Genomic DNA, 72,089 nt, shown 5'->3' on the forward strand with positions numbered 1-72,089 from the left:
TTTACCTTTTTTCTGGTCAAAATATTGACTTTGGCCTTATCTCCTAGTGAATCTCAAAAACATACGATTATCAAAACTAAACATAGTTTCTCTCCTAGACTAATATATGTATATTATACTTATAAAACTATTTCAGAATACCCTCAAATAAATCTTGACTGAATAGGAACCAGCCTTTACCATAAAACTATGTACCAATTGAGGGGCGCCTGGGTGGCTTGGTCGGTTAAGCATCCGACTTTGGCTCAGGTCACAATCTCACAGTCCGTGAGTTCGAGCCCTGCTTCGGGCTCTGTGCTGACAGCTCAGAGCCTGGAGCCTGTTTCAGATTCTGTGTCTCCCTCTCTCTCTGCCCCTCCCCTGTTCATGCTCTGTCTCTCTCTGTCTCAAAAATAAACGTTAAAAAAAATTAAAAAAAACCCAACTATGTACCAATTGAATTCATTATGTATAAATAAATTGTAGCTACATAAAATCCATCTTCAGCCGTGTAACTGACAAAAATGGAAAACAAAAACAAAAACAAACCTCTGCTAATGGTGATGCAGTAAAAAGGACACTATTAAATAATGCTAGAGAAAATGGAGCTGTATATCCATTCTTCAAATGCAATCTGTCAGTACATCTGTCGGCAATATAACTTATGATAGGACATAAAAGCTTGTGGCATTCCAATACTACTGCTGGAAACAGTAATAAAGTTGGATAAAATATTAAAATCCCCTTGTTAAAGATATAAGAGAACTATGTATACAGTAAGAACTAAAAGGGCAAAGAGTTTGCATAGTGAAGAATCAAAGAAAAGTTAAGCTAAACTTCTATAGCCTTTTCTTTCATGAAAATCGGTGAAATGTAGAAAATGCAAGAGATTAAAAAATGTGTGCTTTGCCTGGTCCTGGACTGCTGCTGAAGGACAGTTAAAACTGACAGAGCTTTTCATGGTTCTGTGGTGTTAGAATAAAGAAATTGATGACTGGATAGGTACTAAACCCATAGTCATTTCCCCTAAAGAAAATCTACCAAATCCTGAAAACAGGAGCAAACAGCTAAGGCAAACACCTCTAAAAATAGACTGAATGTTATCAAGCAGCTTATGGGAGTAAGAACACAGAAAATGGAGGTTGGAACTTGAATGCAAAAACCCTCAGAAAATCAGATTTCAGCTGAAATGTGTAATCCCAGACAAAGATAGTGGCATGTAAACCAGAACTGGAGAGAACATTACCAAATTACAATCCAAATAGCACAACTCTATTCCTGATTAATTTAAGGTAACATCTACTTAACAAACAACAGGGTGAATCCTCTCTGAATGAATGTCGCTTAGAGTCTCTACAAGATGTATAGACACATCTGTCAGGCAAACAAAAATGATTAGGCATGCAAAAAGAGAGAAAACAAATTGAAAAGCAAAAGGGAAAATATTCTTAAAAATGACTATAGACTAGATTATAAAGGCATTATGTAAGCTCCTGTCATAGCACAATGCTTATAAGAACGGTATGTATATCAAGCGGAAAGACAAGAACCCCACCCTCAAGTACATGTGAAATGTGGGCTACATATATAAAATCATAGTGTAAACTATTATAATTTTTATAATGTGTTATTTGCCAATGGATTGAAAAATTGTCCATCAGGAGATACCAAATTACAACAGATCCATCCATTAATGACCAACCCCGGAGTTACGACAAATGTGAAACCTCAGTGTAGAGAAGAGTTGCTTATCTTTCAATTATTATTTAATTATTTTTGGATTTTATTTTCAATAAATAGTTAATTTTAAATTCATCTATAAAAAACAATATGCTTTCTTGATGCATAAGAAACACTTTCTAATTGAATATCAAAATATGAATGATAAAAAGTTGTTTCTAAGATGTAAACAGAAAATATTCTTATAACTTTAAGGTAGCTATATATACTTTCAGAAGGGTCCAAGTAGTGCTAACCAGAGGGACAAAAAATAACTAGGAGAAAATTAGTTTTAAGAATTTCTACTTATTAAAAAAAAAACACCATTAAATAAATGAAGAATTAATCAAATACTAAACAACTTCTACAAAATTTTAAGAGCATAACAATGAATAAATGAATCATATACTTGACCACATACTTTGAAAAGGATATTCAGTCTCTAATTCATAAAAGTGAAACTGTACTGAGACATTCCTATGTAGTTACCATAATGGCTAAAAGGAAAACAAATAGGCAACTGTAAATATTACCAAGGATTTGCATAAATTGAAATTTCCTACAGCACTTTTGAGAGAGTAAATTGGATCATTTAGCTTGGATAACTGTTTGGTAGTATCTACAAAATCAGCTATATGCCTATGTATGGCAAGGAATTTCCCTTCTTGGTATACGCTAAATCAAAATTTGTTTATATGTTAACCAAAGGACATGAAAAAAGAAAGTTCATGAAAGTACTCTTATAAATAGCAAAAATTGTAAAGCACTCAAATGTCCATCTAGTTTATGGATAAATCAATTTTGCCATAGTGATTTATTGGAATAATACACATTAATGAAAATGAACATGATACAAAGGAACATGATACACGATACACAAGAAACATGGGTAAATCTCTCCAACACAAATCAAGCACAAATATCACAGAGTAACCAGACCTAGATGTACATTTACTGCATGAGTTTACTTACATAATTTTTAAAAGCATGCATAGATAAACTATGATATTAGATGTCAGGAAATTAATTAACCTTGTGTAATGATTGGAAGAATCATAAGGAATCTTCAGACTTGCTTACAGTGTTCTTTCTCTTGATCTGTGTGATTACCTGGGAATGTTTATTTTGTGGCAATTTATGAAAATATGTATTTACCTTTTGTTTCCTTTTATTAGTGTCAACCAAATTTTACTAAAATAATGCAAATGTCATTCAAATCAACAACTCAACTTTTAGGAGTAACTTCCAATTGATTCCATAAAAATCACCTCTGTTTCTCCAACAGACCCACTCTATAAGAAATGTGAAAGGAAATTCTTCAGGCAGAAGGATAGTGATACTGATGGAAATATGTATCTGCGTACAGAAATAAAAGCACTGGAAACAGTAAATACATAGACAACTATATATATATATATATATATATATATATAAAAAATATATTATTATATTATAAATATAATTTATAATGTGTAAGCGAAATGTGTGATAGAAGTACAGAGGTTGTGGGGTGGGGTGTAGGAATGAATGTATACTATTGTAAAGTTCTTATCTATATGTCACATGGTATAATATAACATTGGTAGACTGAGAAAAGTTAAAGATGTATATCTCCAACTCTAAATCAACAACTACTACAACAAAAGATTATAATGAGTAAGCCTGTGATTGAGATAAAAAGGAATACAAAATATTCAATTTATCCATAAGGAAAAAATGAAAAAAAATCAAAAGGTGATAAAAATAGAAAATTGATTTAAGAGTAACCATAGCAGTAATCACATTAAATGTAAGTGATCAAAACATCCCATTTAGAAGTCAGACATTGTCAAACTAGATGAGAAACAATATTCTAGCTTTACATACCTACCAAAACACACTTTAAGTGTGAAACACAAATAGATTAAAATAAAAGCTTGGTAAAAGACTTACCATGGTAAAACTAACAAAGCTAAAATGGCTAGATTAATACCAAATACGGCAGATTGTAGAGACAAAATACATTACCAGGGATAAAGAAGCTCATTGAATAACGACGGAATCAACTCATTAAAAGGATATAACAATTTTACCATTTACATCCATAGCAACAAAGCTTCAAAATACATGAGGCAAAATCTGCTAAAACTCTAAAGAAAAATCAGTAAATCCAAAATCATAGTTGGATATTTCAATAGCCCTCTCTCAATAATACATAGAACAAAAAGCCAAAAAACCAGTAAGATTTAGAAGTCTTGACCAACACTATTACACAACCTGGCATAATTGACTTTATAGATGATACCAACAAACAGAAAAAAAAAAAAAATCCAAGTGCAAGCAGAACACTACCATATTCTGAAACATAAAAACGCTTTAATAAATATCAAAGAATTCAAATAATAAAATATATGTTCTCTGACCACAATGTGATTAAATTAAACATAACATTAGAAATTAGAAATAAATCACAGACATATCACTAAAACATTGCCAAGTATATGGAAACTAAATAAAACACTTCTAAACAAGCTAAATAAACACACTTTCATCCATGGGTCAAAAAGAAAACTAAAGGGAAATTAGAAAGAATTTTGAATCGAATGAAAATGAAAACTAACACATCAAAATCTGCAGTCTACACAAACTGGTAAATTGCACTGCATCAAAAGTAAGACTTCTGGTATCCACCAAACCCTATTAAGTGAATGAAAAGACAAGGCACCGACTGGGAGAAAATATTTGAAAATCATATATGTGATAAAGGTCTTAAACCCCAAGCACTTAAAACAAATAAACAAACATAAAACTTAAAGTTCAATGATAAGAAAACAACATAATTTTAAAAAATGGAAAAATATTTGGACGGACTTTTCTCCGCTTGCCATACAGATGGCAAATAACCACATGGGAATATGTTCAACATCAGCAGTTATTAGGGAAATTTAAATTAAAATCAAACCCCTATTAGAAAGCTAAGATTCAAAACACTAACATATCAAGTGTTTCTGAGGCTGTAAAGCAGCTTGAACTCTCATGTGTTGTTAGTGCAAATGTAAAATGGTACAACCACAGAGGAAAATGATATGGTAGGTATCTTAAGAACTTAAATAAGCCATTCCATTACTGGGAGTTCATCACTCCCACCACAACAAACATATATGTTCACACACAGATTGGAAATTCAGTATTTTTAGATATATAGCAGCTTTGTTTGTAATAGCTTCAAACTAGTAACAACCAAGCTTTCATCAAATAAATTGTGGTATTTTCATACAATAAAGTACTACTCAGTGATAAAATGAACAATTCATATCCTCAACAATATGGGTGCAACTCAAAATAACTATGTTAGAGATAGAAACTGGTGACAGAAAGCAGGTAATTGGTTGCCTTCAGACAGTGAGAAGGGCAAGCAGGAAGGATTACAAAATAGCAAGAGAAAACTTTTGGAGATGATGGATATTTACTACCTTAATTGCAGTGATGGTCTGATGGATAAATACATATGCCAATATCATCAAATTGTACATTTTAAGTACAGTTTATTGTATGTAATTATACCTCCTCCTCAAAGTTGTAAAAAAGTAAGCCAGCCATCTGCATGTTAGATTTAAGTACAGTAAGATATATTACTTGTTACTTGTTGCAAAAATAAATAAATGATAAATGATAGATAAATAGATGATAGATAGATAGATAGATAGATAGATAGATAAAAGAGAGAGAGAGAGAGAATATTAATAGATAGGTAAAATTACCTGAGGGGGCCAACAATAAGGAAATATTTTAGTAAACTCTGGTTTAGCTAAATCATTATATCTTATGTTGTCCCTCCATGAATGAACTAGATGTTTTCTCTTTTAAATGAGAAAAATCAAGATGCTGATATTGCTATAAAGTGTGACCTTTTTTTTAAATGACAAAAATCACCGTGTACATTAATATATTTTTTATTTCATTGTAAGAATATGAAGAAAGCTATAGAAGTATTTAAAACAGGTTATTAACCATGACTGCCTTCTGGCTGATGAGAAAGTTGCAGGCCAACAAAAAAACTCAAAGTAAAAGAATGATCTGCAAAGCTAGTTGAAATGATTGTTGGCTAAGTCTCCCTTGCTTCTCACACCTATAATATTTGAGAGTTAACTTATTCATGTTAATTTATTTGTTGTTGCAATTGTGCTCTTCTCCAAAGAGGATCTAGCCTATAAGTGTTTTACTTACAGTATATAGTCATGTCTTAGAAATTTTGGTCCTCAGACTTCTGCCGGGTCTTACCTTGGCAATCTCATGCCATTGACAATCTAGCACATCTTGATTTGGAAAGGAAAGCCACTGTCACAAGTAGCTCCTCATCTTTGGCTGCGTTGAGACGTCAGTGTTTTCCCCATCACCACCTCACTCTTTTCTCTTTACTCATATTCATACATGCAAACTACGTCCACACAGACACTCTTTAGAAAACATATCATCCCTTCAGTCTTGTGATTTCATTACTCTGTAAATGGACACCTTTGATGTTTTTAAGACTTGCTTTAAAAGACTCTTTTCATTTCAGAATAAAATTGTTGCCGACATAAAGACAGACAGAAAATTTTGGAATTTAAACGCAAACACACCTGACACTAATCTTTCAAATAAAACCAATAAAATGTCCAACAAATAGAAGTTAGAATCACTTATATTTCCCTTTTTATTTTCTGCCTAGAAATTTTAGTAGAGAATCGTGATGTTTATAATTAAAAAATGGAAGGAACCATTTTACTTTTAGTAACAAAATGTGCAGTTCAAATAAAAATTTCTGGCCCTGCTATCTCTTCCTGTTCAATAATACATCTGACTGATGCAATAAAGAGATCCAAATATATAACACCATTAATTATATATATGTGTGTGTGTGTGTGTGTGTGTGTGTGTGTGTGTGTGTGTATACATATATATGTATCCATATATAGTGTGTGTGTATGTATATATATATGTTTTTTATGGTATTTTCTTTTTCTTCCACTTCCTCACATTTACTTTTCCCATCAAACCTTTCTTCTCCTTTTTCCTGTCTGTTACCTTTCTACAACTTCTGTACTCTGAAGGAGATTTCAGTACACTTCTCAACCATCTTCATGGAGAAAAAAAAGAAAAAATAACTTTATATCATTATTTAAGCAAAATTGTTACAAATTTGATATGTTGAATATTCTTTGAAATTCTGCATTAATTATGGATGATATAAATGTAGGCATTACAGAAGATCCCTATAGAGTCCTTTAAATCTTAGTGTAAGCTATATAAGATCAGACTGGAGGAAGCCTAAGCTTTGAAAAATATTGAGAGGTTTTTAAACTAAAATTTTTTTTAAACTATAATTCCTGTCAAAAAGTGGTGCTCCTCTCACATCTCTCTTATCCAATTAAAGGCTTATATGGTAACACAAAGCAACTAGTAACCAAGTTACCATTACTAAGCACAAATTCATTACAAATCAGAACCTTTAACTAACTTGTACTCACAATTTCCTCATAGTGAAAAAATAAGGAACAGAATTTAGAATCTCACTTACATTTGCATTTCTGAAAATCAGGCACTCTGAAGTGGTACTATGTAATTTTCTAAAAATATTTATAGTGTTCAAATAATTGGTATAGTTCATTGCTCATATTAATTTTCAAAGAATTGTAAACAAAACCCATCATTGTTAATTAATTATGAGTGTTCCAATCATATTCATTTTCTCTTTATTTTCAAGAAAGGTATAGAAGCTAAATTTTACATGCTGTTTCAGATTGGATCAGAGAAATAAAACCATCTCACAGGATGTTGCTTATATGCCTGTCTCATGGAAAAATGCCAGGAAGCTTTGCAGATGAGAGAGAAGTTTTGCAAATAAGGCTTGTAAGTTTCTCAGTATCAAGAATTGTGAGTCTGTTGAAAATGTTCTCCAGCCTCCCCTACGATGATAAATGGCAAAGTGATGGTGCATACAATGGCAGGATGATCAGTAGCCTAAAGAAGCACAGGAATGTAGTAGGTCATCATTTCCATTTTTATTAGAATTCTTTTTTTCCCCAGAGCATCATTCCTTTCAGCATTAGCCAAGTTGCTTTTGAGCTCTAAGTCCTTGAACAGATATAATTTCCATGTCACCCAGCATTCCTTTTGTGAACTTTTACAAAATTTAATCCAGTAATATTTTTAAAGTGCTACCACACATTTATTTTCACTTAAACAATCATATACAAAGACCAGAATATACAGATAATTTTTCTTTAAAATGTATAAGTAATTATGGGTCATATTAAAGTTGATTGAAACAAGGGTCTACTTTAAAAATTTTTTTTAACGTTTATTCATTTTTGAGACAGAGAGAGACAGAGAGACAGGTCAGAGAGAGAGGGAGACACAGAATCTGAAACAGGCTCCAGGCTCTGAGCTATCAGCACAGAGCCAGACGCAGGGCTCGAACTCACGGACCGCGAGATCACGACCTGAGCCGAAGTCGGACGCCCAACCGACTGAGCCACCCAGGCGCCCCTAAATGCTTATTTATTTTTGAGAGAGAGAGAAGAGAGATGAGAGAGCGCAAGTGGGGGAGGGGCAGAAAGAGGAGAGAGGATCTGAAGCGGGCTCTGCATTGACAGCAGCGAGCCTGATGTGGGGCTTGAACTCACAACCCACAAGATCATGATCTGAGCCAAAGTGAGGCGCTCAACGAACTGAGCTACCCTGGTGCCCCACAATGCTCTACTTTTAAAAACGTACCAGAGAATGTCATTTCATGATTCCTACCCTATCCTATCCTATCCTATCCTATTTATTTATTTATTTTTATCATTTATTTTTTCCTTCATTCACTCATCCATCAATTCATTCATTCACTAGCTGTAAGACAGCTAACATGACGTAATTATTTTGGAAACGAGAATGTAAAATCTGACATGTAATAAATGGCAATAAAGTAAATGGGGAATCTTTCCCCCCAATTTACCTGCTAGAAACCAGTCTCATGCTAGTCTCAATCTTGTCAGGAACTGCCCATCTTGAGTGAACAAAGACCTGATTTCCAGATTATGATTTTCAGTTCCTCTGTGTTAAATTAGAATACTAGTTCAATGAGATGGTCCTATTATTCTTCCATCAGCCTTCAAATTTGTAAGAATTTATGAACATTTATTAGACCAGGGACTGTTTTCCTAGCATTGGCCCCTTTATATATGTAATCCTAGAGTGAAGGCAGTTCTGTCTTGCTTCATTTCGTCAGTGTGACTGGAAACAAGCAATGGAGTTGAAGAGTCATTAGAACTGGGCTTACATATTAACTCCATGATTGTTTAGATAAATAAAACTGGCAAATTTTGTAGACTTTGTATTTTCTCATCTGTAAAATGTGTATTATAATACCTAATTGCATAAATGCTGAAACCATCAAATGAGATTTTGTATGTAAAGTGCCTAGCGTGTTTTGAATTTCTAGGGAATCTATTAAGTGGTTGTTTTCACTCAAAGGGCCTCATCTATAAAACTATACTGAAATTGATTCTCAGGGGTGAGAATTGAATGTGAATGTGTATGGATAGATGATATTCATACAAAAAATTGCTATCTGAATGTAGGTAATTGTTATTCCAAGAAATAGCAGTGTGGCCTGAATGCTAATATTGTCGACTTCATTTTCACTTTTTATTCATAGAAATTCCTCGCATTTAAAGTAGGACAATGGCCCATATGTGATAGCTTTCTATGTTAATTAGAACAAAAAATCAATAATAATGTAAATACATGCCATGAATTTGCTATTTATTGCCATTAAATCTAATGTCTAGGCTTATGAGTAATAGACACCAATACCATTAGATTCTAATGATTTTCAAATCATATTTGAGTCATTTTGGATTATTGCTTTTACTATATAAATGAGTTGTCTTACTGTTGCTTAAACTTCACATTTTCACTCTTTTGCTAAAGTAAGTTCTTTTACTTTATTTTATTTTTATTTTTTTTTTAATGTTTATTTATTTTTGAGACAGAGAGAGACAGAGCATGAACAGGGGAGGGTCAGAGAGAGAGGGAGACACAGAATCGGAAACAGGCTCCAGGCTCTGAGCTGTCAGCAGAGAGCCCAATGCGGGGCTCGAACTCACGGACCGTGAGATCATGACCTGAGCCGAAGTCGGACGCTTAACCAACTGAGCCACCCAGGTGCCCCAAGTAAGTTCTTTTATAATGACATATCTAGCAAAGACCTTTTGGTAGATTTCGTTTTTTCAACATGTACACTCTTTTTAAAATTTATTTTTATTTTTATATTTATTATATTTTAGTTAGTTAACATACAGTGAAATATTGGTTTCAGAAGTAGAATTCAGTGATTCATCACTTCTTACAACACCCAGTGCTCATCACAACAAATGCCCTCCTTAGTACCCATCACCCATCTAGCCCATCTCCCACCCACCTCCCTCCATCAACCCTCAGTTTATTCTCTATTGTTAAGAGTCCTTCCTTTCTTCTCTTCCCCCCTTTCCATTAATATTTTAATCATATGTGCTCTTTTAATAACTTTATCTACTCAGGCATTGTTCTTCACCATCATGTCTATAATAAGGGATAAGTAATACCATCCCTTGTGAACACTGTTCTCAGAATGCTTGGCCGGGCACATCCTTTTCAGTGAGTTCAACAAATAACAAGATTATTTTGGTAATTATGTGTTTACATTTTTCTCAGAAGATCTGGGATGTACTTGCCTACTTTATATTGACTAACACATAGTTAGGTTCTAATGAAGCTTTCTATTTTACATAGTTTATTAGATAGTTAAAAAATTTGCCCTGGCTTCTTCTCACATTAAAATATTTTAAATAAAGGCTTGAATTAATGACTTGCTTGATTTTCCCTCTTTGGTTTTCAAGATGTTGTTGGTGAGACAAATAGAATTCTAGCAGGGGCGCCTGGGTGGCTCAGTCGGTTGACCGCCGACTTCGGCTCAGGTCACGATCTCGCGGTCCATGAGTTCGAGCCCCGCATCGGGCCCCTGTGCTGACAGCTCAGAGCCCAGAGCCTGTTTCGGATTCTGCGTCTCCCTCTCTCTGACCCTCCCCCATTCATGCTCTGTCTCTCTCTGTCTCAAAAATAAATAAATGTTAAAAAAAAATTAAAAAAAATAGAATTCTAGCAAATAAAAAATGGAAAAATGGAAGATTTTTTTCTTTTTTTTTAAACGTTTATTTTTTTTTATTTTTGAGACAGAGAGAGACAGAGCATGAACAGGGGAGGGGCACAGAGAGAGGGAGACACAGAATCTGAAACAGGCTCCAGGCTCTGAGCAGTCAGCACAGAGCCCGACGGGGCTCGAACTGATGGACCGCGACATCATGACCTGAGCCGAAGTCGGAAGCTTAACCGACCTAGCCACCCAGGTGCCCCAAGATTTTTTTTCTATATAAATAAATGAGACAAGGCATCAGCCTGAGATATCATGGAAAGCAAACATGAAATTAAAAAAAAAATTGGAGAAAAATATTTTACAAATTAGAATATTAATAATTCCCATAAACCAAAGTATACTGCTAACTAAAGATGAATTATGCATGATCACACTTGAACTAGTGATGTCACTGTCTGAACAAGATATAGTACTTTCTGATTCAGATACATTGACTCTATCTGACCTATATCATTTATTAAACTCAATGTACCTCATAGTGAAATAGCTATATTTCCAGTGAACAAGACATGTAATCTATTCAGTCAACATTACTTTATACTACTTCTAATATATCATAAAGAAAAACATACTCTTTTTGATGATATTCAATGATAAAATACACATTCTGGATTTCATAACAACACAACACTTAAAAAATACTGTTCATCATCTGGAATCTAAACACATCACACTCCACTCATTACTATACTTCTGATTAAACATATAGACCAATTTTCACAATCGGGTACATTAAGACAGAAAAAAAATAATGGATTTTTTCCACATTATATTTACCTAAATATACATATTAATATAGAATAGTATACATATAATAGTAAAAATCTAATTTTTTAAATTTATTTATTTTGAGAGAGAGAGAGCATGCACATGTGCACACATTGGGGAGGGGCACAGAGAGAGGAAGAGAGAGAAAATCCCATGCAGGCTCTGCACTGTCAGCATGGATCCTGATGTGGGGCTGAAACTCATAAACTGTGAGATCATGACCTGAGGTGAAATCCAGAATCAGACGCTTAACCAACTGAGCCACACAGGCGCCAAAAATCTAAAATTTTGTATAATATTTTATCAAATTTCTCTAGAAACATAGAACTAGTATAATATTTACAATGAGATTTACTTGTAGCAATTGAGACAAAATTTTAAGGGCTAGCAAGTTTGAAATCAATAGGACAGGCCCCCAGGCCAGAAATTCTCTAGTAGGAGCTAATTCTGCAGTTCTTTCTTTCTTTTCTTTTCTTTTTAATTTTTTTTGTGGCAAAATATACCTCATGCATTTTTATACGTAACAAAAATTTATCATCATAACCAATTTTAAGTGTATAGTTCAGTGGTATGATGTACATTCACACTGTTGTGAAGACTTTAATTTCTTATATCAACGTTTCTTAAAATGTAATTTTCAAAGGTATTTTGAAGATTTCAAGAGAATTTTTTTCCTTTAATAAGGGTTTGTGTATTACTCAAGATTAAGAATCACCATTCTAGATAACAAATTCATCTTACGATATGGATTTTTTCCTTGATCAATGAGCATTCTTTCTTTCTTTACTTAATGAGAATGATACAGATCGCTACAGTTTTTCCCTCTTTTCTCTCCTTTACCTGGATATGCAGAACAAAAGTCAATGTCTAATTGTGGCAGACATTTTCCCCGTTACCAATATAATTGTTTGCCCATATTTCTTTATGTTCCTTTACTTATAAATTGTCCTTTTTTTTTTTTTTTTACATGTTTTGTATTGTACCTTACTTCAATCTCTCTTTAGGAAGTAGACTCTATAGGGGTGCCTGGGTGGCTCAGTTGGTAAAGTATCCGACTTCAGCTCAGGTCATGATCTCATGGCTTGTGGGTTTGAGCCCCGCATCAGGCTCTGTCCTGACAGCTCAGAGTCTGAAGCCTGCTTTGGATTCTGTGTCCCTTTCTCGCTCTGCTCCTCCCCCGGTCGTGCTCTCTCTCTCAAGTATAAATAAAAAAACACTGAAAAAAAAAAAGAAATAGATACTATATAAGTTTTAACTGCATGATGAAAATTTTGGCTCGAAGTAATAAACTGGGTGGAACACTTCATTGGGTGGGGCAGTGAACTATATAAATTATATATAAATATATATAAATTATGTATAAATTATAGCTATATAAATATACATATATATAAATTATATATTGTTTTTTAAAAAACTTATATAAATTATAGCTGGATTGAATGTAAACCATTGGAACTCTTTTGTTCAATTTAACAACTAACATTTTTAAAGTACCTGCATTATGCTAAGTCAACCTACTGTGGATTATCTAGTAATGCAGATACTATGATCACCTCCAATTTACAGAAGTACAAAGAAATGAAGAATTTTCTCCAGTATCATGTCACAATCCTCTTAGGACTCAAGTCTGGCTGAATCCAAACTCAGGCTCTGAACCACAGTATATATAGCCTCCCAAGCTGCATGTTCTACTTTGTATCATTAATGGTTTTTCTGAGATTCTTTGCGGAAGAATGTTCACCACCCCACTGAATGAAGTGGAACCCTATCTTCTAACAAACTTTTTGCTATTTCACCAGGCCCCCTACCACATATTCTCTATTAGTCTACTCTCTGAGCATGGTCTCCCAAAGAGCCTTGTTCCCTCAGACCCTAAGTCACCTACCAGAGGCCTCAGAACCTGCTTTTTCCATCTAAGCTGCCTAATAATAATTTGTACACAGCAATACCCCCAACAAAACTTCGCTGCAATTTCTTCTTGCAAAAGTGCCATCCTAACCCTTAATTAAGGGCATCTCTCTACCATTCCCCTTTCCAACCTTCTTCCAGAATTGTTACAGCCCCCCACCCCATCCTATGTTTCTCCTTTCCTGTTCACTCTCCTCAACTTCCTTCCTTCACTATCTTATGGCCTAGTTTCAGTTTCAGGATTACCCCCTCACAACTCACCCAAAGCCCTCTCTCAGCAGAGTTGCCAGACTGCTCCATGCTTTACCTTTCACCAGATACCATCCTGAAGCAGAATTTCTTCTTCCTCTGGAAGCCTCAGTTTTGCCCCTAAGAACTTTCAATTATTGCATGAAGTTTACCCACATGTCTAGGTAATCTCCTCTACTTAAAGTCAGTTGATTGTAGATGTTAACCACATGTGTTAAAACATCAACTGTGTGTACTATAAAAAATATCTTTGCAGCAACTTCTAGATTAGTGTTTAACTGAATAACTTGGTTGCTATAGCCTGAGCCAAGTTGACATATAAAAGTAATAATCAAAAATACTAAGTAAATGAGCTACTGAATAGAGTTATTGATTCATTTTATATTTAAAATAAAATAAGCATTCTAATTTGAACAAAATAGTTTTAAACCATTCCAAGCTCATGTATTGGAAGAACAAATATTCTTAAAATGTCTGTACTACCCAAAGCAATCTACATATTTAATGCAATCCATATAAAAATAAACCATTCTAAAATTATGTGAAAAAAAAAAAAAAAAAAAAAAACTTTTAGGTGGCTCAGCCAGGCAAGACAAAGTATTAAAAGACATCACTCTCCCAGGGTAGTATTTTTTTTCAACGTTTTTTTTTTTTTTTTATTTTTATTTTTGGGACAGAGAGAGACAGAGCATGAACGGGGGAGGGGCAGAGAGAGAGGGAGACACAGAATCGGAAACAGGCTCTAGGCTCCGAGCCATCAGCCCAGAGCCTGACGTGGGGCTCGAACTCACGGACCGCGAGATCGTGACCTGAGCTGAAGTCAGACGCTTAACCGACTGCGCCACCCAGGCGCCCCCAGGGTAGTATTTTTTAATGGACGGCATAATTTACTTTTTCTTGATATCCCTGCTGTCAGTTTGCCTTCTTACATAAGATATTATTTTAACCATTCTAAAGAAATACGTATAAATTCAAGAGCAAATTGGTGATTTACAAAGGGAGTAAAGGGACAGGTGAAATAGGGGAAGGGGATTCAGAGGTACAAACTTCCAGTTATAAACTAAGTAAGTCACAAGGATGAAAAAGTACAGCACAGGGAATATAGTCAATAATATTGTAATAACTTTGGAATATAGTCAATAATATTGTAATGACTTTGTATGGTGACAGAGAGTAACTATACTTATCACAGTGAGCATTTCATTATGCATACCATTGTCAAATCACTATGTTGTACATCCGAAATTTATTATGTGAACTATATTTCAATTAAAAATTATATACAGGGGTGCCTAGGTTGCTCAGATAAGCACCCAACTCTTGGAAAAAAATAAAGAAATGCTTCAAATAAGAGTCAAAAATAAAACAAAATTTGGTCAGTATTAATAACTGAAATTACCTTATTAAGTTTGCTATTATGAATTATAGTAAAACTGTGACAGACTGGTAACTTCCTCCCAATATACATTTTTACTATCTCCCTGAGTAACAGAATCCTGATTTTCAGCTTGACATCAGTCTTCAAGATTAACACTATATTTTCGAGTCTTCTTTGTAGTTAGGTGTGAGCGTGTCACTAATTTTTGCCGGTAGGATATAAGCAAAAGTGTTCTGTGACAATTTCACAGTTATCTACACCCTCAAAAAACACCCTCCTTCCTTCCTTCTTTTCCTTCCTTCCTTCCTTCCTTCTGTCCTTCCTTCCTTCTTACCTCTTGCTCTCCTTTTCTCCCTCTTCTTTCTGCTAGCCTAAATGCTCGCATTTCTGGAGGTAGAAAAACTTTGTGCTATGAATAAAATCCTTGAAAGTCCAGCCGAAAGACAGAACTCTGCATCCCTGAATAGGTTATAGATTGGTTATCTCTAAATTTTTAAATCAGAGAGAGATGAAATTCTACCTTTTTTAATCGATTTTACTTTGAGTCTCTTGCACTCACAGTCAAAACTAATACATACTATGCATTGAACTATTCAGTTAACTGAAGCATAGTTTTCAGAAAAATAAATCACCCCATAGGACAATTTTTGAACTAATGTTAAAACTCTTAGTATGAGGATAGTAGAGAAAACAATATATGGCTAAAGAAAAATGCCCTTTTCCTGACTTCAGTACAATTCTCCTTCCTTCCTTCTATTTATTTTCTCTTTTTCTCTCACTTTCTATCCCCTTCACATAGATTAACTTAACACTTATTAAGCACCAGGCAGTAGTTTTGGCATTGTTAGTTTTGCATTTACCTCTAGATCCAGCAGAGCTTTGTTATTAACAGCACAATCTTTGGGGCCAAAAATAGTCCAAATCCTAGTTCTACATTGAAAAGATATATGACCTTGAACAACTTTAAAGATTTTGTGTCGGTTCCCTTATACAAAACAGGATTGTGGTAGGGTTTGACAGTTCATTTATGTCAAAATGTTTAGTACTTGACTGGAACGTTATATGTGCTGCACATTTGCAAAAACATTATTTATGTAACACGATGATAATAGGAACACATTAGATTACTGGTTTTTTTGGGAAATCAAGGATGAGATATGTAATCATAGTTTTGATAGACCAGAAAAAAAAAAAATAAGACTCCTAAATATCCAAGACAGACAATAAAAAGATAAAACATGATGTGTTTAGAATGTTTTTTTAAGTAGTTTATTGTGTCTGGAATACTTAGGACCATGAAAATAAGAATATCAATGCAAGATGGAGTTAGAATGACAAAACAAAAAAATAAACAAACAACAAACAAAATCCTAAAGCTTTCATTTTCATTTCATATTGTTTTACATGCTCTGCCATTTATAATAATTTTTTGCAAAATTATATCTCTGTCTAAAATTGTTCAGTACAAAGATTTTTATACTAAACAATTTTAGACAGAGATATAATAACTGTCCTTGGGATCTATTTATATCACTCTAGCTACCAAAAATACCTAGGAAATGGTGTAAATTTTAAAAGTTCAGTGCCTTTTGTATGTATGCCAATCACAGCATTTTATTTTTTCTGACCTCTAGCTTATATCCAGGTTTTTCCTTCCAAAATGTCCTGAGCTGTGCTAGTAAAAATATTTTAAATTATAGAAGTAGAAATATATTAAGCTTTCAACAAGGTTAAATTCACTTATACCATAATTCTTTAACTGTTTTTTATTCTTTAATTTTTCATAGTTTAAATTCAATGATATTATAACACTTCATGTGTGCTATAAAAAATAAACAATATACTTCCTTCTCACTCTTCCTGTCCTTTCTTTATACAAGTTCTCATCATTTTCTATAAGCCACCAAATACATAATTCTTACTTTGGCTTTTAAAAGTCAATTATCTTAAAAGGATTTAAATAGTAAGATAAATATGTTATATTTATGCCCACACAGTTATCAATCATTCCCATTGCTCTTCTTTTCCTTTTGTATATACAGCTTTGCATAAAGTGGCCTTTTTTTTTTTTTCTTTTTTTGATGGGAGCATTTTCTTTAGCATTTGTTATAGTGCGAGTCTTTTGGCAGTTAATTCTTTCATCATTGCATGATTGAAAAAAATTACTAATATTTTAATTTTAGAGTTCATCTATTTATTTTGAGAGAGAGAGAGAGAGAGGTAGTGCACAAGTGGGGAGAGGGAGGGAGGGAGGGAGGGAGGGAGAGAGAGAGAGAGAGAGAATCCCAAGCATCATGGGGCTCAAACTCATGAACCGTGAGATCATGACCTGAGCTGAAATCAAAAGTTGGATGTTCAACCAACTAAGCCACCCAGGCACCCTTAAGTTTCATTTTTAAAAGATATTTGTGGCAGGTATTGAACTTTACTTTAAACTTTCTACCCACTCACCCTTTTATTACTTTAAATATGGTGCTCTACTGCCTTCTGGCTTCTATTTTTTTCTGGCAAGAAATCTGCCATTTTAAATTCTTTGTTCCTTTGTGGATAATGAACTTTTTTTTTTCTCTGTCTGCTTTAAGATTTTTCATTTATCACTGATTTTAAGTAACTTGATTGTAATGTGCCCGGGTATACTTTTCCTCACGCTTCGTGTGTTTGGGATTTGTTGAGCTTCATTATCTGAAGATTCATGTTTTCATCAAATTATTTTTTCTTCAAATATTTCTTATGCCCCTCTTTTGTTTGTAGATTCCCATTCACATATATTAGGCCTTTAGAAGCTGTTTCATAGATCTCTGATGATGTCATTTAAAAGAAAAAAGAAAAATAAGTCTTTTCTCTCCTTGTTTCATTTCAGATTTTTTCTGTCTTCAAGATCATTTATCTATTCTTCTATGATATCTAATAAGCTGTTGATGCTATCACTGCATTCTTACCACAGATATTACAGTTTTCATATACAGAATTTCAATTTGGGTCCCTTTTAAATAAATATTCAATATCTTTATTTGCCATGCATAATCTTTCTTTTAGTTTCTTAAAAATCTATATATTGACAATTATTGTCTACTAATTCTGGTAGCTGTAATCTTCTGGGTCTGACTCTATTGATCAAATTTTCTCCTCAGTATATACCCTTTCTTTTTTCTCCTTTGATTGTGTGGTATATTTGTATTTGATGCCAGACATTGCAAATTTTACCTTGTTGTGCACTGAATTTTATTGTATTCCTATAGACATCTTTGAGCTTGGATCTAGGAGACAGATAACTTGGAAACAGTTTGATTGTGTTGAAATCTTGTGCATATGCTTTATTAGGCAGGACCAGAACAGCATTTAATTTAGGGATAATTTTATACCACCACAGATACAAAACCATTCTAAACTCTCTATCTAATACTTCTATGAATTATGAGGGTTTTTTTTCACTTTCACTAGTAGAAAAGGAACTATTCCCTTTACTGTATAATTCTGGCGCATTGTTCCTTGTAGTCTTTTTGGATGGCTCCTTTTCCTTTCTCATGTAGTTTCCTCTCTTCCAAATCTTATGTAGCTAAAGAATCATGGGGTTTCTTTTCAGACCTTCAGATTGCGTGCACTCTCTCTTGTATTCTTGTGTTCTTTCTCCTTCTGTCTCTTTCCTTCACTCCCTTTCTCTTCACTCCCTTTCTCCCTCTCTCCTTCACTCACATTCAATATTCTGTCCATATGAATTATAGCTTCCTCCTGGCTTTAGACTCCCAGTTGTATTTGTTCACTTCAAAGACAAGTCTGAGCTTCACTTGTGTTCTTCTTCCTATTTAACAGCCTATGAGCCTTCTCCAGGAGGTAAATTGGGATAATTGTACATTTTGTCTCTTTTGTACCCCATCTCTCAGGAATCACTCTTTTCATTAACTGGCATCAAATATCCTAAAAATAGCTGACATATATTCTGTCTGTGTTTTGTTTGTTTGCTTGTTTAGTTCTTTGATATAGGAAGATAAATCCATTTTCCATTACTCCATTTTGGTTATATGAATTTAATTCTAAGTTTGTAAAGTTTATCATAAAAATAGTCTGTGTAGGGGCACCTGGGTGGCTCAGTTGGTTAAGAGGCTGAATTCAGCTCAGGTCATGACCTCATGCTCTGTGAGTTCGAGCCCCACGTTGGGCTCTGTGCTGACAGCTCAGAGCCTGGAACCTGCTTCAGATTCTGTGTCTCTCCCTCTCTCTGCCCCTCCCATGCTCATGCTCTGTCTCTGTCTGTCTCTCAATAATAAATTAAAAAACGTTAAAAAAATAGTCTGTGTAATCATTTTAGAAGCTTCAGTATTATGTTTCATTATGACACCTAAAACTAGATTTTGGAATTTATAGATTTATATGTATATTTAAAATCCACAAGTTATTTTTCTAGGAATCAGTGCTTTTTTAATGTGGACTAAACAAAGTTTTGCTTTCTTATAGAAATGATTATTTTCTAGATAGATGTCCTACTTTTAGAATGAGATTATTCTTAAATGGTTCAGTTAAGCATTTAAGTTTCACATTATGACATAACTAAAAGTTTAAAATGTTGGACTGTTTCTAATATTCACTCCAAAATGTTCATATGCTACACTAATCATCTATGTTTACTTTGTGCTGCATTAACAGTACTTGGATTTTATTGAGTAAAAACCAGTTGGGTAGTAGTACTCCATATAATTTAGATAACATCCTATAAGTAATAAAGCCATCATTTGGTGGAAATTCTCATGAATGGTGTTTCATTAAAAGTAAGTAATTTTGTCTTTAGTGGATATAGCACTCTTCAGTATTTATAAAGCTTTCTCTGCTAGATATTAATTCATGGTCCCAAAGTACAGGATATAAATTAATGTTCTTGTTGCATAGAGCATGGAAACATCTGTTGGTTATTAACATAATATTTGAATTTGAGAGAGTTTAGTTACAGTTTGTAAAGTTTATTATAAAAATTGTTTGTGTGATCATTTCAGAAGCTTGTGAACTACATTTCATTATTGTGTCTAAAATTATTCTTTCAGAATTTACAGATATTTTTCTTCAGGATTTTCAAAGTAATCTTTTGAATAAATTTAACATTAAAAGTGAATAAAGTTTTTATAACCATAAACCACTTATCTTGAAAGCCTATCTTATTCTTATTTAAATTTATTATAAAAACACAATAACACTTCAAGAGCAAGTATTAGACCACTTGGTTCCCAATAAAATATTTGTGTTATTTTATGTGGTTTGAAAAAAGTGATTATACATTGCACTGCCTGAAGTTAACTTTCTGGTGGAAAATTCTGAATTCTTGCTTACAACTATATGCATGTGTGTGTGTGTGTGTGTGTGTGTATTTATAATTTTAAAACTTATATTTTATACAATAAAATTTAAATGAATATATTTATAAAATTATAAATATAATTTGTTAAAAAGGCATCAACATAATATTCTCAGTATTCTAATTTGTTGGAATTTATTTTTTTATTTTTATTTTTATATTTTCTAATGTTTATTCATTTTTGAGAGAGAGAGAGATTGATTGGGGGAGGGGCAGAGTGAGAGAGGGAGACACAGAATCCAAAGCAGGCTCCAGGCTCTGAGCTGTCAGCACAGAGCCTGATGTGGAGCTTGAACCCATGAACCCTGAGATCATGATGTGACCAGAAGTCAGATGTTTAACCAAATGAGCCACCCAGGTGCTCCCATCTTTTCAAATTTTAAGTAGGCTTCATGCCCAGCATGGAGCCCAGCACAGGGCCCAAACCCACAACCCACAGACCAAGACCTGGGCTGCCATCAAAGCAAATGCTTAACTGACTGAGCCACCTAGGTGCCCTTATTTGTTGGAATTTAGAAATAAATATCATATAATATTGATAAATGCTATGTAAATGTTAGTTATTACTGTATCAGATTTATTCTTAAGAAATAAAGCACCTGGAGGAGAGGGAAGATGGCTGCATAGGAGGATGCTGGGCTCACCGCGCATCCTGCTGATCACTTAGATTCCACCTACACCTGCCTAAAGAACCCAGAAAACCGCCAGAGGATTAGCAGAACGGAGTCTCCGGAGCCAAGTGCAGATGAGAAGCCCACGGAAGAGGGTAGGAAGGGCGGCGAGGCGGTGCGCGCTCCACGGACTGGCGGGAGGGAGCCAAGGCGGAGAGGCAGCCTGCCAGCCAAGCAGAGCCCCGAGTCTGGCTGGCAAAAGCGGAGGGGCCGGAAGGAGTGTGTTCCGACAGCAAGCGCGACTTAGCATCTGGGAGGTCATAAGTTAACAGCTCTGCTCAAAAAGCAGGAAGGCTGGAGGACAAAGGGAGGGAGAGTTGCTGAGCCCCCGGACTACAGAGCTCAGTTTGGTGGGGAACAAAGGCGCTCGCCAGCGCCATCTTCCCCGCCCATCCCCCAGCCAAAATCCCAAAGGGAACCAGTTCCTGCCAGGGAACTTGCTCTCGCAGCGCAAACACCCAACTCTGTGCTTCTGCGGAACCAAACCTCCGGCAGCGGATCTGACTCCCTCCCGCTGCCACAGGGCCCCTCCTGAAGTGGATCACCTAAGGAGAAGCGAGCTAAGCCTGCCCCTCCTGCCCCTGTGCACCTTGCCTACCCACCCCAGCTAATACCCCAGATCCCCAGCACCACAAGCCTGGCAGGGTGCAAGTAGCCCAGACGGGCCACGCCACCCCACAGTGAATCCCGCCCCTAGGAGAGGGGAAGAGAAGGCACGCACCAGTCTGACTGTGGCCCCAGCTGTGGGCTGGGGGCAGACATCAGGTCGGACTGCGGCCCCGCCCACCAACTCCAGTTATACACCACAGCACAGGGGAAGTGCCCTGCAGGCCCGCACCACTCCAGGGACTATCCAAAATGACCAAACGGAAGAATTCCCCTCAGAAGAATCTCCAGGAAATAACAACAGCTAATGAACTGACCAAAAAGGATTTAAATAATATAACGGAAAGTGAATTTAGAATAATAGTCATAAAATTAATTGCTGGGCTTGAAAACAGTATAGAGGACAGCAGAGAATCTCTTGCTACAGAGATCAAGGGACTAAGGAACAGTCACGAGGAGCTGAAAAGCACTTTAAACGAAATGCAAAACAAAATGGAAACGGCGACGGCTCGGATTGAAGAGGCAGAGGAGAGAATAGGTGAACTAGAAGATAAAGTTATGGAAAAAGAGGAAGCTGAGAGAAAGAGAGATAAAAAAATCTAGGAGTATGAGGGGAAAATTAGAGAACTAAGTGATACACTAAAAAGAAATAATATACGCATAATTGGTATCCCAGAGGAGGCAGAGGGAGGGAAAGGTGATGAAGGGGTACTTGAAGAAATTATAACTGAGAACTTCCCTGACCTGGGGAAGGAAAAAGGCATTGAAATCCAAGAGGCACAGAGAACTCCCTTCAGACGTAACTTGAATCGATCTTCTGCATGACATATCATAGTGAAACTGGCAAAATACAAGGATAAAGAGAAAATTCTGAAAGCAGCAAGGGATAAACGTGCCCTCACATATAAAGGGAGACCTATAAGACTCGTAACTGATCTCTCCTTTGAAACTTGGCAGGCCAGAAAGGATTGGCACGAGATCTTCAGTGTGCTAAACAGAAAAAATATGCAGCCGAGAATCCTTTATCCAGCAAGTCTGTCATTTAGAATAGAAGGAGAGATAAAGGTCTTCCCAAACAAACAAAAACTGAAGGAATTTGTCACCACGAAACCAGCCCTACAAGAGATCCTAAGGGGGATCCTGTGAGACAAAGTACCAGAGACATCACTACAAGCATAAAACATACAGACATCACAATGACTCTAAACCCATATCTTTCTATAATAACACTGAATGTAAATGGATTAAATGCGCCAACTAAAAGACATAGGGTATCAGAATGGATAAAAAAACAAGACCCATCTATTTGCTGTCTACAAGAGACTCATTTTAGATCTGAGGACACCTTGAGATTGAGAGTGAGGGGATGGAGAACTATTTATCATGCTCCTGGAAGCCAAAAGAAAGCTGGAGTAGCCATACTTATATCAGACAAACTAGACTTTAAATTAAAGGCTGTAACAAGAGATGAAGAAGGGCATTATATAATAATTGCAGGGTCTATCCATCAGGAAGAGCTAACAATTATAAATGTCTATGCGCCGAATACCGGAGCCCCCAAATAATAAAACAATTACTCATAAACATAAGCAACCTTATTGATAAGAATGTGGTCATTGCAGGGGACTTTAACACTCCACTTACAGAAATGGACAGATCATCTAGACACACGGTCAATAAAGAAACAAGGGCCCTGAATGATACATTGGATGAGATGGACTTGACAGATATGTTTAGAACTCTGCATCCCAAAGCAACAGAATAGACTTTCTTCTCGAGTGCACATGGAACATTCTCCAAGATAGATCATATACTGGGTCACAAAACAGCCCTTCATAAGTTTACAAGAATTGAAATTATACCATGCATACTTTCAGACCACAATGCTATGAAGCTTGAAATCAACCACAGGAAAAAGTCTGGAAAACCTCCAAAAGCATGGAGGTTAAACAACACCCTACTAACGAATGAGTGGGTCAACCAGGAAATTAGAGAAGAAATTAAAAAATATATGGAAACAAACGAAAATGAAAACACAACAATCCAGACGCTTTGGGATGCAGCGAAGGCAGTCCTGAGAGGAAAATACATTGCAATCCAGGCCTATCTCAAGAAACAAGAAAAATCCCAATACAAAATCTAACAGCACACCTAAAGGAACTAGAAGCAGAACAGCAAAGGCAGCCTAAACTCAGCAGAAGAGAAATAATAAAGATCAGAGCAGAAACAAACAATATAGAATCTAAAAAAACTGTAGAGCAGATCAACTAAACCTAGAGTTGGTTTTTGAAAAAATAAACAAAATTGACAATCCTCTAGCCAGGCTTCTCAAAAAGAAAAGGGAGATGACCCAAATAGATAAAATCATGAATGAAAATGGAATTATTACAACCAATCCCTCAGAGATACAAACAATTATCAGGGAATATTATGAAAAATTATATGCCAACAAATTGGACAACCTGGAAGAAATGGACAAATTCCTAAACACCCACACTCTTCCAAAACTCAATCAGGAGGAAATAGAAAGCTTGAACAGACCCATAACCAGCGAAGAAATTGAATCGGTTATCAAAAATCTCCCAACAAATAAGAGTCCAGGACCAGATGGCTTCCCAGGGGAGTTCTACCAGACATTTAAAGCAGAGATAATACCTATCCTTCTCAAGCTATTCCAAGAAATAGAAAGGGAAGGAAAACTTCCAGACTCATTCTATGAAGCCAGTATTACTTTGATTCCTAAACCAGACAGAGACCCAGGAAAAAAAGAGAACTACAGGCCAATATCCCTGATGAATATGGATGCAAAAATTCTCAATAAGATACTAGCAAATAGAATTCAACGGCATATAAAAAGAATTATTCACCATGATCAAGTGGGATTCATTCCTGGGATGCAGGGCTGTTTCAACATTCGCAAATCAATCAATGTGATACATCACATTAACAAAAAAAAAGAGAAGAACCATATGATCCTGTCAATCGATGCAGAAAAGGCCTTTGACAAAATCCAGCACCCTTTCTTAATAAAAACCCTTGAGAAAGTCGGGATAGAAGGAACATACTTAAAGATCATAAAAGCCATTTATGAAAAGCCCACAGCTAACATCATCCTCAATGGGGAAAAACTGAGAGCTTTTTCCCTGAGATCAGGAACACGACAGGGATGCCCACTGTCACCGCTGTTGTTTAATATAGTGCTGGAAGTTCTAGCATCAGCAATCAGACAACAAAAGGAAATCAAAGGCATCAAAATTGGCAAAGATGAAGTCAAGCTTTCGCTTTTTGCAGATGACATGATATTATACATGGAAAATCCGATAGACTCCACCAAAAGTCTGCTAGAACTGATACATGAATTCAGCAAAGTTGCAGGTTACAAAATCAATGTACAGAAATCAGTTGCATTCTTATACACTAACAATGAAGCAACAGAAAGACAAATAAAGAAACTGATCCCATTCACAATTGCACCAAGAAGCATAAAATACCCAGGAATAAATCTAACCAAAGATGTAAAAGATCTGTATGCTGAAAACTATAGAAAGCTTATGAAGGAAATTGAAGAAGATATAAAGAAATGGAAAGACATTCCCTGCTCATGGATTGGAAGAATAAATATTGTCAAAATGTCAATACTACCCAAAGCTATCTACACATTCAATGCAATCCCAATCAAAATTGCACCAGCATTCTTCTCGAAACTAGAACAAGCAATCCTAAAATTCATATGGAACCACAAAAGGCCCCGAATAGCCAAAGTAATTTTGAAGAAGAAGACCAAAGCAGGAGGCATCACAATCCCAGACTTTAGCCTCTACTACAAAGCTGTCATCATCAAGACAGCATGGTATTGGCACAAAAGCAGACACATAGACCAATGGAATAGAATAGAAACCCCAGAACTAGACCCACAAACGTATGGCCAACTCATCTTTGACAAAGCAGGAAAGAACATCCAATGGAAAAAAGACAGTCTCTTTAACAAATGGTGCTGGGAGAACTGGACAGCAACATGCAGAAGGTTGAAACTAGACCACTTTCTCACACCATTCACAAAAATAAACTCAAAATGGATAAAGGACCTGAATGTGAGACAGGAAACCATCAAAACCCTAGAGGAGAAAGCAGGAAAAGACCTCTCTGACCTCAGCTGTAGCAATCTCTTACTCGACACATCCCCAAAGCCAAGGGAATTAAAAGCAAAAGTGAATTACTGGGACCTTATGAAGATAAAAAGCTTCTGCACAGCAAAGGAAACAACCAACAAAACTAAAAGGCAACCAACGGAATGGGAAAAGATATTTGCAAATGACATATCGGACAAAGGGCTAGTATCCAAAATCTATAAAGAGCTCACCAAACTCCACACCCGAAAAACAAATAACCCAGTGAAGAAATGGGCAGAAAACATGAATAGACACTTCTCTAAAGAAGACATCCGGATGGCCAACAGGCACATGAAAAGATGGTCAACGTCACTCCTTATCAGGGAAATACAAATCAAAACCACACTCAGATATCACCTCACGCCAGTCAGAGTTACCAAAATGAACAAATCAGGAGACTATAGATGCTGGAGAGGATGTGGAGAAACGGGAACCCTCTTGCACTGTTGGTGGGAATGCAAATTGGTGCAGCCGCTCTGGAAAGCAGTGTGGAGGTTCCTCAGAAAATTAAAAATAGACCTACCCTATGACCCAGCAATAGCACTGCTAGGAATTTACCCGAGGGATACAGGAGTACTGGTGCATAGGGGCACTTGTACCCCAATGTTTATAGCAGCACTCTCAACAATAGCCAAATTATGGAAAGAGCCTAAATGTCCATCAACTGATGAATGGATAAAGAAATTGTGGTTTATATATACAATGGAATACTACGTGGCAATGAGAATGAAATATGGCCTTTTGTAGCAACGTGGATGGAACTGGAGAGTGTGATGCTAAGTGAAATAAGCCATACAGAGAAAGACAAATACCATATGGTTTCACTCTTATGTGGATCCTGAGAAACTTAACAGAAACCCATGGGGGAGGGGAAGGAAAAAAAAAAAAAAAGAGGTTAGTTCGGGAGAGAGCCAAAGCATAAGAGACTGTTAAAAACTGAGAACAAATTGAGGGTTGATGGGGGGTGGGAGGGAGAGGAGGGTGGGTGATGGGTATTGAGGAGGGCACCTTTTGGGATGAGCACTGGGTGTTGTATGGAAACAAATTTGACAATAAATTTCATATAGTGAAAAAAAAAAAAGAAAGAAAGCACCTGTATTTTTTTTAATGAATTATAAAATGACTTGTCCTAATTTTGGCTTGTTTGTAAACTTCTCAGCTCCTCCTGAGAAGAGCTTTTCTTTAAGAGGTTTCTTCTTCCATTAGTGGTACCCCTGTTGTACCATATATTACAGAACTGAACAGCTCTATATAGTTTTGACCATTCTTATCTCTAGCAGAAATAAAGTGAGGGAAAACATCAACCTCAGTCTCAGTTTCTTAGGAAGTCTTACTATCTTCCTGAAAAGAGTTGACAGCACTGATACATGGCATGATGTCACAAAAGTCAAAAAAAAAAACCTCATAAATATGTCATGGATATTCTATTTTTTTCAATTACTTATCTATTAAATTCTCTAGACATATGACAAAAATACAACCAATACTAGCATTTAATGCTATTATCAGAAGGGGAAGGAAAGAAAATTTGTATTTCCACTAAAGGATTATGTTTGTTTTTGTAACTTTTTTCTTGAGATATTTGCCCTAATGCCCAAGAAAATATGTCAATATTATAAAAATGTCAGAAATATTGGGTGTTTATAATACTTTGAAGAGGTCATACCCATATTTATATGTGGCCTTCTATAAGCTTCTACCTTATAGGTGAAAACATTTATCTATGATAAGTCTTTCTTAAGAACAAAGACAAATATATAATAGCTTTAGTATCTAACAATAAGATAAGCATACTTGAGGCTGAAATGTATTAAACTTATTTAAAAAGAAATTTTTCAAAACTTAGATAAGAAATAGCCAAAAGCTGGAAACCCCATAATTGTCCTTCAGTGGGTGAATGGTTAGTCAAACTGTGGTATACTCATATCATTGAATACTACTCAACAATAAGAAAAAAATCAAGCTCTTGATATACCTACTAACCAGGATGAATCTCCAGAGAATCATGGTGAATGAAAAAAGAAAGCCAACTCTGAAAAGTTAAATACTATATGTTTCAAATTATATAACATTGTTAAAATAACAAAATTATAGATATGGAGAACAGATTAGTGATTAGTAGGGGTTAAGAAAGAAGTGGGGGGGGGGGTAGAGAAGTTGGTGTGGCTCACAGGGCATGATGAGATATCTTTGTAGTGATGAAAATGTTCCGTATTTGACCACATCAATGTCAGTATCATGGCTTGTGATAATGTGACAAGATGTTATCATTGGGAAAACTGTGTAAAGAATCATAAGATCTCTCTGTAAATTTCTCACAATTGCAGATGAATCTCAAATAAATGATTATTTCAAATAAAAGTTTAATTATGGGGCTCTTGGGTGGCTCAGTCGGTTAAGTGTCTGACTTCGGCTCAAGTCATGATCTCACGGTTCGTGAGTTTGAACCCCGCATTGACGACTCTGCTGTCAGCTCAGAGTCTACTTCAGATCTTCTGTCTCCCTCCCTCTCTGCCCTTCCCCTGCTTGCACACTCTCCCTCTCTCAAAAATAAGTAAGCATTTGAAAAAAAATAATTAAAAAATCACACATATCATTGTTCATATCTTAACTTTGATACCTGATTTTCATTCACTTCAGAATATGTAGAAAATATTTTTTCTTCCTCTTTTTATTTTTCAAAAGAAATATCCATTTTGGGTTTTTGAAGTACACCTGAAGGAAAATACCTCCTCAGAAGAGTTGCTTATTAATTTAACAGCCACCAAACATAAAATATTGTGCTTAATCCATGCCCTCAGATTTAGTAAAGAAGGATTAGTATTTGTCCCTATTTGACCTTAGAAAGTCTTTCTCTAAATCTCAAACTCTTAACTATCATGTGCATTCCTTCACTCAATCATTCACATGTGGACAAACTTCCAAAATATGTAGCTACTGTAGAACTGTTTGTTGAGTTTCAGACACATAGAAATGGCCGTGTAATGAATATAAAGTAGCTACCAACATCTTATATGTAAAACTGGACTTATGAGAATAATAGAGTATAGTCTCCAAAATCAATTTGTGTTTATATGCTTGCTCCATATTCTGGGTAACCTGTTTGTATCTCAATTTCCTTATCCGTGAAAGAAGGACAAATTTATTGCTATCATATTGGAATTATGTGGAAATTCAATTACTACATGGTAAGTATTAAGACCAACACCTAGCACATAATGGTCAATGTGAATTATTATCATTTGTTATAGTGATCATTATTATTAGAAGAAGAAGAAAGAGGAGGAGAAGGAGAAGAAGAAGGTGCTATATCATTATTAAACCCTCTCCCTTCTTCTGTACCTGGTCTCCAGATGCTAAGTCCTTAAATATGCACAAGTGAACTTCACTCTAGGTGAAGTACATAGCAGCAGATACCAGGTCCTTTAGGCCTGTGAGAACAGGGCCTGCTTTTGCCAACCAGGTCATCAGCTTAGGGCCAGCAGTTCCACACAACATCGCTGATGAGGCTACAAAGATGGTCACAGTCAGACCCCGTATAGCCCTGCTATCTTTAAAGAACATGCGGCCTGTCTGGCAATCATGGTTCTGGCAATCAGCTGTTTTAATCAGCTGTGGCCCTGATCAGACCTGGACTAGCTTTGGACAACCCACTAGATCTGACTTCCGGGGAAAACGTGTCTCTGTTTCAGAAGGGGCTGGGCCTCGACAAAGGGGTATGTTCTCCAAAAGTCCCTGCCAATGGCTCTGTCTCTTCCTACATGTTCCAGACCCCAGGGACCTATTCTGGGAAGCCTGGATACCAGGTGCTCAGACAGGTACATACACAGTTATCTCCAGTGCACCTGCCCTCAGGCATCCAGGCCAAATAGGCCTACGTGGACATGGGCTGTGTCCACCAGGCAGGCCATCTTCCTGGGGCTCTATGTCCCCCACACTATACTCCTGATACAGAGTCTGGAAAGATGCTTACAGCCAGAACCCATACAGACCTCCTGTCCAATCAGGTCTCAAGAATTCTCTAGTAGTCATGCCACCAGATGTATATTTAAAAAAAAAACAGTTAATATTTCTGATCTCAGTGAATGAAGTGATGGTCCATCTGGTGGCCAAGTAACCTGAGCATTAATCTTTATTATCCTTCTTCACTGTGACATGCAATCAATCTGTCATATATTGTTGATATTTTTATCATAATACATCTGGAATGTATTGTCTACTCTTTATCTAAATTGTATATTTAGTGATATTTAGTTGTAAACAACAGTAATTAATTTTTGTATATCTGGGAAGGAAACTTACTTGAAGAATACTGCATATGTCTCAACTTGGCCAAGGAATCCGAAATCAACCTTGGAAATAGGAGGGAATTAAGGCACCTCTGGGGAGTTGAAAAATAGAAACTTCTCAACAGTCTCCTGGTATATGGCCTCTAGAATGAATAAATTCCTCCATTGTGTATTGGTTCTAATGTAGATAACTTGTGTCTAGACACCTGGCTGACTTCCCTGAGATATGATATTGGGAGGTGAAATGTAATTGTAATACTGGCAAATTACACAGCAGCCTTGAAAAGGGGAAAATCCATTTTGTTGATACTATCATAATTTCCATTCCTGCCTCTGTGGACATTGTTTATGATCCCATCCAGCAAACTCTACTGTGGCTAAGGAAAGTGTTCAACTGGCGTGCCAGTAAGTGCATTACCCTGACCTCCAGACTATGAAGACATTGTCTCTAAAATTTATACTAGGAAGAACTCTCTCTTATTCTAGGTCTGTCATAGAACATTCAAGCCACTATAATAGAATAGCATGGACTGTGTAGTTTATAAACAACAGAAATTTACTTATTTATTTTTAATTTTTTTATGTTTTTATTTTATTTTTGAAAGTGAATCAGAGTGTGGGTGGGGGAGGGGCAGAGAGAGAGGGAGACACAGAATCCAAAGCAGTCTCCAGGCTCTGAGCTGTCAGCACAGGGCTCGATGAGGGGCTGGAACCCACAGACTGTGAGATCATGACCTGAGGTGAAAAGTCGGATGCTTAACAGACTGAGCCATCCATGCTCCCCAATGACAGAAATTTATTCATAGTTTTAAAGGCTAGAAAGCCCAAGATCAAGACACCAATAGATTCGGTCTGGTGAGAGCCCACTTCCTGGTTCACAGAAAGCCACCTTCTGGTTGTGTCCTTGCATGGCAGAAGGGGCAAAGGAGTCTCTGATGCCTCTTTATAAAGGCTTTGTTCTCTTGCACTAATCACCTTCCAAAACCTCCCACATCCAAAAGCCCCATATCCAAAGATATGTTTATCTTTATGTTAAAATATAATCTCTTATATTTTAACATATGAATTTTAGGCAAACTCAATCATTCAGTCTATAGCAGGTCCCTTCTTTTCATGTCATTTTACTTACTACTTCTTAAAAACTCCTTGTCACCCCTATACAAAACATACTTCCTTTCATTCCTTGTCTAGTGCCTAAATGTCTGAATAGTTACTAAGCTTGAATAAACTGGCCCCTTTCAAATGTACCCACTGAGAACCTTTCACTTTTCCACTGCCCTTTAGGGCTACATTTATTTAAGACTATGAAGCAAACGGTAGTATCTGACTTTCCTAAAAGGGAAAATTCTTTATTAGTGTTATTATTATTATCATTATTATTATTATTTATTTTTGAGAGAGAGAGACAGAGAGAGTGTGTGTGCAAGCGGGGGAGGGGCATAGAGAGAGGGGCACAGAGGATCCAAAGCCAAGTCTGTGCTGAGAACAGGGGCTTGAACTCACGAACCTCAAGATCATGACATGCGCTCATGACCTGAGCCAAAGTTGGACACTTAACCGACTGAGCCCCCCAGGCGCTGCCCCTAAAAGGGGAAATTCTTTTATGAAGATGGTGCAGGGAGACAATGGCTGTCCATGAAAGGAATTTGCATAGTATATGTACATACACACCACACATGGAACTTACTTATGCTTTCACAACCAAATTTGACCTTATTTCAAAGACAGCATTTTATTTTAATTATGAGCTGCTGTTTTAAACTTTATATAGCTAGTTTAAAATCCAGTTCACAGGGGCGCCTGGGTGGCTCGGTCGGTTAAGCGTCCGACTTCAGCTCAGGTCATGTTCTCACAGACCGTGAGTTCGAGCCCCGCATCGGGCTCTGGGCTGATGGCTCAGAGCCTGGAGCCTGCTTCCGATTCTGTGTCTCCCTCTCTGTCTGCCCCTCCCCCATTCATGCTCTGTCTCTCTATGTCTCAAAAATAAAAAACGTAAAAAAAAAGAAATAAATAAAATAAAATAAAATCCAGTTCACAATAAGAAGCTTTTCTCAGAGAATGTCTTTATGTCCCATAGCAAATCTTTCAGTACTATCAGAGCCTAGCAACAAGTCAGGAATCCTGAAATTAAAATATAAACAAAAAGATAACCCCAAAACAAACAAACAAACGAAAACAAGGAGAAGGAAGAAAAAAGAAGAAATTATTTTCTAAACTAAGGATAATTTGTTTCAGTAACATTTATGAAGCTTATGACTTTCAACACATGAATTGCGTTGGTACAGATATAATACCTTCATTTGTTATAGATCTTTCCTGTGCCTTTGCATCTCTTATATCATAAAGAGGAAGAGCTGTTACCAATGCAGTCAGATGGGGTAGAGTAGCCATCTTCTTTTGGTTCCCATTAAACTGGCATTCAGTCAGACCAGGAAATAGTTCAAATAACTGTGTTACCTTCAAAATTGAAATTAAGTGACCAAGATCACTTTAGCATTTCCCTCAGCTTAACTAAACTTTAGATAGGCCGTCCCTGACTCTAGACCCTGACCTCACTTTTCTTAGAGAATTTACTTGAGAAAATTTGTAATTGTAAATTATTTATTTTCCCCTTTGAGATTTAAATTTTGTTTTAAATTCTTTTTTTAATATTTATTTATTTTTGGGAGACCTCTGAGAAATAGAGTGCAAGCAGGGGAGGAGCAGAGAGAAAGGGAGACACAGAATCTGAAGCAGGCTCTGGGCTCTGAGCTGTCAGCACAGAGCCTGATGTGGGGCTCGAACTCACTAACTGCAAGATCATGACCTGAGCCGAAGTCGGCTGCCCAACTGACTGAGCCACCCAGGTGCCCCAAGATTTAAATACTTTTAAAAGATTTCACCAGTTTTACAACCCAGGAATGTATTCCTCAAGAACTTCAGAGCTATCCCTTTGAAATGTAATCATCTACAAGCTTCTGTGGTAGGAAAGGAGAATACCTTCAGTAGAGGTCAGTTCAAAATACAGATGGCCTAATCACAGAGAATAGCATTGGCAAACTCTGGAATAACTCAATGTGCTCAACACATTCCATTGACCATCCTCCCTGCAGTGACCTCCATACTTTTCCGCTAGGTCATCTTGTCTCTTAAAAGTCCTCCTGACTTTTGTTTCAGCAGAGCTGAGATCAGATTGAATTTGACCTCTCATTGCAATCACCCTGAGCAATGTCTTTCTTAACCTTGTCCAATGCTATTGTTACTTTGGCATACGCCTCTAATAATGGGACTTCTTTCTATATTTTTAGTGTTCTATCAACATATATCCAAGTGGATCATCAGAAATTTAAATAAGATGCATATTGATCCTGGGTGCCTGGGTGGCTCAGTTGGTAAAGCATCCAACTTTTGATTTTGGCTCAGGTCATGATCTCATGGTTTGGGGAATGGAGCCCCATATCAGGCTGCAGGCTGACAGCATGAAGACTGCTTGGGATTCTCTCTTTCTTCCTCATTCTGTGCCCTCCCCCACTCGCACACATCCTCTCTCATTCTGTCTCAAAATAAATAAATAAACTAAAACAATATGCATACTGATCCTAGTAATCCCCCATTCTTCATTAAGTTTCTTTCTATGCAAGGCATCCAAGGTAACTGCAGGTTTTATAAAAAGGATTTCCTCAATAAAGTGAATCTGTGTGATGTCCTGTGAGATTGGGAACTTCCCAAAGTTGGTGTTATTAAATTGGAGTGCTGGACAAGAGGATTAGTGTTGATATGATATTAATGTTATTTGCATATCAGGGCAATATTGTGTTTTCTAGGTAAAAGCACCATTTAAAAATATTTTCTCTGCAAGCAATGGAGCAAAAGCTTCCCCTGATGCGACCACCATACTGATTTATTCCAACAAGAACCACATCTGCAACAACAGCTGCAGTTTGAAGTATGACTTGATTAAAGTCTTTAAAATTCACTACCAACCTTCAAATTTCATCTCTTTCCTGATGGAGATAATTTTTTAAAATAAATGAGGATATGATAAGTATCACAAAAAATGCATATATCAAGTATTTGATGGTGGCACCAACCTGCACACTGAACCCCAAGGATATATGATGCTGAAGAATTTGATATTTCTTATTAACATTCTCTAAGGGGAAGTAAGGTAACACAGGTGCCAGGAAATACTGTTGAGAGTGCGAACTCCAGGAACAAAGAGCAGAGTATACAAAACTATACCCCTAGAGCTGAACATCTATAGAAAGACAATAGGCACAGAGGAAATGAAAGAAAACTGGTGGCTGTTAATCAGAGAAGGGAAGGGTATGTAGTATTGCCTGTGATTTGGCAGGAGATACAGGTAGGTGGCAGAACTTGAAGTACCTCATAGTGCATGTTATTGTGGTTTGTTTTCATCCTAAGTGCAGCAAGGTAAGGTGTTATGTATGGGAAGGTTTTGTTTTGTTTTGTTTTGTTTTTTTCATTTATTTATGAGAGAGAGAGAGAGAGAGGGAGGGAGAGGGAGAGAGAGCATGAGTTCAAGAGAGAGCATGGGAGGGGCAGAAAGAGGGAAAGAGAGAGAGAATCCCAAGCAGGCTCCACACTGTCAGCATAGAGGTTGACGGGGCAGGGGTGGGGGTGGGGGAGAGATGGAGGCGGCTTGAACTCAGGTACCCTGAGATCATGACCTCAGCTGAAATCAAGAGTGGGACCTTTAACGAAGGGAGCCATCCAGGTCCCTCAAGTATGGAAACATTTTAAAACTAATATGATCCATTTTAATTTTAAATAATTATATGAACAAAGTCATATGAACATATTATTTATATGTTAGTTTAGATGCTGCCTTCTTCTGAAAACCTCCTAAAGCCCATGTTAATGCAAATACTCAAAACATGGTTATATGTGTCTACTCTTTACATTAAAAGCATACTGTAATTAGCGTTTCATAGTATTTGCAAATAGGTGATATACTTTTTTCTTAGTTTTGGTCTCTTCTAGACATAGTTTCCTCGAAAATATAGACTATGTCTTTCACATACGTGTTCCATAGTAAGAATCCAATACATTCTTATCAAATACGTGTTTAAACCCTAAGTACAATATTCATTATAGTCATAGATTCCGTGTCATTACTCCAAATTCATATCAGTTATTGTCTTCTGGTAGTGACACCCTGTATCACAAGATAGGCTCTGATATCTCATCTCTGATATTTCTCTAGTAATCTAATGGTCGCAAACTTCTGCAATTTTACCACATTCCAACCATGTCATTTGGAGGTAAAAATGAAACAAGAAAAATTAGCTCAAATATAATATCCAATTCTCTGTGTCATGATACAGGAAAAAAGAATCAATAAAACACAGATACTCATATGATACTCTCTGTAACACAACTTAATTATAATCTAGTCACTATACGTAATTATTTCCAAGTTTATAAGTGTGTTGTGTAAAGTTCTTATTTTGTTTTCTCACCAAAGTTAATAGAAAAAATAAGCCATTTAAAAGTGAGGTCAAGGATTTCATTATACAAGAAAAAATTATTAGAGCTAAGGAGATAAGTGTCATGCTGTGTCTTTGCTTTGTTTTCACTAATTTGTTTTCCAAAATGGGTCATATGTTCCCTTTAGCTATTTGTAAAATAATCACAATTATACTTTCCCTTTGTTCTAAAATTACCATCAAATTAGGCAAATTAAAAGATAGTCTTCATCATTGCTTACTTTGAGTGATTTATCAATCCTTCTTTCATTTTAACTAGTGAGTTCCATTTATAAAATAATCAATATTAGATAATTTAAGATAATAGGCATATCAATTTTAATTTGTTTTACTTTTATGCTTACTGTTGCTCAATGTCACCCCAAAACCAAATCTACATATGACTTATCTATAGTTGAATAACATATCCTTTATACTCTTTGTTGGATAACAAGAACTTGAGGATTATATAATTTAAAAATAAGATGCAGCATAGAAAGTCTACTATAAACCAACAATAAAATCAATAAGCAAACAATTGACTCTACCTGAGCTCCTGGTCAGAGTCAGATAGTTTACGTTATTTTAATCTGAATTGTATGTACTAGTTTGCCTAATGTGTAGCTTTTCTTCCTGACTGCCAGCTACTCTGACCTATGGAAATATTGGTCTCATATTAGTTGCAGATGAAACTTACATGGATTTTTTCCAACAGCTCCTAAAATTGCTAAAGTTCTAATCCTTACAATAAATCACTCAAGTCATGTCAATATCTACATCAATAAATCACTTTTTCTATCATTCATTTTTTTTCATTTCTTTGATCAAACACTAAGTGATAAAGTATGTGACGTGATTCTTCAATCAATATGCTTTTATTTCTTTTTATGTAAGATACAAATACACAGGAACAACATTACAAAAGTGCTCCTTAGAATTTTAACAATCATCTTACCTGGGTCTTGTCAATGGAAGAGTATTGAATATAGATGCAATTTATAAAATGCTATCATAACCATATTTTGTGTATTAGTTTGTCAATTAAAGTTCAGATGAAAAGTGTTCCTCCAAGTTAAGCCATAAGAAGAGCCAATATAATTTAATTGTAATTAAATTTACAGTAGTAAAAATGTCTATAATTGAGTAATGAACACTAAATATATGGTCTTATCTTGTAAAAACATTGTAATTGCAGAGTGATTCATGGATAGCAAATGGTGAACTCTTGGGGTGCCTGTGTGGCTGTCGGTTAAGCATCCAATTTTAGCTCAGGTCATGATCTCGCAGTTTGTTGAGTTCAAGCCTAACATCACGCTCTGTACTGATAATTCAGAGCCTGGAGCCTGCTTTGGATTCTGTGTCTCCCTCTCTCTCTGCCCCTCCCCAATTCACACTGTGTTTCTCTATCTCAAAAATGAATAATCATTAAAAAAATTTTTAATAAAAAATGGTGCAATTCTCAGAGATTCTGATGGTTTACCCTTATTAATCCAGAACCCCCCATACGCATGCAAGAAATAACTTCACTTTGTTTATATGATATAGAAAATTTTAATATTGTAAGAGGAAGATATAGAACTACATGTTCATTACCTGTGGGCAAAGGTCTTAGTAAAAAATTTAAAAGAACAATAAAATGAAAAGTTAAATGGTGATTTATTTGAAAATATTAAAATTAATAAAAATAAGGATGCAAAAAAATGCCACCATAAACAAAGTTACAATATTACTGCCAACAAAATAGAGAAGTCAAAATTTAGAACAAAAAGTTTCAAAGGAGCATTAAGAAATTTCAAAGAAGGAAGAGATTATCTCTTTGAAAATAATAGTTATACTAAAAAGACAAAGAAATAATGGTGAATTATCTAATTAACTTACTTTCAAAGACCAGTGTAACCTTAATACAAAAACTTGTCAAAGTTAGCAAAATTAAAATAAATTAAGTAAAATTACATTAAATTATTTAAATTAAAATTTGAAAATAAATAAAAATTCCTGGTATTTGCTAGATATCCTAATTTCCTTGGGAATTTAGAGATATTCAGGTCATTGTGATAATTTTTGGATCAAGCTCTCACTTTGACTATTACTTTTGCTAAGGCAACAATAATTGGCTACGTCCTCCATCTGTCTCCTAATCTAAGATATACATTTTAGCCTTCATTAAATCCAGTCCCATGTAATATTTATTTTTTTTCAGGTCAAGTGTTTTCTGTCAGTATTTTGAATCATGTAGGAAATTCTTGATTTTGTCCTTTCCACATGGGATTCAAGGGCTACTTGGAATAGCTCAACATGTCTGACAATTTGCCATTTGAGATGTAACTCTCCAGGTTATGGTGGCAGCAGTCTATATGGTCATTTTCTCCCAGGGGCCTCAGAAAACACAAAGGTAAACCACGGGCCATAGCATTTCCATTAATTTTTCTAACATACTCCCTTTTCTCCAGAATATTGAGGTGTTAGGAATGACACATTTTGTTCCCACTACTCATATCTCTTTCTTCTTCTTCTTTTTTTTTTTTTAATGTGTATTTATTTTTGAGAGAGAGAGAGAGAGACAGAGACAGAGAGACAGAGAGACAAGAGTGTGAGTGGCAGAGGGACAGGGAGAGAGACAGGGAGATACAGAATCCGAAGCAGGCTCCAGGCTCTGAGCTGTCAGCACAGAGCCTGACACAGGGCTCGAACCAAAGAACCGAGAGATCATGACCTGAGCTGAAATTGGACGCTTAACCAACTGAGCAACCCAGGTGCCCTCTTTCTTCATTTTTAAATCCTATCCTTTCCATGATTAGCTCTCCACAAATCTTTACCAACAAAGCATAAAACCAAGCATGCCCCAACACTGAACTAGTCAGTCAATAAATAAACTTCCTGTTTAAATATTAATATACAGTTTTAAATTTAAAGAGTCCTTTAAACAGAAACATAGATTACAAATTAGGATTTATAATCTACAGTAAAAATCACTATCAGATAGCATTAGAAAATGTCTTCAAAGTTCTGAGAGAAAAAAAATCTAATAATGTAAAATTTTACAAGCTAATTTGTTCATGCAACAGTGATATAAAGTAACGGTCATATCTCCTCAAGAATTCTAAAAATTAGGTAACATAGGATCATTTATAATCATAAAATGAATAATCATGTAGAGGAAGAACATGAGCCATCAAAAAGTATACACAGCAGAATTCAAAATACCATGACAGAAACTATGATAAACATACAATTATGGAAATACAGCAGGTAATATAATTTATAATCTCTCCTTAAAGCACTTAAAAATGTAAGATAATATAGCAAATTGTATTCTTTTAAATTAGCAGTTGAGCTTACAATCAAGTAATAGAAATCCCTGGAGTATAAAAATATTACAATTTATAAAACTATTAAGTTACATGGCTCCAGTTACATGGCTGATGGTGCGACCATAACCTGACATGGAAAAATGAAGAAAGTGAGAAGAATAAAATTTGAGATAAATGTAGCTGCAAAGACTATCTTATTAACTACTACTCATAATATCTTCTATTCACTGTAATTATCTATTTTCTGTGTGTGTCCATTATCAATTTATTGTCACAGTACAAATTCTCTGTTCATTTCCCGCTCTGCGATAATGAACATTTCTCCATTGCCAGGAGGATTATATCACAGTTTGTTGATTCAAAGTAGGAAGGGGAATCACTTTTGGCTCCTGTGCGCTGCTGTTTTATTTGTTCTCACTCCTGCTAAACAGCTTTCAGTAGCATATGTGTGAAAACATTCCAGTGATGCTCTGTACCACCAGGCAGGATTGTGCAGTCATTTGAAACATGTGAATGATACATCTGCTGGATCAAAGATAGTGAACTCGTTTGTGTCGTCTGCCTTGTCCTGGCCACCTGGTAATGATCTTCCCAAGGCAACAACCACATGTCCTAGACCTTCACTGCCCTATTGCAGAGTAGCTCCTAAAGCTCCAAGTCCCTCCAAGTACCTGCCCTCTAGACTCAGCCCAACTACAACCTGGAAGGCTGTCTCCTGTGGTAAGCAGGTGCCCAGTGCCCTGGCTCCCTGTGCATTCCTGTTCAATAGCTTTGGCTTGTGTGTACTCCAGACAACTGTGCTTGGCTGACAACAGTGGATCAGCTGCAGCCATGTAGCCTAGAAAAGTTATATGACACCTAAAGGACTTTAACCCCACCTTCTGCAATGAACTGGATCATTGAGAAGGGGGTGCCCTTTTTATCTTCACTCTATCCTTAAGTACTCCTTCTTATCCCTAAGACATTTTTAAAAGTTTTCTTTCCACATTTATTATCACTCTCTTGTTATGATTAAAAATTCCTCATAGCAAATATCCTCTGTCCAAATTACTCTGTGTCTCTGTCTCCTGACTAAACCCCAGATGATACAAACTTTTTAGTCAGCAAACCCTGCAAGCACAGATACAGGAGGCACATCAATTCATTGTACCTAGCAACTAAAAACGGTGCCCAGCACAAAGCATTTTCTTCATGAACGCTTGATTGAATTAAATCCAAAAATAGGTTTGCATTGCTTTATCTCGGATTTCCTCTAAATGACAGCAAATATTCTCTATACTAGTACCAACAGCCACATAAGGTTCCCATCTGTATTTCAACAAAAAATAGTGTAAAACACGAAACTTTCATTAGTTAGTAGGCAAGGCAAGAGATTGTTTCAAGAACATTTTTCAACTCTGACAAATGCTGTGGAGACTTTGAAGAACCGTGTTTTTTGCTAGTACAGAAATGGTTGTTGATTTAGCAGGAATGATTTCAGTAGAGGCAGAGAAGCAGAAACTGGTCAGATCAGTTCAGAAGCAAAAACTAGATCAGACTGGTCGGGATCTAAAGAGTAGATGAAGACATGAAAACAAGTGTGAGAAATTAAAAATAAATAAATATAGCCCTGTGAAATGAAAGTAACATTGCATTTCTTCTTTCTTTGTTTTCTCTCTTCTTACTCTCATTCTCTTTATCTGTCATTAAAAAGTGTAAAATATTTGTATTCAGAGAGGAAAATCTAGTAGAAAAGATGAGATTAATGACATGTAACAGAAATATTATAGCACAAGAGAATGCCTTTGAGCAGGTGAGAGGGGTTGGAATTGAAAGCAAATATCTAAGAAATGCCCTGTTATACACAGGAACACAGACACTTGAGACTTTAAAAAAAAAAAAGTGAAAGAGCAGATATATGCAGGAGGCTATAGAGTTAGCAGTAGAAATATTAGAGATTTCACATGTAATGGCTTCTTGTTTCTTAATAGAAGAGAGTGATCTAAAGAAAAAGAATAGAATATTTATTCCTGGGGAGGGGGATAGTTAAGTGGGAGAATTTCATGTCGATGATAGTGGATATTTATATTTAAGATCTTAAAATTTAAATGAAGCCAGTTTTTTTCTGTTCTTTGATTTTTTGCTGATAATATCCAATTGCTCAAGTGCATAAAAAGTAAAGGTAAATGGTCGAATGTATGCAGGTGAATAGGAGAAACAGTGGATGGAAATTAAAAAGTTGTGACTGATGCTAAAGATTAGGTAAATTATTAAAAAATTATATATAATATTATAGTATTATGTATATATAATATATATGTATTCTCTGTGCTGAAACCATGTTATCAATTACTGACATAACATAAAAAACACTGCAGGGAAATAATATAATAAAACACAGGCCTCTATTTTACACCTTACATTGCAATCTAAACCTTGTAAAACCAATCATCCTTCCACTTCTTATGTATTCACCATCAAACTTCATCACTTCTTTTAAAATATATGAATGATACGAGTTGGATCAAGTGTAATGAACAACCTTGTGTCTCCTGCCTCAATAAATCTTTACTTTCTGCGATAACCTCTGAGAATTCCTGCAACAATACAAAGTAGGTAGGATGCCACCTTGTTTAATGTCTCATAGATGAGGTACCCAGATCCCCCTCTTCCAGGATTGAGGTACTCATTCCCCAGCTGTTTGGAATATTGATGGCTGATAGTTCTCAACTGAGTCCCTTGATTAGGATTTCCTTTGGTTGAAGAGGCCATCTCCCCTAATTTCATGTGCCCTTCTAGAAATGTCCAATGATTTGTTGATGTGGGTGTCATTGGCATGGCCCCTCACCCAAATTAGAAGGGCTATTGCATCTCCAGAGCTCTCCATCATATAAGCTGAGATCTTTTTGCAACTGCATTGTAGTTCACCTTACTCTGCCAGACTCTATTGTTCTACTCCCTTAATGAATTTGACCCCAAATCTCTCTAGTAAATTTACTGAACAGAAATCTGCATCTCAAAGTTTTCTTCAAGAGAAACCAGGTATGTAACTATCAGTACAAGGTCAAAAGAAAGCAGTTAGAAAACAGTTTCTAAAATGTGATTTGTTGGGGCGCCTGGGTGCTCAGTTGGTTAAGTGTCCAACTTCAGCTCAGGTCATGATCTCGAGGTTCACGAGTTCAAGCCCTAGGTCAGGCTCTGGCTGACAGCTCAGAGCCTGGAGGCTGCTTCAATTCTGTGTCTCCCTGTCTCTCTGCCCCTTCCCCACTCACGCTCTCTCTCTCTCTCTCAAAAATAAATAAATGTTAAAAAATTAAAATGTGATTTGTAGCTGGTTTACCCAATGTCTAACTGGTAGTAAGGTCTTCATCAGTGATGATAGGTAGAACACAAAATCATGGTGTATTTGTTAAACTTGTACTACAGGTGACCTGGAAAATATACCAGTGGGAAAGAATTTCCCTGAAGGTAAAACATATCAGGCATTTGAAAAATAAGTGAGATATGAGAATTATATGGCATCAGATGCTTAGGAAATCAATACTTTGGGGAAAACATCAAAACTGAAGATAATTGATCATCCATTAAAAGTTAAGTTTGAAAGCCAGAACATATCCTGTAAAATATAGAAAGACTCAAACCTCCTGTATCATAAGGCAGAAAAGATGAGAAGAAGGCAGTGGATTAAATTATAAGAGAAGAAAATGAAGGATGCAGGATTGGCAGTATATACTAGTATATTCTCCATTTAATTCACCAGTCTGTTCCTGAAAACACCTGATCCTGAAGGACTTCAGCAAACTACCACAAAAACAATTGTTTCCCATTGCAGTTTCTGTGCAATTGTACTGTCTTTGCTGACCCACATTACCATGGCCTCAGGTACGTAAGATACATTTATTAATCTGTAAAAGACATTATTATCCATTCTCATCAGGAAAGTGAATCATACAGTTTGCAATGGACACATTGGACAATCGAGTATATTTATAGTCTTGCTCCAGTGCTATGTTAACTTGCCACTGGCTTCTGCTGTAGTATATAATTCAAAGGGAATTGGCATTAGAGACAATCTGTGGCATATCACCTTGTATATCACCTTGTTGCATTATATCAATGTTGTCATCTTAATTAGATGATATAATCACAAAGCAACAATACAATGGAGGCCTTGGTGATGCAAATGCCTTTGAAAGAGTAGAAAGGGCCCACCACATCAGTGGTTTTAGGGGGCTGGTGTTCTCAGATTAGAGAGACATTACTAAAATATAAAAGATGAATTACTCCATCTGATATTTTTCAGCACTAAGGACTAATTATAATACCTATTAGGCTTTTTTGGGTTCTGGAGAGAAGATGTTCCACAGTTAAGGTTATATATTTGACCCATATGCTAGATGACACAAAAGGCTGCTGGTGGCTCAAATTTAAGTTGCAAGGTGGCCTAGAACCCTATCTCATTCTCCTGCAATTGTATTGGCACCTGTCTGTCAGCCAGCTCAGACCTATGATAATATAAATGTCCTTATGACCAGCATATAGAGATACAGAGAAGGAAAAACGTAAACTTTTTTAACAGATAGGTTCACTAAGAATGAGCAAAATTAAAAAAAGAAAAAAGAAAAAAAAAGGATTGCAGCTGCATTACAGCCCCATTTAGAAATGGCCCATTAAGATAACTGTGAAGGAAAACCCCTCTAACAGGGCAGAAAGTTGGATGGTGCACCCTATCACCCACTTGTGGATGGAAAAACAATTCAAAGTCAAGAGTATGTGCAATTCACTTAAAAAAATACAAGAAATGTCAGATTTTTTTTTCCAATCTCAAGGCAAGTTCTGGAATTTGTGCCTGTGCAAAATAAAATGTCTGTAGTTTTTATGTGGTGGAAATTAGGTTGAAACCGAGTCAAATACCTGGGGCGTCAGAATTCACGATTTCACAAAGTGAAGCCTTGTCATCTCAGCTTGCATTTCATTCCCATCTCTTCAGAAGTCACTCACGTGAATTCCTTATCTTAATTTCAATATACATAAAACAAGTTCCCCCTCCAAATTTCTATCATTGACCAGGTTGTTAATTTTTCCCCAGAAGTGTTAATATTTTCTAGATGACTAAGATGAAACTCTTGTATAAAATAGCTTCGTTGTGATGTCTCTTAGTTTGTAGTATGTATTATATATGCTCTTTTTTTTTTTTCTATCAGTGGTCCCTTAATCTCACTGATTATCAGCAACTCACTTTACTGAAACATGTAAGTTTTGTATAGGGCAATAGATATTTAGGGGTTTTGTTTGTTCGTTTCTTTGCCTGAAAATGGGCACAGCTTTTGTTTTGCTATGATTTTCATGTAGGGAATTGGATTAGTCAAGTTAGCAGTTGGACTGAATTTGTAACTTGTTGAATCTACATTTATTCTTACTGCCCCTTAGCTTTCACATTCCTATAGAGATTGTCTGTGTCTAGGGTAGAAGGTAATTCACTAGAGCATGCTTTCTTGACTAAGTTATTTAAGTTTTTCTTTGTGCTATTCCTCATAGAGTGCATCTTTGCAAGCTCTTGCCCTCCCCCCACCCCCACCCCCCGTCCCGCTCCCAACACTCGCTATTTGAAGCTTATACCTTGGCTGAGGGGTTTGGTTGGACCAGGGGTGATGCTGGGGTTTGGTCTGCTGGGGTTATGGTTAAGTCTCAGCCTTTGGATAGCACTGATTCCACAGTCTAGACAGTGTAGTCTTCCTTCTTCTCCTGCCCCTTCCCTGCCTTCAGGATGGTTCTCCCTTCTCAGTCTTGTATTTCCTTCCTGACTTGAGTTCAGTCTGCCTTTTCCTGCTGTAATGAGCATTCACCAATATCTTAAGGCCAACAGTGTTGCCAGTTCCCCCACAATTAAAGTTTTGTTGTATAGTAGAGAAAGAGGGACATTCCTTCACTACAAAACCCTGCTAAACAGCATGGGTATAGAGATTCTTGTCAATGTTGCTGGCCCATGTCTGCACCAAAATGGACTCTTATTGAGGCTGCTTGTGATCTTTTATTTGTCTACTTGGTGCATTCATGACAAAGGGTGTTCAGACTCCCCGATTCTGCATCTCCAGGGATCTCACACTATCTCAGTGCCCCAGCAGGCTTTTCTAGCTTGTCTGCCTTTGTAGCTGAACTCTTCTTATGGAATCCTGTTGTGGTTACTACCCCAGACAGACATGGGTTCCAATCTCCTTTCTCCCAGAAGATACTGTGTCTACCTAGATTTTAGATCAGTTTTTTGCTCTCTCCAACCTCAATTCTATGATGAGTTCAGGGGGAAAAGCCAGAAATCTGAAATGAACTGTGGATTTCTTGTTGAAAGGAAGAAGAGAAGCTCCTTCCATCTCTCTACATCCCAGAGTGAAAAGTGAACACTGCCTTCACTTTTGAAGGATAATTTTGTTATACATAGAACTCTAGGAATAGCTTTTCTTCTTTTAGCACTTTAAAATGCTACTTCTTTGTTTATTGGCTTTAAATCTTTTATATACTAGGAATACGTGCTTCTACACAATCACAATAAAATTATCACACTCAAGAAATTTAATCATGATAAAATGTTATTGTGTAATAGAGTCTATATTTAAATATCTCCAATTACCTAAGTAATGCATATTTTATAATATCCTTTATAACAAATTTGTTTTTAGTTGAAGATTCAAGCAAGGATTCAATCATTATTAGTTTGTAATTCTGGAATCATTCCTCTTCATTCATATTTTGACTCTCATGACATTAGTGTTTTACAAAAGGCTCTTAGAAAGTGAAAAATAGCATGACTGAAGGTAGCATGTTAAAATTGAGGTTATCAAAGAGGTATAGAAATTGCAAGGTATAAAACTAAGCTATCCAATATGGTAGTTGGTAGCCACATTTGGCTTATTAAATTTAAATGTAAATTAATTAAAATAATATGAAAATTCAATATCTCAATTGCACTGCCCACATCTGAAATGCTCAATAGCTACAGAAGGCCTAGTAAATGCCATATTGGACAGCACTGATACAGAACATTTCTTTTACTGCAGAAATTTCTGTGGAATAGCTCTGGTATAGAATAGAACATGGATGGCGGAAGTGAAACAAGTACATAGTACGTATATATCTAGTTAGGGTATAGGCTGTAGTCTGTAATGAGATGACTTAAAGAGCACTTAAGATTTTTTTTTTTTTATTTTGACTTACTGCTATGATAAACAATTCTGATAAAACCCCTTTACAATGTTAGAAGCGTAATAATTTTTAATGTTATTTCTCTGTCACAGCACATGGTGGCTTCATCATTCATCTAGATACAAGATGGTTAATGGCTACTCCATTTCTCACCATAGTATCTGTGCCTAAATCCAGATTTAAAGTTGAAAGAAAGTAAGTTTGTCTCCACGTCCTTTAAGTTGAGAAATAAAGGTAACACACATGACTTCCACTCATACTCCTTTGGCAAACATTTGTCCATATGGTGACAGGTATCTCCTAGATATGGTGAGAAATCTATTCTCTAGTTATGCAGACATGTACCCACTCAAAACTCAAGGGGTTCTAAAACTCAAGAGGCAAGATGTTGGTGGAGGACAGTGTCTGCTAAAGTATTAGATTAAGAATAATAATCAGAAAAATATTAACCATCTTTTTTATATTTCCTCAGTATAGTGTTGAGTTTAGGACACTACTAAATTTATATTATTAAGAAATAATTATATGAATTATTATATTAACATAATAATAGTCTCTTAAAGGATGTCAAAGTAATTGTTTAATACTTTGTTCCTTTTAGACTGTATTCCCACTTAATCTCATGTATTCCTTTGTCAAGAAAGATCAAGGGCTTAGGGGTGCTGAGTGACTCCATTGGTTAAATGTCCAACTTCCGCTCAGCTCATGATCTCATGGTTTGTGAGTTTGAGACCTGCGTTGGGCTCTGTGCTGACAGCTTAGCGCCTGGAGCCTGCTTTGGATGCTATCTCCCTCTCTCCCTGCCCCTCCTCCACTCACATGTGCTCACTCTCTTTTAAAAATACATAAACATTAAATTTCTTTTAAATAAAAAAAGAAAAATCAAGGTCTTAATGTGTTCTGGAAAGAGTTCAAGGTCTTCAGAATATAGCCATGGACAAAATAGCCAGTAAGTATGTCACTATGAGCATATAAACATATAAACCACTAGGTAAGATACTTTTAGATACAGGTGTGTCTTATGTCCATGAAATGCAGCCAGACCAACACTAAACCATCCTACACACCTAGAAAACTGATTGGAGGATTAACACAACAATCTGCACAACCTGAACCAAAGAATTCAGCAGGTACGGCGCAGAGAAGTGAATTTGGGAAGCGAGAAGCCGCTGAGGGTAGGGAACCGCTTTTGCGGGCGGAGAGAGGATGGAGACTGGGGAGCGAGGGAGAATACAGGAAAAGCATCCCTCCCCAAAAGCAGCTGAAGAGAAAGTGGAAAATCGGAAACACCCGCAGGGACCAAATGAAAAAGGGAGAAAGGAGAAAGGAGAGGGTTTAAATTCCATTAAGACTGTAAACAAGGGGAGCACAAAGGCTGCAACTCTGCAGCTCCATACCTGGCGGTGCTCTGGTGGGAAGGGCGAATCCCCAGGAACAGAGTGGGTCCGGGAGGTCCTCGGGGCACATGGGGAAAAGCAGTTCCACTGCTGCAAGGACATTTGGTAGAGACTGTTGAAGCCACCTGGTCCCAGCAGACCCCGGAAAACCGCCACATTTGCTGGTGCTGGAACGAGGTCATTAAGAGTGAAGCCTGGTGCCAGATATGTGTTGTGATTTTCCATAATCCCCGAAATGCTGCCGCTACACTATCTTGTGAACTTTTTCTGGGGCGGGCCGGCACCTGGCCGCAGTCTCGGGGCACCGGCAGTAGCAGGGTCCAGCAGGCGTTCCTGGGTGCAGCTGACACTCGGCCATTGCTCATTCGGCCATTGCTCTGTAAGACTCTCCTACAGAGGAGCGGAACGGGTCAAAGCCGCAGTCCTTCGGAAGTAAGGGGCCAGGGAAAACAGCCACATCTGAGACAAAACTTGGGAGAGAGGTACTGCCTGGGCCTGGTCACGGATAGTGAAAAAGCGGGGAGTGGATGAAACCAGAAGACAGAGAACTGATGGGCCATTGTTGATCTGGGAGAACAGACTGAGTGTTCCATTTTCACGGATCCCGCACATGCGCATATGCACCTATGAACACTGCAACAATCCACCCCAGTAGGCTAGCAGCGCCATCTAGTGGAGAGTGGAGCTGTTACAGTGAGCCCGGCCCAACTGGGCCAACTTCATTCTTCAAGAACACATCTCACCACCAGCTTAGTTTATGGACTATAAAGCACTACATAGACTGACTTCTAGGGGAAAACGAAGTAACTTCAGTCCTACTTCAATCTGCTAGCGGGTTCATCTATTCAATTTTCTTTCTTTTTTTCTTTTTCTCTTTTACACTTCCTTTCTTTTTCTTGAATACAGAAAGGAAAAGTTCATTTTTATTTTCAGTTTTTATTAAAATATTTTTATTTAATTATTGTTATATTTTTACTTTGGTGTAAATTTTTTCAAATTCTATTTTACTTCCATCATTTTATTTTAGTCTACTTCAGTGTATTCACCTTTTCAAATTTTCAAACAATTTCCTTTTTATTTTTTTCTTTCTTTTTATTTTTTTCTCTTTTGTTTCTCTTCTTTTTCTTGAATGCAGAAAGAGAAAAACTTCATTTTTATTTTCAATTTCTATTAAAAATATTTTTATTTAATTTTTTACTCTATTTTTTGTTTTTATGTAATTTTTTTCAAACTCTATTTTACTTCCATCATTTCATTTAGTCCACTACAGTGTATTCACTTTTTCAAATTTTCAAACGATTTCCTTTTTTCTTTTTTTAATCTTTTTTATCTTTTTCATTTCTTTTCTTTTTTCTTGAAAACAGAAAAAGAAAAATTCATATTTATTTTTAACTTTTATTAAAAATATTTTTTCTTTAAATTTTTTCTACTATTTTCTTTACTTGTGTGTATATTTTTTCAAATTCTATTTTACCCCCGTCATCTCATTTTAGTCTACTTCAGTGTATTGATTTTTTCAAATTCTCAAACGATTTCCTTCCCCCCCCCCTTTTTTTTCTCCAATCTGTCAAACCACTTTCAACACCCAGACCAAAACACACCTAGGATCTAGCATCATCTATTTGATTTCTGTGTGTGTTTTTAATTTTTAATTTTAATAGTTTTTTAATTTTAATTTTTTTAATTTCAATTTTTCTACCTCATTAATTCCTTTTCTCCCTTCAAAATCACAAAATGAAGGAATTCACCCCAAAAGAAAGAGCATGAAGAAATGACAGCCAGGGATTTAACCAACACAAATATAAGCAAGATGTCTGAACCAGAATTTAGAATCACGATAATAAGAATACTAGCTGGAGTCAAAAATAGATTAGAATCCCTTTCTGCAGAGATAAAAGAAGTAAAAAATAGCCAGAACAAAATTAAAAATGCTATAACTGAGCTGCAATCGCAGATGGATGCAGCATCGGCAAGGATCAATGAGGCAGAACAGAGAATCAGTGATATAGAGGACAAACTTATAGAGAATAACGAAGCAGAAAACAAGAGGGATTTTAAGGCAAAAGAGCATGATTTAAGAATTAGAGAAGTCAGTGACTCATTAAAAAGGAACAACATCAGAATCATAGGGGTCCCAGAAGAGGAAAAGAGAGAAATAGGGGTAGAAGGATTATGTGAGCAAATCATAGCAGAAAACTTGCCTAATCCGGGGAAAGACACAGACACCAAAATCCAGGACTCCCATTAGATTCAACAAAAACCAACCATCAACAAAGCATATCATAGTCAAATTCACAAAATACTCATGCAAGGAGAGAATCATGAAAGCAGCAGGGGAAAAATAGTCCCTAACATACAAGGGAAGACAGATCAGGTTTGCAGCAGACTTATCCACAGAAACTTGACAGGCCAGAAACGAGTGGCGGGATATATTCAGTGTGCTGAATCAGAAAAATATGCAGCCAAGAATTCTTTATACAGCAAGGCTGTCATTCAAAATAGAAGGAGAGATAAAAAGTTTCCAGACAAACAAAAATTAAAGGAGTTTGTGACCACTAAACCAGCCCTGCAAGAAATCATAAGGGGGACTCTCTGAGGGGAGAAAAGATGAAAAAAAAAATATATATATGTATAAATACCAAAAACAACAAAGATTAGAAAGAACCAGAGAACACCGCCAGAAACTCCAACTCTACAAGCATCATAATGGCAATAAATCCATATCTTTCCGTACTCACAGTAAACGTCAATGGACTCAATTCTTCAATCAAAAGACATAGGGTAACAAAATGGATAAGAAAACAAGATCCATCTATATGCTGTTTACAATAGACCCACTTGAGACCTAAAGACACCTTCAGATTGAAAATAAGGGAATGGAGAACCATCTATCATGCTAATGGTCACTAAAAGAAAGCCAGAGTAGCCATACTTATATAAGACAATCTAGACTTTAAAATAAAGACTGTATCAAGAGATGCAGAAGGGCATTATATCATAATCAAGGGGTCTATCCACCAAGAAGAACTAACAATTGTAAACATTTATGCGCCAAATGTGAGAGCATCCCAATATATAGATCAATTAATCACAAATATAAAGAAACTCATTGACAGTAATAGCATAATAGTAGGAGATTTCAACACCCCACTCACAGCAATAGACAGATAATCTAATCAAAAAAATCATCAAGGAAACAATGGCTTTGAATGACACACTGGACCAGATGGACTTAACATATATATTCAAAACATTTCATCCTAAAGCAGCAGAATATACATTCTTCTCCAGTGCACATGGAGCGTTCTCCAGAATACATCATATACTGGGACACAAATCAGCCCTAAGTAAGTACAAAAAGATCAAGATCATACCATGCATGTTTTCAGACCACAATGCTATGAAACTCTAAATCAACCACAAGAGAAAATTTGGAAAGATAACAAATACTTGGAGACTGAAGAACATCTTACTAAAGAATGAATGAGTTAACCTAGCAGTTAAAGAGGAAATTAAAAAGCATATGGAAATCAATGAAAATGATAACACCACAACCCAAAACCTCTGGGATGCAGCAAAGGAGGTCATAAGAGGAAAGTGTATAGCAATCCAGGCCTTCCTAAAGAAGGAAGAAAAATCTCAAATACACAACCTAGCCTTACATTTTAAGGAGCTGAAAAAAGAACAGCAAATAAAACCCAAAACCAGCAGAAGACCAGAAATAATAAAGATTAGAGCAGAAATTAATGCTATCGAAACCCAAAACCAAAACCAAAACAAAACAAAACAAAAAAACCAGTAGAACAGATATGAAACCAGAAGCTGGTTCTTTGAAAGAATTAACAAAATTGATAAACCACTAGCCAGTCTGATCAAAAAGAAAAAGGAAAGGACCCAAATAAATAAAATCAAGAATGAAAGAGGAGAGATCACAACCAACACAGCAGAAATAAAAACAATAAGAGAATACAATGAGCAATTATATGCCAATAAAATGGGCAATCTGGAAGAAATTGACAAATTCCTAGAAACATATACACTACCAAAACTGAAACATGAAGAAATAGAAAATTTGAACAGACCCATAACCAGTAAGGAAATCAACTTAGTAATCAAAAATCTGCCAAAAAACAAGAGTCCAGGGCCAGATGGACTTCCAGGGGAAAGAGGGGATTCCAGGCTTTCCAGGGGAATTCTACCAAACATTTAAGGCAGAGTTAACACCAATTCTCTTGAAGCTGTTCCAAAAAATAGAAATGGAAGGAAAATTTCCAAACTCTTTCTGTGAAGCCAGTATTACCTTGATTCCAAAACAGAGACCCCACTAAAAAGGAGAACTATAGACCAATATCCCTGATGAACATGGATACAAAAATCCTCAAAAAGATATTAGCCAACTGGATCCAACAATACATTAAAGAAATTATTCACCACAACAGAGTGGGATTTATACCTGGGATGCAGGGCTGGTTCAATATCCACAATACAATTAACGTGATTCATCACATCAATAAGAGAAAGGACAAGAACCATATGATCCTCCCAATAGATGCAGATAAAGCATTTGACAAAATACAGCATCCTTTCTTGATAAAAACCCTCAAGAAAGTAGGGATAGAAGGATCATACCTCAAGATTATAAAAGCCATATATGAATGACCCAACACTAATATCATTCTCAATGGGGAAAAACTGAGAGCTTTCCCCTTAAGGTCAGGAACAAGACAGGGATGTCCACTCTCACCACTGTTATTCCACATAGTATTGGAAGTCTTAGCCTCTGCAATCAGACAACACAAAGAAATAAAAGACATCCAAATTGGCCAGGAGGAGGTCAAACTTTCACTCTTCACAGATGACATGATACTCTATATGGAAAACACAGAAGATTCCACCAAAAACTGCTAGAATTGATTCATGGATTCGGCAAAGTTGCAGGATATAAAATCAATGCACAGAAATCAGTTGCATTCCTATACACCAACAATGAAGTGACAGAAAGAGAAATCAAAGAATCAATCCCATTTACTGTTGAACAAAAAACCATAAAATACCTAGGAATAAATCTAACCAAAGAGGTGAAAAATTATACAATGAAAACGATAGAAAGCTGGTGAAAGAAATTGAAGAAGACACAAAAAAATGGAGAAAGATTCCATGCTCCTGGATAGGAAGAACAAATATTGTCAAAATGTCGATACTACCCAAAGCAATCTACAAATTCAATGCAACCCTATCACCAGCATTCTTCACAGAGCTAGAACAAATAATCCTAAAATTTGTATGGAACCAGAAAAGACCCCAAATAGCCAAAGCGATCTTGAAAAAGGAAACCAAAGCAGGAGGTATCACCATCCCAGACTTCAAGCTGTACTAGAAAGCTGTAATCATCAAGACAGTATGGTACTGGCACAAGAACAGACTCTCAGATCAATGGAACAGAATAGAGAACCCAGAAATGGACCCACAAACGTGTGGCCAACTAATCTTTGACTAAGCAGAAAAGAATATCCAATGGAATAAATACAGTGTCTTCAGCAAGTGGTGCTGGGAAAATTGGACAGCGACATGCAGAAGAATGAACCTGGACCACTTTGTTACACCATACACAAAAATAAACTCAAAATGGATGAAAGACCTAAATGTAGGACAGGAAGCCATCAAAATCCTTAAGGAGAAAGCAGCACTATCAGCATGGAGCCTGATGTGGGGCTTGAACCCACGAATGTGAGATCATGACCTGGGCTGTAATCAAGAATGGGCACTTAATGGACCAAACCACCCAGGTACCCCTCAACCCTGCCATCTTAGTGTGAAAGCAGCCATAGACAAGGTACAAAGAAATGAGTATGGCCAGGTTCTGCACTGAGAAGAAAAAAATAAAAAAGTGTTTGCTGACGTTATCCTAGATAATATGGAAAATTTCCAAAAAAAAAGTCATTTGTCAGGAATAAGTCTTGTAAAGAAAGGAAGTTTAATTAATTTCCATTAAAGACAGAAAATATTTTATCAACACTTTTAACAATGAAGTAAACCAATATGATTTCACAGATAAAGTTTAATAAAATGTGAAGGCCAGATCATAATGCCACATGTACTTTGTCTGGAGCATATAAAAATAAGTCTGATCAGGGGCATCTGGGTGGCTCACCACCCAGTCGGTTGAGGTCCGACTTCAGCTCAGGTCATGATTAGACGGCTCGTGAGTTCCAGCCCCAAGTTGGGCTCTGTGCTGACAGCTAGGAGCCTGCGGCCTGCTTCAGAGTCTATGCCTCCCTCTTTCTCTGCCCCAACCCACTTGCATTCTCTGTCTCTCTCAAAAATAAATAAACATTAATTTTTTTTTTAAATAAGTATGATCGAAATACCATTTCAGTGGAGCAAGTTGGACACTGAATTGTTGATTCAAATATTAATGTATTAACAAAAAGAATCTAAAAAGCCATTAAAATGGTGTATATTATAATAAAGTGGAGTTTAATTCCAAAATGCCAGAATTATTTAATATAAGGACAGTCAGTAACATGATTCATAATTGAATATAAAGAGAAAAATCATGCGGCAATCTTCAGTATGCTCAACAGGAAGGAATTCCACAAATATTCTTGATTTTGCCACCTCTATCTATATACTTATTATCATCTACTTGTATCTGTTACCTGTTATCCAGCATATTATCCAGCTATTTAGTAAACCATTTTCTTACTCGATGAAGTTACATTGTCATCTCTGCTAAAATCGAACATAAGGCAAAAGTACTGTCCCGATTCAATGCCATTTAAAAATATATATGAAGAGTCTCTGCGTGGCTAAGTCTGTTAAGCATCCGACCTCAGCTCAGGTCATGATCTCGCAGTTCATGATTTCGAGCCCCACATTGGGCTCTGTGCTGACAGCTCAGAGTCTGCAACCTGCTTCGGATTCTGTGTCTCCTTCTTTCTGTCCCTCCCCCACTCGCACTCTCTCTCTCAAAAATAAATGAACATTAAAAAATTATTAAATATATATATATATATATATATATATATATATATGATATGTCAGTCGGAACAATAGAAAAGCAAAAGATAGAGTCACCAGAAACAAAAGAAGAAATAAAAACATTTTTCTTTTAAAATAATATATTTGAAATATCAAGAAACTTGGTGATATAACTAAAATAAAGAAAAAAGCATTAACGAATCTGGCAAGATATAAAATTGGCACACAAAAATAGTCTTTCATATATACTTGAAATAATCATTTAAAGGGCATAATTGAAGAAAAAAATAGTCACATTAGCAACAATACAGATAAAGTATTTAGAAATAAACTTGGCAAAAGGTATGACAATCTATGAGAAAAACATTTCAAAATTATAGAAGTTATTAGTATAGATTTGCATAAAATTAAAGACATCTCTTCTAAGATATGGACATTTAATATAGTGGGGATAGTTGAACAAACAAGAATATGATTTTCTTGTTGCAGAAAAAAGGAGTGTAGATTTTACTGGGAAGTGGAACAGCATTAGGCAATGCTGATAAGAGACTGATTTTGTAGGTGGTGACTGAGATGGGCTGAACTTGGTGATGAGAAATGAATTGCTTAGTGTGATAACAGGGCTAGGGAAGAGTTGTGTGAAGGGACATGAAAGTCACTATGAATGGTATCAGGAATACGAATGAAGAGAAGTGCAGTGAACCAGGCGTGCAAATCATCAGTGCATGAAGAGGAGTATCACAGAAGATCTCTAGATGAGTGTGACCTTGAGAGGGTGACATTACGCATTATAATTTGTGGTCAGATTAGTTGCTCTTTTTCCAGCGTTTCCATAGTACTTTATTTATTCCCTTAGTAAAGCATACGTTTTAATTACCATTGTTTGCGTTCATTTTCTCCTCGTCGAAGGGAGTATGCTAAAACTTGTAGGGACTGATCTTTTTTACTGGTTGGTATTCCTTAAAGAATGAAATTATATATTCAACCCAGAAAAACAATTTCTATAAGGATAGAAAGGAAGCCTTGTATGTAATTCAAAAATTCAAATAAGAAAATGAAAATTAGATGGTTCATCCCTATCCATTTTCTGAAAAGATGAAAAGGGGTATTTTGGCTGCTTTTTAATGAAGGAGCTATTATAATTTTAGGCTGCAGGACTACATGGGCCATCAAATCACAGCAGGATTTGTCTTTGAATTATGTACTTCAAATTTTAAGAGGGACATTGACATCGTAAAGTTTATTTTAAGAAGAGCAATGAAAATCTCATCATGAAAAAAATTAAACAGTTCGAAAAGTTCACTTTAAAAAAGGAGAGTAAGAGGACTCCAGATATTTAGCATGAAGCTCTATAAAATAAGATGTCATGATACCAACTCATTCAACATAAATGGAAAAAGATTAAAATGTTTAACCGTGGAGAGTAACTGTTCAAGGGAGAAGTGTCTCATCTTTGGGGATAATCTTCCTTAGAAAAGAATGAGCTGCTCTTGACTGATGTAAGTGAAGACTCAAACTGAATTTCTTAAGGAACAATATAGATGTTCTCCTTAAGAAAACAAATGTATTAGATGGTTTCTAAGAATTCTTATAACCCTAGTATATATTATTTGAAACATTGAAAGTCATGTTAGTAAAGTACTTGAATTAATAAGTAATTTCCATATACCAACACCTACTCAAAGAAGAATTTAATTATGATCCCATTAGTATATTTAAAACCAATAATTTCATTGGTTTTCTTGATGCTAGCAAGAGAAAAAAAAGTATGTACTTTGAGTTTACTATCCGGAAATAATTCCAGCTATTCCTATCTAGCCAAAAATAAATAAATAAATAGTTAAATAAATAAATAAATAAATACACATTATGTCTTAATGTCAAGGTCTAAAAGTAAATTATTCGATGTGTACAAGAAGAATTTCTTTGTCTTCAACTTCTTTGGGAGAAATAAGTTGGTCTTACTTTATAGGTAAACATTTACAACTAGTTAGTTTGAATTTACATGAAGTTAAATGGAACGTTATAAGTAATAACTCTTAAAATAAGATACAGGGAGAGGAAGACATTACTTATACTACATATTTCAAAATCCATAATATTATGTGATATCGTAAAAGAAGGAAAATAATTATGTGATCATCAGCCATCAAATTCAAGGTCACAATTTCCAAGGAGGGATGGATATTTATTAATATTTACACTTCTTTATAATTTTAAAATGAACTATGCATTATAATAAGCTCACTTATAATAAATAGTTTTAGAAAAAATATAGAATGTCAAATCTGTTTTGAATGAATTAGGAGATCATTTACACATAGACATAGATGATGTATTTTTTAAATAAACCACTACCAATATTACTTTGAGGCATTACTCTACATACTTAAGAATAATTTCCAAATGAAGTATCAATTTACATTTTCTGAAAAGGAAGGATATGCAATAAATTACTTTACAAATGGATTTTAAAACAAAGAACAAAACTACTTACATTGATGTTTTTCAAATGTTTTGTATATCTATATTGCTTTCCAAAAGTAATTCACATTTATTTATGCATTAATTTAGAATGAGGAAAACTAAGGTCATTCTCAGGAAAGACAGCTGAAACTTGAAATGGAATATCTTCACTCTTTGAAAATTAAAAAAAAAAGTATATGGAACAACTATTTATAGTGAGAGCAGTCTTATGATGAAAATATCATGAATGCAAGTTGTAGTTTGATAATTTCTTGGCAATTTGTGGACTGAGTGTAGGTTTGTAAGTTGCAAATTAGTACTGTTACTTTTTTTTCTTTAATAAAGTAATTAAATTCTCTGGTTAGATTTGAAAAAGTTTTGTTGTTTTTGGTTTCTCTCACTTTAGATAATCTCTGAGATTGGATGTTGTATTTGATACAACAAGATCTTTTTTTAATTTTGTGTGTTTTAGATAGTTTTTGTTCACCTTATGTAAAGACTTTTACAGTGGTTGTGTTAATAGTCACACATTTTGAAAGTAATTCTTTTCACTAGCAAAGAAGCACAAAAAGAGCGATGTGGGAATTAATTTCAAAATTAAGTGAAAGTTACTCTAGTTTACAGCATATTCAGAATATATGTTGTATAAAAATTTTACTTCGTTAATTTAATTCAAAACTTTTAAATTAAATTCTATATGCTTTGGAAAAGTATCCACATAGAGATGTGCAAAAATTTTCTTTGATCAAAAGGGAAGGAAAAATCAGCTAATATCAATTATTAATTCAAATTAAATTGTGTCAAACTTAAATGTTGAATTTTGGTAAACTAAAATCTTTAGCAAAGATTAATATCATTCATGTTCTGAATATTATCAGTAAGTGATTATTTCTATTTATTTTCTAAATGTCATTTCTGTTATATATGTAATGGAAGTGATATGAATTTCTAAATCTATTCTCAGTATCTCATATAGCTAAAATATATATAAATATCTTACAGTAATATGTATGTAAATGTATATATATTTATATAAGATATTGAGATTATATATAGAATTTTATATAATAGCCAGTAGAGGTGAATGGGAATCAAATTCATTTTTTTAAATCTTACTGTATTAACTGACTTAAAATGTATAAATTATAAACAAATCATCATCAACCAAATAACCAAATGAACAAACCAAATATCTATGAAGAATCTATCTTAAAATTCAAAGATATATCCATACTTTCTTTTAGAGTATTATATTTTAAGGTGTTATTCTGAGATAATATTTTGTGACCTCACTGTAATGCAAAACCTTTTATTTTCATTTAAAATTATTTTCATACATATATAGGAAATATTTTAGCTAAGAGTACTCATTGAACTTGGCCTCAAGGTACATTTTGTCTGAGCATTTTTAATGCATTGCCTAAAACAGGTATAAAGTGGATAAGAGATTATACACACTTTAAATTTCAAATTGGAAAACACAGTTATCATATTAATAAAAGAAAGACCGTGTTGGCAAGTGACATTAGCAAAACGGTGGTGGAGGAATTACTACGTGTTAGTCTCCCCACAGAAACAACAGTCTAAACAACTATTTATGCACAATGATACTTTCATAAGAGCCAAATATTCCAGGCCCCTTTTCACCCAGGGGCTTGCTGACTCTAGTGGCCTTGGGCAACCTCCGTGTCATCAGGGTCTCAAAGGGCTCTCAGGAACCCAAGCCCCCATTACCCCTTTCCAAGTCTGTACAACCCCGCCCTTAGACATGATCACCTTGGGAGGACAGTACAGTGAGCCCCCAACTTTACTGTAGACCCCAGAGCTTCCCTGCCTCAGCACCAAGTTAAGTTGCACAGCTCTAGGTGGATCCCATTAACCCAGGCGCTCCCCAACATGTTCACCCCAGCACCAGCAACTGAAGTGGCCCTAGGTGACTCCAGTGGCTTCAAGTGACATTCTTGGTTCCATGTTCCTTGTGGGTTCTTGTGAATCCAGACCCTGGTTAATCCCTGTGCCCACCTGTTAGAGTGACCCTGGGTGACTTTCATGGCAAAACTCCCTGAGGGCTTCTGGGTATTCAGGACCCACCTCAGCCTGGAATCTGCCTACTCCAGTGACCCAAGCAATTCCCACAGGCCTGGGCAGCTTCCTTAGCAGAGTTCCCTGCAGCTCTAGGATCCAGGCCCCCTGTTTCATGCCAGCACCTGCCTACACTAGCAGCTCCAAGCATCCTCCACAGCTCCAGGCAGCTTGCACAGCAGAAACCCAGGACTCACCCTGATGCCTGCCAGGCTCAGACACATCCTGTGACACTAGGCTCTCAGCAGGTCCCAGTAACGCAGGCCCTAGTTGCACTCAGGTGCCTGCCAGCTCCAGCAACCTCAGACAGCTTCCATAGCTAGGGGTGGCTTTATCAGCTTCAGGCTCCCAGAAGGCCCCTGCAAACCCAGGTTTCTGACTCATCTGGGGGTCAGTCAGCTCCATAACCCCAGGTAGCCCCAATAGTTCCAGACAGCTTCTTCAGCTCCAGTCTCCCTGGGGATTCCCATTGACTTAGGCCCCCAATCCATTCCAGTGTCTGCCAGCACTGGCCACTACCACAGCCCCAGGCATCTCTGATGACTCCATGCTTTTGTCTTCTCAACCTAGCATTGGCCATCTACCCTGGAACCTGTTTCTTGGCGGGTTCCCATGAACCCATGTTCCAGACTCACTCAAAACTTTCCAGCTCCCATTGGCCTACTTGGCTCCCAGACAGCTCTAGCAAATCCAGGCTCCAGGCACATCCCAGCATCAACTGGTCTTTGCAGTCCTGTGTGACTCTTGTGGCTTCAGGTTCTCAATGAATGGCCATAAACCATGGCTCCAAAGGAGCATCTCTAAATCCAGGTCTCAGTGGAGCTTAATTTCAGGTTGAGTACCACTGTCCCAGGCTTTTGATCCACTTCAGTACTAGGCCACCGAAGGATTCCAACACATCCACAGACACACCCAGACTGCCCATCCACCAATATCTGAACAGCTGACTGGTGAGGGGTTGGCCTGCTAAAGTCAGTCTGTAAAGATTGGAAGAAGTACCAACATCTTTAAATGTGCAGACACCAACATAAGGCAACAAGAATTATATTTAATCAAGGAAATATGGCACCACCAAAGGAAACTAAAATTATGACTGACACTAAAGAAATGGAGATCTATGAATTGTCTGACAAAGAATTCAGAATGATCCTCTAAAAGAAATTCAGTGAACTACAAGAACAACAAGGTTGGCAAACTGGAGCAAAAGGAATACTTGTGCTATGGGATATGTCAATTCATAAAGCCATGGTGGAAAATATGAAAAATTGAAATTCTATATGACCTAGCACTCTCATTTCTGGGTACATATCTGAAGGAGATGAAAATACTGTCTTGAAGAAATATCTGCACCCCCATGTTCATTATGTGCCTATGAATAGATGAATGGATAAAAAAGATATGGTACACACACAATTGAATATTATTCAGCTATAAAAAAGAAGGAAATCCCGCCCTTTGCAACAACATGGATGGACTTTGAAGGCCTTATGCTGAGATAAATATGACAGACAGAGAAAGAGAAATACTGTATGTTCTCTCTTATATGTGGTATCTAAAAAAGCCAAACTCATAGAGAGTAGAAAGGTGGTTGCCAGGGACTGGTGGGGATGTGGGTACATGGCAGAAAAGAGAAGTTGTTTGTCAAAAAGTACAAACTTCAAGGTATCAAGTAAGTAAGATCTGGGCTATAATGTACTGCATGGTGATTATTATTAACAATATTATATACTTGAAAGTTTTAGATCTTAAATTTAAATATTAAATATCACCACCACTAGAGAAAGAGAGAGAATCCCAAGCAGGCTCTGTGCTGTCCACAAAGAGCCAGGTGTGGGGCTCAACCCATGAACCATGAGATCATGACCTGAGATGGAATAGAGAGTCAAACACTCAACCAAATGAGCCACCCAGGCACCCCAGGACCACATTAAATTAAAAAAAAAACCTTAGTCTAATGTATAATAATATTGTTTTATGACATATTGTTAGCGTATATTATGTATATGTATCAATAATATTAAGAGACTTTAAATGTCTGCATTTCTTTCACTTTAGTATGAAATCATAATAATTAAGACTATGAAAAGCTAAATTTTATTATATGATTATAGTTAGTAATGTTATAAGGCTTTGCATATATATTAGTTCATTTATTTGTACAACATTCCTATGAGTTAGACACTATTATTACTCATATTTTACAAAGGGAGGAAACTGAGGCACAGAAAGGATTCATAACTTCCCTGTCATATAAGTAGTTAGTGACAGAGCCCATGCTTAAAACTAGGCATTCTGTCTCCAAATCATACACTTATAACCCCTGGGGTATAGTGTTTCTTTGCTCATAGAAGCTATGCTACTATTTATAGGGATACAATAGTATGTTTTACGTGTTAATTTAACATTTTAATTTAATTAAAAAGTTTTTCTTTACTTGTCTTCCAAAAATGGGAGTAGCATATGCAATAAATAGTGCTTAAGTTTTAGCGCATTACTTTAAAGAATAAAATTACTTCAGATATTCTATTTTATAGCTGGTATCACCAGGAGCAAAGAAATTTAATTTCATAGTCATCATATTTTGCAAAGTTCCTTTTTATTTTAAGAAAAAGTGAAAGTCAAATTGAATTCAAAGTCATATGATATTACTCATATTAAACTTTAAATATGTGTCAAGATGTATTAAAAGTATACAATGAAATCAAGTATATATAGAGAGAATTTCCATATTAATATTGCAGTGGATGACTTAAAGGAGATAAGAATTACTGACAATTAAGAATTAAACACATAATATAAAGGGTAAAGCATAAATAGGTGGTGAGTTAATAACGGGAAATGTATCAAATGTTCTGAGAAAGATGGAGGAGGAAGAAAGTAGCAAATGTAGGATATCATTTATAGAATTAATCAGGTGTCTGATAATCAAATAATTAAAAGCCTTTTCAGTTGTATAGGTTGTTAGAGGCAATTCAGAGCATGTATATTTTGAATTATATATTTCTTCCAAATCCATAGCTTCCAAAATATTCATAACAAGTGGTGATTCCAAAAAAGCTTTTACCAGCTGTGTTTATGGGACATTCAGTGTATTTGAAGGCAGCCTATTTCATCTTTGTTATTTCTAACTGCTAGATATTCTTCCTTAAATTGATGTCTAAATAACTCTTTTTAGTGATCGTATGTTTGCCCCAGGGATAAAAGTATTCGATACTAATGCTTCTTTTAAAGGACACTCTTAAACTGTCATAATAGATGTAGTCAAGAACAACATTGGGTACATTATAAAACATGTCTCCAAATATCCTTGCCAGCTAACATCAAGGAGCAAACAGGGAAAACTAATTTCAACATGAAGCTGTGCACTTAAAGACAGATCATGCCAAATTGAAAAATGGCAGTGAATAAAAAGTGAATATTACCAAATTGCTGTGTGTGGTATCTTTGGCTTCCACCCCACCTCAGCCCAACTGCAAGGTTTCTAGAAGAGCAAATACAGGCAGAAAATCTATAAGACAGAAGAGAGAGACTAGAGAAAGGCCATGAGAATGATTTGGAAAAACCACCAAGAAGATTATATCCAGCGTAAGCCAAAACCACTGGGAAAGTGTATAGACAGATTTAGTTCTATGGGGAAAGGATTCAAAAGATCAGAGACTCAAACAGGCACAATTTAAACCTGTAGGTGATATTTAAAAGTCTCTTTTTTTGGATGTTTATTTTTGAGAGAGAGGGAGCATGAGCAGGGGAGGGGCAGAGAGAGAGGGAGACAAGAATCTGAAGCAGGCTCCAGGCTCTGAGCTGTCAGCACAGAGCCAGATGTGGGGTTTGAAGTCACAAACCATTAACTGACCTTCAGCTCATGACCTGAGCTGAAGTTGGACACTCAACCAAATGAGCCACCCAGGCTCTCCTAAAGCTATAGGTGTTATTTAAAGAGGCCAGTCAAATTTTAAAGGATTGCATGATTTAAAGGCAGTTATTGCAACACAGGTTCAGTGAGAGAAAAAAAAAGAAGCATAAGAAAGAGAAAAGCATCCTCTAGCAACTTGGGGGGAAGGAAAGGGGAAATTTTAAGGTACTGAAAGACAAAAGTAAACCATCAATTTGAAGTTCTCACAACTTCTCACATTCCTGTAACAAACTGAAAAGAAAAAAAATGCTAAAATAACTGGACTTTGCTATCCTGACAGAAGAGGGCACCATTCAACTAATAATCTTATGGCACACTTCATTATTAGGAAAATCAGTTAAGAGGAAAGTAAAGCTCTTAAAGAGCTATTGTAGAAAATCTAGAAACAAAAGTCTAAATATATCCAATAAAGTGCAATACCTACTGAAAAACAGCAGTGAACCAGAAGATAATGTAATTCAATACTCCAAATGGAATTAAATATATTCAAACAAGCATTGAGTATATAGAAGTATGTTGAATCAAAAATTCAAAAGCTAAAAACAAAAAAAATCACAAAAAGGAGTAACTAATGAAGAAAATAGATTGAAATCAGAAAGAAATGTAAGAAAAACACAAAATCTCAGAAATGAAAAAAATAAATTTTAAAAGTCTCCGAGAGGATTAGAGTCATATGAATATTTAATAAAGCAAGTTGAAGAAAATAAGAAAAACAACCAAGGGAAGGAATATGACAGAATGAAAAGAAGTAAAGAAAAAAAAAGTAGTAGAAATGAAAATATTTAGGAAAAAAATGTTTACATCAGAGTTCCTGAAGATAAAAATTAAACATCGGAGAAATAAATCAAATAACAAATGAAACTACAATTCAAGAGTCTTTTCAGAAATAGAAATAAAAACAACACAAAACAAAACATGAATCTAGCATGCATGAAAATAGCATTTAAAAGCGGCTATTAGATATCTGGAAAATTAACAAAGAACTATCAACTCTGAGTCATATCCTAGTAAAAGTATTAGATTTCAAAAACAAACAAAAACTTATGAAGACCTCCAGGAAAAAGGTATCAAATAACTTACAAAGCAACAGTTTCAGCCTCTCATCAGACTTTTCAAAGCACTCATAAAAAAAGGAAGTAATAATATGAACAGTAATAATAATAATCATAATCATAAATGAAAGAAAATGGGACCCTCCGATGTTATATCCAGCTTATTTTCCATTTATATATCAAAACTTTAGAAACAAAAAAAAATAATTTTCAGCAAACAGGAACATAAGGAATTCTTCATCTTCAGACCATCCTAAAGAATTTGCTACAGAATGCATATCATTCAACCAAGTATGACTGGGAAAACTGATGAGTATTTTATAACATATAAAAGTGATGAGAATGGAAAAAAAAAATGGAAAAACTTATTTTTATATAGGAAAAGGTAAGTATTAAGGGATATTCCAATAAACCAATGAACTAAGCAGTTAAAGGTCTGAAGACATTAAAAATCACATAAATAAAAAGGTAAAAGCTAGACAAAATATAAACTTTCTTAAATAAAGCAAATAAATAAGCAAATTGATAAATAGAGGAGACAAGAGTATACATCTTATAGAGAAATAAATGTAGCAAATAAAAATATACAAAATAATAAATTATTACAGAGTTAGAAAAATCTTGTGAGTCATAACAGTATGAGACAATGGACTTATCTGTTTAAAATAAAACATTTTTCTAATTCTTAATATACCTAAAAGATAACAATTTAATCATTTTAACTATGCATCGGGTGATTATAACATATGGATAAATGAAGTCAATGATAGTGATAACAAAAGGAATTGGATACTCTCATAGGGCACCTGTACTACAAGTGAAATGGTGTAGTGTTACTTGAAAGCATACCTAAAGTAGATGAATGTATATTGAAAACTCTAAGTAATCGCTAGACATTTTTAAAAGGAAATATAATCAGTATGCTAAGAATATAGATAAAATTTAATCATGCAAAATGCTCAATTATAACAAGACAGATAATGGAGGGACAAAAAATAAGTGCTATGAACAGAAAACGCCTACAAACATGATACGTATTAATGCAACAATCGCTTGCAAATAATGTCATTTGTAATGTCACTTGTAATAATGTCAATGATCACTTGAAAATCCCACTCAGTTGGAGTATACAATTCTTGCAATACATTATTAAATTCTATTTGCCAAGATTTTGTTAAGGATTCTTGCAGGAATATTCCCCAGAGATATGGTTCTATAGTTTTTCTTCCTTATAATATTTTTATCAGGTTTTATTATTAGGTTAATCCTAGCCTCATAGAATGAGTTCAGATGTGTTCCTTCTGCTTCTATTTTCTGGGCGTGGCTGTGGAGAACTGGTATCATTTTCCCCTTAAATGTTTGGTAGAATTCACCAGTAAAGCCAACTAATCCTGGTATTTTCTGATTTGGAGGGTATTTGTTTGTTTGTTTGTTTATTTATTTATTTATTTAATAGATATGGGCCTATTCAGATTATCTATTTCTTCTTTGTGAATTTTTTAGTATGTGTCTTTCAGTTAATTGGTTTACTACATTTAAGTTATCAAATTTGTGGACATAGAGTTGCTCGTAGTATTCCTCTGTTAACTTTTTAATGTCCATGGCAATAGTAGTCATAATACCTTTTTGATTTCTAATTTGATAATTTCTGTATTCCTTTTTTGTTTCTTTGTTTAGCCTGGCTATGGGTTTATCAATTTTATTGACTTTTTCAAAGAATAAACTTTGGTTTTATGTTTTCCTGTTTTTAATTTCTTTGATTTATGCTCTCATTTTTTTTTCCAATTACTTTAGACTTAAATTGTAAATCATTCTTTTTGTACTTGCTTCCAACAATGTTAAGACTGTAATGTAGATTTTAGATTTTTATTTTCCATAGAAATATTTAACTCTATAAATCTCTGTCTACACACTATTATGTATATGCATCTCACAAATTTTGATAAGTTGTATTTCCTATTTTCATTTAGTTCAAAACATTTTAAAATTAGTTCAAAACAGATCATGGGCTTAAATGAAAAATACAAACTATCAAACTTCTAGAAGAAAATATAGGAGGAAATCTAGGTGACCCCAAACTTGGTGATGACATTTTAGAGACAACACCAAAAGCAAAATTTATGGAGGGAAATATGATAACCTAAAAATTTATTACAATTAAAAATTTCTCAACCAAGGACATTAATTATGAAGAGAATGAAAATAGAAGCCACAGACCAGGAAAAATTTTGCAAAATGTATACCTGATAAAATATTTGTATCCAAAATATATAAAGAACTCTTAAAACTTAGCAATAAGAAAACAAACCTAATTAAATGTGACAATATCTGAACAGGCGCTTCACCAAAGAAGATAAGAAGATGAGAACTAACCATATGAAAAGAGGATCAACTTTATTTATCATTAAGGAATTTCAAATTAAAAAAACAATGAGATATTACTATAAAATATAAATCAATCATTAATGGTGGGAGTGAAAAATAGTGCAGACACTTTGGAAGACAGTTAAATGTATTTTCTTTTTACATAATCCAACAATTGGATATCCATATATCTGACCAATTTGATTTAAAGATTAATGTCTGCACAAAAATCTACATGTGAATGTTTATAGCCCCTTCATTAACATTCATCAAAAGCTGAAAGTAAACAAAATGTTGTTCAGTAAATATTAAAGTTAGTATGTGAAAGTTTGAAATATGGTATATGCATAGGTTCAAAGTTTTGTCCCCAAGATATTAATTATTATAAAGATAAGAAAAAAAAGTAACATGACAGTGGAGAAATCCAATAGACACAACTAAGTGGTTGAGGCTAACATTATCTGTAATAAATAATAAGATATTTAACATCATGATATTACGCACTGAGAAGGACATAGCACTTCAAAGGTGCTTTATTCTTAACATGAGAAAATATCAGACCATCCCAAATTGAGGGACCTTCTAAAAACACTGACCAGTGATCATCAAAAGTATCAAGGTTATGAAAGATAAGGAAAGAATGCATAAATATTGTGAGTATAACGTGAAATCTCTGAATCGTGATACAGGAATTAAAAGGTCATTATTGGGAAAATACTAATGAAGGTCAAGGGTGTAGTACAGTATTGTGCCAATGTTAATTTAGGTTTTTGATAATTGCATTGTGGTTATGTACAATGATAACAATAGAGGAGTCTAGGTTAAGGTGTATGGAAACTCTGCAATATTTTTGTAGCTTTTTGTAAGCCTAACATTAGTTAAAAATTAAAAGTTGAAAAAATACAATAGTTCTGTCTCTTGGTTTTTCACTTCCACTAGGCTAAATAAATATCTTCCATCTACACAAACATTTCCCATATTATATGGGTTTATATTTCTTTCTTCTGCTCAATACCATATTAAAGTGACCCATTTGTTCCTATTTCTTCCAAACTGTGTTAAGAGAAACATTTAAAAAGACCAGCTAACAGCAAAGGAATATTGTGTCAAAAACATCTCCCAATTCCCTTTCCTATAGAAATAAAAAGGTCATATAAATGAGCTTATAAAAACAACATCTGTATACTAATCAATAAAAGCTAGATAACAAGGTATTCTCATAAGCAACAAACTAGAAGTAGTCATCAAGAGGAACAATATCTATAGAATTAAAACCCGCTTAGAAAGAAGCAAGGGTATAATAAAGAAATATTAAATGATTTTGAGAACCACAGAAACCAGAAATTTCTAACAAATCATTACATAAGTGAGTCTTAATATAGAATGGAAATTTGCTAACGCTATCTGAGAAAAATAGTAAAAAGTTAAAAGAGTTTTGAGTTCTGATTTGTGCTAAGTAAAACATGTTGAGTTGTAGCAAGTAGGAAAATATCTGGATATTGATGTATATCAGGCCCTAAAAAAAACTCAACCAGCTGGCCAAATATCCTGCCAGAACAAAACTTACTTAGTAAGTAGACATTACTAAGAATATCAATGAATTTGAGTAGAACACGTTCAGTAGGTGGTAAAAACAAGGGAATTTTCAGTTTTCAGACAGTAGTGGGAGAGGGGAACAGAGTAAAAACAAAAAAGCAACAACAACAACAACAACACACTGAGGGCTTGCTCTAAAACAAGCCCACAATCAGATGAGATGTGTAACCCATATAGCAAAACAACTAAAAAATTGAAAATAATAGTAAACAACAAAAGAACAAAATAAATCAGGATTAGCTTAAATGAGAAAAAAAATGATTGAACACAAAAATTAAGAAAGAATGATATCTGAACTCAGGAAAAAGAAAATGAAAAGTCACTTCATAAATAAGTCTTAAAATTAAAATTGACACCAATATGCAAATAGATAAATATACTACAGAAAGTGTTGCACAGAAAACAAAATTTATCATAGGGAAGAAGAAAAGAAATTCAATAGAAATGAGGGAGGCATGATGGATTGAGAAGTTTGGCAAAATCACACAGCAAAAGATAACTATAAAATGAGCAAAATTGTGCAAACTAGCCGTTTGGGGAATCTGGAACTTGATCAAAGGGATGCAACAAATGTGAAGCTTCTTTTCTTGAAAAATTATTAAGCTTTGGTTAAGAGGAGTACAAGTCTGTGACACTCCTGCTTGAGGCTTCTTTCATATGCCCTTCTTGGCTTACTTCCAGTAGAAATTCTGTCGGGGTGGAACAGGTCACGAAGATTATCAGCTTCCCTGGCAAAGGAGGCTTATTTCATTTGAAGCAGAAGGCAATAAAAAAAAAAAAAATGCCCAACAGCTTCTTAAATTGCCATCGTGGTTGGGAAAGCAACTTGTAGACTAGTTACAGATTTAACATGTATAACACTTGATAAATGTGATTGTGTTTCTCCGCATCAATACAGAAAATATAATGAATAATGTGTGTTACACTTGAAAAGGTAGACTCAGAGGGTTTGTTTTTAAAGTCTATTTATTTATTTATTTATATGTAATTTATTGTCAAATTGGTTTCCATACAACACCCAGTGCTCATCCCAAAGGTGCCTTCCTCAATGCCCATCACCCACCTTCCCCTCTCCCCCACACCCCATCAACCCTCAGTTTGTTCTCAGTATTTAACAGTCTCTTATGCTTTGCCTCCTTCCCTCTCTGTAACTTTTTTTTTCCCCTTCCCCTCCTCCCTGGTCTTCTGTTAAGTTTCTCAGGATCCACATTTGAGTCAGACTCAGAGGTCTTAATATCACTCAGTCTCAATACTCCATGGCTGTACCTCAGTCATGTAGCTATCCTGGACTGCTTTGCACTTTGAGATATGTAGGGCAGCAGTATGCTCAGGAATAAAAAGTGCTAGGTAACATCAGCATGCAGCAATTTCTGAGCCATTAAGATTCTAATAATAAGTTGGAATCCCTTTTTGGTGTTGGACTGCATACAACCTTCAAGGCCCACTACTGCCTCCTCCCCTCTGCCCCCCATCTGAGCAAACTAATTAGAGAGCCTAGGTGCTCCCTATTTTTGCATTGGTAGAGACATCAAGCCCTCACCAGAACAAAACACTCATCCCAGCTCTACCTCTTAATCATCACAAAGTCAAGCAAATGTCCTTTCCCTTTCTTACAAGCCAATCTTGGGCCAGCCTGAGATCTCTCTTGGTCTTCCCCCAAATCCTCATAAAGTGAGCAACAAACTTTTTCACACCGTCTCATTGCACGTATGGCACTATCAGTCTCAACAAACAAATTTTGGGTGTGTGTGGGGTCCATCCCACCTTTGAGGGGTGACCACACAGATGTGTAACCTCCTACTATAGAGAATGTAATGGGAAGTTGAAATTAACTGTGAAAGAGGCAATAAGGGTACATTTGAAGCTTTATAAGTAGTCTTATTTTCCATTTAATTACTATTAGGTGTTTGGAACTATTTTATATCTTCAAATGTACTTTTCCTGGAGGGAAACTTATTAATATAAAGTATATCAATTAAAAACAGTTGAATCTCTGTCAGAGTGATCACTTTCACCTAGCAGATAGTGGGTCAATTGTAAGTAATATATGTAAAATATCTTCTTGTGAACCTTTCACACATTATTCTCAAGTATATTCTTAGTATATTTGGGTTTATCATTTCAAAAACAAATTAGCCTCAATTCTCAGCATTTGTATAAAATATGAGTGCAAAATTTTAAGAAGGAAAGCAGGTATCCAATGATGCAAAGTGAAACGCTAATAAATGTTGTAGCTGATGACATTGTTGAAGGAATCAAATTTTCTGTCCTTCAGTTGTTTGAATCTGTTAGCTTAGGTAGAAAAATAGCCAGTGTTGTTGTGCATATTGAAGTGATTACTTCTCTTGAATCAAAAGCTTTTTAAACAATTCTCCTAATCTTCCTTCTTAAGTCACTCCTCAATGTGTTTTGCTTATTTTTACAGCTTCTGAGCACATAATATAATTAATTCAAATGAGCCTCCAAACCAACAAGAATTTTTTTAATATGAAATTAAAGTCTGGAAATGATTGTTGCTGTGTGAATAATTGAGTTCCAGTTATTTTATGAAAGCAGTATGCAGACTTCAAGGTATATTAAAATATCCTTTCCTTTCTTTTTTCTTTTATTCCTCGCTACTTTTTCTATATCTTATTTCTTCTCCAAATATGACTTGGTATTTACCCTGTATTTAAAAATGTGCATAACGTTTTATAATTGGACTTGCTATAGTGTCTTCTAATAATAAAAATGCATGTACTAAGGAAAGTTAAAGACCATTACTTTTAATCATTATGTTTATCTTACCAATGGTAGCTGTCTTTCCCAGTTGACTGAAGACAAAGTTATAAATAACTCTGAATATGGTTTTATGATTAAGAATCATAAAAATAACTATACAAACAAAAATTTATTGAATTAATACTGTATATTAATTATGTGCTAATTACTGAGAGTAGAAGATTTTAGGTTAAAACGTGAAAATTGTCCCAAATCTATATGTATTTGCTTGCATGTCCCAGTATAACGAAAGAAATGAACTGAATTCAAATCCTAGAATGTGTGAAATGCATGAAACATACAAAGACTATAAAGATATAATAAAATATATGTACAGTTCAAGTAGTAATGCAGAGCCAGTAGGTGTCCAGCCCTGTGTTCTTCTCACATAGGATCACGTTCCTCTCTCTCTCTCTCAATTCCTTTGCACCCAGAGGTCACCACTACCTTAAATTAAAAATGTATCATTTCCATGCATGACTTCATATTTTTATTACATATGCACACACAATTACAAACAACGTGGTGATTAATGGCCTAGTTTAAACTAGACACCTTATACGGCATTATTTTACAGAGTTTAAAATAGTTTTCTCTTGCTTAGAGTAGGCTCCTTTTCAAATATTGATTCAAGGGCACAAATTTCTTTCATCATGTAGTTGTGCTATCATCAGTATGCGGCTTTAAAGATAGCTGTGTTAGTATGAGTCAGGTTAAACGGGAAGAGGAGAGATTAAAGGAAAGAGTTCGTACACATTAAGATTTCGTTACACCGAAACAATGGAATATAACCAGAGCTGTTAAAACAGGTAAGATAAGGGGCACCTGGGTGGCTCAGTCGGTTAAGCATCCAACTCTTGGTTCCGGCTCAGGTCAAACTGAAAACAACAACAACAGAAACAAGTAAGATGGATCGGTAAGGTGACTTGGATTTTTCAGATACCGTATTATATGAGAAAAGCAAGAACACTGAACATTCAGTATCATATGTCAACATGTGCAGAAGTGCCGCTTTATACTCAAAACGTGTATGTATACATGCCCAACAGCATATAGAATGCATTGTCTATTTTGAAGTTTATACAAATGGTATCAAAACCATATTTGTTTCATGAAAATTATGTGTTACATTTACCAATGTAGGTCTTCAAATGACGCGAAATTTCTGTGTGTGTGCATCTTAAACTGTTTTAGATATATTCAAACTACTGTCCATGGTAGATGTATAAATGTTCACATAA

This window comes from Panthera uncia, chromosome B1 (assembly GCF_023721935.1).
Source record: "Panthera uncia isolate 11264 chromosome B1, Puncia_PCG_1.0, whole genome shotgun sequence".
In the NCBI taxonomy this organism is placed as follows: Eukaryota; Metazoa; Chordata; class Mammalia; order Carnivora; family Felidae; genus Panthera; species Panthera uncia.